Raw genomic sequence first — 72089 nt, 5'->3', positions numbered from 1 at the left:
GAACCTGTGTCCCCTGCATTGGCAGGCAGATTCTCAACCACTGCGCCACCAGGGAAGCCCAATTTTTTTTTCATTTTTATGTCGCCAATTTCCCCCATGTTAAGTAACTGCAATGACTTTTAAAAAGCCAACATACGTTCAGTAGGAAAACATTTATTTTGGGGCAAATCTCAAAATTCTTTTCTCTTTTTAAGTCTGTCAAAACTTTGTTGCTTTTGAAATTACAGCTTGTTTGGTAAATAATAGAAACCCTAGAAGGAGTAATTATCTTCTTTTTTTAAGGCAGTTTTGACAAATGGGGTTGCAGAAACCATCCTGTAGATTGAAGAATCCTCTGAGTTAACAGCGCTGATTTTCACTTTTGGTAGTGTGCCACACAAGCCTGGTTCTCATATGACATCTCTTTTACAAAGAAGGAAACTGAGGCCTAGAAAGTTTGAGTAAACCTCGATCACACAAGCGACAAGCTGAGAAATTTGGGGCCTGCACTCTTTCTATACCTAGCATCGCGCTGCTGGGTTTGTGTTAGTTTTTTTCTGCCCAAAGTCACAGGAGCACAAGGCTGAAGGAACTTGGAGAGTGAGAGAAAAGGCAGGACCAGCGTGGGAGCTTTGCTGTCACACAAACCATCCTTATGGGTGTTCTCAGAAGCCAACGAGGTGCCCAAACCATGGTATTTGAGGGGCTCCTGGTCCTGATAGAATCTCGGGGTCAGGTGTGGGACAGATGGTGCTCATTTGCTCCTGGAGGCCTAGAGTCCACAGAGGCTAGTTCCCCTGGGTTTCTGGAAGGGGAGTCAGAAGGACCGACTGTTCAGGAGCCGCAGTGGAAGAAAGACGGCTCCTGTGTCCACATGGATGGGGCTCTGCTTGGAAGCCAGAGAAGCTGCTCCTCACGTGACTTGGCTTAAAACTGTACTGACGTAGCGAGTGTGCTGCCTTTATTTAGATTCTGCTCTTATTTGGGGTGGCTTTGAAAGGGCCTAGGTGTAGGTTATGAAACAGCACCTAAGACATTGACCAGCTTAAACTGGTTTTGCCTCCTTCAATATAGGTCGTTGATTAATCAAATTGAAACGGCACCAGCTTAAACTGGGTTTGCCTCCTTCAATAGGTAGTTGATTGATCAAACCTTGCGTTATTTTATAGCACATGGGCCAGCCCGGAGCCCTTGCCTCCAGAATGACCCCAGAACCAAGAATCTGCAGTCTTCGGAACTCAAAGAATAGAAATGATGCCACCGGCGCCCTTTACGAAGTGAGAAGACCTTCAATAAGGACAATCTGGCTTCGAGCAGCCGGAGTAGCTTATATGGACTGATTCAAGGATAGCCAATCAGCTTCTGAGTTTAAAATTCCCCTAACTCCTTGAATTTCACAGGGAACCCTGGATCTAGGAGATAGGTTTGAGAGTCTTGCCACCTGTCTCTTTGTCAGTCAGCCTTGCAATACACTCTTTCTTTTCTCAAAAAGTGCCATGTTACTGGCTTCTGTGCATTTCGGGCAGCGAGCCCTTGCTCGGTAACTATTACTGCAGGGAGGAGGGGGGCCTGAAATCTTCCAAGCTACCTCTTTGTGGCTCCATTGTGCAAGAGAAACTTTGAACCAAAGAGCGTTCACCACCACCTCCCAGCTGAAAAGAGGGCTAGAATGCTGTCTGTTCTAAATCTGAGGTTCCTGGGAAGAGGGGCCACAAGTCACACAGGGGTGGTTAGACACCTATGGGGGGGGGTCTCTCCAGGGGCAAAGGAAGCCTGGCACGCTGGACCACCTCAGCACCCTGGGCTGTGGTCCCTTTAGGGCCAGTCTGCTTCAGGGTGGCCTCCAGAGTGGGACCTGGGCTGGGTCTCCATCTGTCTAGGCCGGACCCAGCCACATACTGCTGTGAAAGTGGTTCTGGGCTATCCTCTGGTTAGAAGGAGAATGTAAGTCCCAGAGGTGGTGGTCGCTGAACCCTGGGCAGCGAGCCTTAGACATCCAGGCAGACAAGGGGTCCCAGCTACAAGGATGGTGTTGCAGACTTTGCTGGAGCAACTATACTGAGGCCTAAAGAAGGAAGTTATACTGGGTCTCAAGCTGTTTAAAGGCCTAAGAGCAAAAGAGTGGGTCAGTGGAGGTATGAGGGGCCACTTTCTCTTGGGGAGGAGTAAAGATGAAAGGCAGGGGCTTCCCTGGTGGCACAGTGGTTGAGCGTCCACCTGCCGATGCAGGGGACACGGGTTTATGCCCCGGTCCGGGAAGATCCCACATGCCGCGGAGCGGCTGGGCCTGTGAGCCGTGGCCGCTGAGCCTGCACGTCCGGCTCCGCAACGGGAGAGGCCACAGCAGTGAGAGGCCCGTGTACCGCAGAAAAAAAAAAAGATGAAAGGCAGTACTCTGTTCCAGTGGCGGGACTGAAGGAGGAGGAGGTGATGCTAAAATGTGATGGCATCACACTGATGAGTGCGGTGCTGTCCTCCAGCATGACCGGCCCCCAGTGTGGAGACTGAGATTGTGCTCTCATCACCGTCAGGGTGTCCAAGACTGGGGGCGGGGGGGTCTTCTGCCAGGAACTTGAGACAAGGGCAAGGGACACTCAAGGAATGAATTCTTTCCAAGTCATGTCACTATACATCCATGCACTGGGCCATGGTGATGGTTATTTTATAAATCAAGACTTGCTGCCTGAAAACATAGCTTGTAGATGGAGAGGGAAATATTTCTTACCATTGGAGCTAAACGAGGCAAATTCCAAATACAAAAAAATGAACTCACTCAAAACAGTATACATTAATATTGAAGGTAAAGTCTCCAGTTCCGTTTTAATCATATCCACGAACATAATCCAGCCTTACCAAGACACTTAAAGGGACACTGGTGAAATTAGATGCAAAAGATTTTTTCCTAGGCATTTCATCTGTCTACCTTGCCAACTTCCTAAAGAAAACATTCTGAATCTTATGGCACTAGAGCACACTCTAGTGGTGGTGAAGCAAAGCAAATACTTCCAAACTGCTAAATGTATCCACTGCGAGGGAGCACTAGATAAATACTCCTTGTTTGGGCAAAAGGTTAGGTAGGCTTGCCTCAAAACAGCTAAGGGAATTAGTAGAACATTTATGATGACTCCAAGACTTATAATTCTCCTCTAAGAATAAGGCAAGTTCTGTTTTATCCAGTATTCAATGCCGAAGGCAAACAAACAAGAATTATTCAAAATTGTAAAACAATCTAAAATAACACCCTACCTAGTGAGGATTTAGGAAAGCTTTTGTTTTTTCTTTTCTTCTTAAATCCAAGCCACATTCAGACTTTCTCCTTGGAGATTCTCTTTAAAGAAAGGAGAGGAAGCAGATAATAGATATAATACCTAAAACAAACTCCCTTCAGCCATGACGGTGTTATTACAAACTTGAGTGAGTACCATTATTGCAGATAAATAAAAACAATGGACCAGAACCAATTTTACATAAGGAAATATCATTCAATTTTTTGCAGGCCTTGGCTTAGACTTTTCTCTGGTCTATCAAGTGATGGTTAATATAAATAAGAACATCTGTCTTTGCTTACAGATAGCACTCCTAGAAAAGCACCCGTATCCATTTAACCAAGTAGCAATGTTACCATCTTTTGTGTGTTACTCTTGACCAAAGGAAATAGATTCGCTAGGTTTGAAAGGTGAATTATACTCTTAAAATCAAACAAACACAAACTGGAAGAAAAAAAATCCAACAACACACATATAAAAAAATAAAAACTTTTTTTTTTAAAGCCAGAAGATTTGTGTTCTATTGTGTTTAGACTTAAAATATGGAACTATTTACAAGGAATTAAAGAGATTATGTTTATTTGATTTCAAGTTATCTCAGCAAGGAACACATTTTTCCTACCACTTTGGAAGAACAGCAGGTCAAATGACACATTTGTGAGTGCCTGCTTGAAATATTGCAGCCACGCTGCAGGGTCCACCTGACCTGAGCACCATAGATTGAGGGAACAAAGGCTCATGTTTTAAATGTTCCTTTAAGAGGCTTTCTGGGGAGCCAAGGGAAAGTGGGAAGCTGTCACAGGCCTTGCTTTTTATTTTTATCCTATGACACTAATCAGTTTATATTTCTAAGCCATGACTTAGGATCATAATTAACTTTCCCAAATGCAAACATCATAGAGCATAATTCTGCAACTTTGCAAGAATAATACAGTTAGTTTCAGTCACCCACATCCTTAAACTCCAAAGAGTTTCCCAATATGTGCAGATTCATTCCTCGCTTTGAGGAGGTTTTGCTTGTGAATCTGTTCAATAACAAAGGTAGGTCTTTATTCTCAATGCTAAAACAAGGAGCAGAACAGGTTTATGAAAGAGGAGATCTGGGATCTGAGAAAGCCATTCACCTTATTACTTGACTAAATGAAAATCATAGCATCATGTAAGGTTCAGTGGGACTGCGGTTCCCTTATTAAATGGAACAATTAATAGTACAAGTGTCTGAAGATCACGCTTGGGAGGACTTCACTGAACGTTTCCGAGAGTAATCATTCCAAACACAGAGCGGCACACAGCCCCTGTTTAGGGTGTAACTCAATATAAGGACTTGTGAGTCACATGTTGAGTCCTTAGAACTACAAACCTTTGTCTGTGGCCTTAAGAAGAAATCCTCCCATCTCCATTTAAAGGGATAGATCGCCAAGGTCTAAATAAAATGCCAGAACCTAAAACGAAAATTGTTTGACCTCAGTACTACACCTGATACTTCCAATGCTGATTTCCTCCAAGCTCCCCTTTCTTCACCTCCTTTGCCCCAGGCTTTCATAAGCCAGAGAGAGAAAAATGAATTTCACTTCCCAAATGCTAGATAGAATTGCTGGTGCAGAACGTAACTAAATATGAGCAGCTGTGCCAGGGCACCTGGGGCCATAAAAGGAAACCTGACAAAAGACTTAGTTATGAACAAGATCCCAGTTCTCTGCTCATCGTGGTTTCATGACTTTAAGAAGGGCGGGGAGAATTGAGAGAATTGCAGCTATACTCTTTTTAAAAAAAGCATGTATGAGAGAAATTCTTAGGAAAAAGGGTAAAACAGATGTTCCTAAAGCAACAAAGTGGGATAGAAGTAATGCCAGTATTTCTCCTGACCACTCCTTCCAACTTTAATGTGTAAATATATCAGCCAGGGATTGTGTTAGATGTAGATTGTGAACCAGCAGATCTGGGGTAGGGTCTGAGACTCTGCATCTCTGACAGGCTCCCAGAGGATGTCAGTGCAGCTGGTCTGAGGACCACATTTTAAATAATTAGGGGCTAGAGCAATTTACTGGTCTTTTAAATAATCATCCCCCCCCAATATTATTTCAAAGTAGTTTCATTTAAGAATTGCTATTGGGCTTCCCTGGTGGCGCAGTGGTTGAGAGTCCGCCTGCCAATGCAGGGGACACGGGTTCGTGCCCCAGTCCGGGAAGATCCCACATGCCGCGGAGCGGCTGGGCCCGTGAGCCATGGCCGTTGAGCCTGCGCGTCCGGAGCCTGTGCTCCGCAATGGGAGAGGCCACAACAGTGAGAGGCCCACATACCGCCAAAACAAAACAAAACAAAACAAAAAGAATTGCTATTCAACTCAACAAGAGATCTCCCGAAGACAAGCACTGCGTATTCTAGCTCCTTGGTATACCCCTTAGCACATAGCCTAGCGCCATCATCAGAACAAGAAAGATGAAGTAACTAGCGGTTTCAGAGGCAAACCCTTTCAGAGGTGATGGCAGCACAGCTGCAAGGAAGGACCCTCAGGTTCAAGGACAATGTGTGATATTGGCAGAAAAGGTGTCAGAGAGCCTCTCTTCGTGTCTTTATGGTCTCTCATGAAGAATGTTTGAGAAGAGCATCTATGGTCTCTTTCTACTTCTCTTCTCAGTGTTCGAAATGATGGTACTGTCCTTCCAGGGGAGCAGCGGTTAGAGCAGGAAAGGATTAGCTTTGAGGGCAGGCAGATGGGACACACTCTCTGTGACCCTGATTTAGCCTTAAGGCTTAGTGTATTCACCTCTCAAAACGGGATGAGCATACCTACCTGCAAGTTGATTTTAAGGATTGGAAAGGATCCATGTAAAGTGCCCAGCGCAGTGCCTGGGGATAGTAGTTGCTCAATAAATATCAGGTGCAATTAACTCCATCAGGACTTGCTCTAATCCACGGGTTTTCAAACTTGGCATCTCGGCAGCTGCACATAAGAATCACCTGGAGGAGTTCAGAAAAACCCAATTCTGCCCTCCTTTCTCCTCCACCACACTACAGCCCAATTAAAAGATAATCCCTGGGCTTCCCTGGTGGCGCAGTGGTTGGGAGTCTGCCTGCGGATTCAGGGAACGCGCGGGTTCGTGCCCCGGTCCGGGAGGATCCCACGTGCCGCGGGGTGACTGGGCCCGTGAGCCATGGCCACTGGGCCTGCGCGTCCGGAGCCTGTGCTCCACAGCGGGAGAGGCCACAACAGTGAGAGGCCCAAGTACCGCAAAAAAAAAAAAAAAAAAAAAAAAAAAAAAAAAAGATAATCCCTGAGGGGGTGAGCGTGGGTGGGGCTATTTGAACCAGGCGGTTCAAATGTTCAGCCTAGATTGAGAACCACTGGTCTACCTGTAGCTAAGGAGCCTAGTAATGGGCACTAGCTAATTAGCCTGCCCCAGGGGTGGTGGGGAGGAAAGGGGGAGGGGGAGAGGCTTCCCACCCCCCTCTCATGCACACCCCCAAGGCTTGTCTTTCTTCTTTTCCAACTTGCCAGAACAGCAATCTGCCAGCCATCAGTGCTAATCAGTTTCTTCCTAGTTACATCTCTGCCCCGGGGACATCAGCACTGCACAGCTCCTTCTCTCTGGATATTTGAGCTAGGACTACTTTATTTCTGATCTGTGGTTATCTACCTTCTCCTTAACCCAGTATGATTATTTAATTCTCCAACCCATGAAATCCAATGGGGTTTGATGAAAATAGTCAGCAGAAACCCCCCAATGTTTAGCCTCTGGAGAGCTCACCCCACAAGCGTCTGTTTCCTGGGGATGGGGCAGTGGGCTCACGTGTGTTCTTGAACAAATCCAGTCTGTTACCTTCCTCGTTCTGTTGCACCATACCTGAGACCTCAAACTACCCCAGAGGATTGTGAATAGTAAATAAATAACGTACATGATGTACGTTAGCCTAGTGTTTGGAACAAGGCATGTTTTCAGTAAATGTTAGGGGGGGTTTTCCCATTGATAGGTGACACCAGCCGGGCTCAGCCACCCTGCCAGGCACCACTCCGTTTGCCAGGCCCTGCTGTCCCTCCCCGACGCTGCTGTTTTTTCCCCATCAGACTGCTCCCTCACGATGCCCCTACCATTGTTTGGAGACCGCACAGGGGCTCGTAGCAAAGACGAGCAAGACGAGCAGAGTCCCAGCCTTTTGTGAGACATTTTGTTACGCAGGTTCCCGGGGCAGGACTGCTTGGGCCCCAAAGTCTCACTAAGCTTTTATTTGCTTCCTTTTCTCCCTCTGACACAGGCATAAAAGTCTCTGCCTTGTACTCAGAAGCATATTCTGCCCTTTATTCCTTAAATGTTGCTACCAGGTTGTGCTTAACGGCCTGACTCCCTCTGTGCCCCACCTGCACCGGGTCACTAGACATTGGTGGGCACACAGAGCTGAATCTCTGCAGAGAGCACAGCTTGAGCCAGGCTGGGACACTGATGGGCTTTCCCTCCATGAGAGGGGGAGGGCCTTTGGGGGGTGGTTACTGATCAGCACATCGCCATCCCCACCCTCTTCCACTACCAACTGATGAACAATTACTGTGCACCTGTTATTCGGTCGGTGATGGATGCCGGACCCAGTCCTATCCTTGTTATGTGCTTTTTGAGGAGGTACAGGATGTACAGGAAGGGGTAATTAACATTTAAGTTTATGTTTAGATAAGGGCTAATGAAGATGGACAGAGTATAATGGCTCTACAGGATCTTAGAAGAAACAAGTACTAGGAGTCAGCTTGACATGGGAGAGTCAAAAAGATGTTATAGATGAGATGAACCTAAGAAAATGTTTGAAGGAAGAGCAGTGGTGTACCAAAGGGCGGGGGGCCAGAGTCATAAGAGTGGTTACCCCTGGATGCAGACAGAAGGAAGGTGTTCTCTGGAGAGAATCTAAAAACAATAAAACCAAGTAAAAGTCAGTCCACTTTTTATTATCATTGTGAGCCAGCAATTCTAGTTAATAAAAGATTATCCTGGTAGTAGTCCTTTATTGCCCTAGTAATTCTTACAAAACACTATGAGCTGGGTGCTTTATATTTACTCTCAGAGAAATCAGTGTCTTTCTGTCTTAAGTATTTGACCTCCCCATTGCTTCTGTCAAATAAGTTAAGCTTTCTATTTTCAATCTCTCATCTCACCTTTCTGGAAAGTCCAGTATTTGGTAAAAGTCAGATCATTAATCCAATTTAGAATGAAAACGGGACATCAGTGAGAGGATTATGTACATAAACAACATTCAGGGAATAGGCAATGGGTCTAAAATCTTAGAATTTTGCCTTCAGCCTTTACTTTCGACTCCCCATGTAAACCTGTTGTCTCATCCAAAATCAGTCAGTCCATGGTGCTGTGGATAGCTGGAATGTAGGCCCCATGAGAGCCGGGGTCCTTTCCTTGTAGTGTTCACTTGTGTACCCAAAGCACCAAGATTAGTGCTTGGCCAGAGGAGATGCTCAATAAATATTTGCCGTGTTGGAGGGAAAAAGAAATAGTTCAAGTGACTCAAACAGAGGTTAAAGGCTTTATTCAGCTGATGCAAATCTGGTTCTGAAGACCCAGAAACTTTCCAAGAGGAAGCAGTATTGGTGTCTTATAAATTGAGAAGTGAGGAGTATGTGACCTTGTGGTCTGGCCTAAGCTGCAATTTTCTTGATCTCTAACTGCTGCAAAATTTGCCTTGCAGCAAATGGTTGGAGATTGGTCTGGGTGTTCATGATTCTGGCTGGAGATCACTGGAGCAATCTCACCCCAGTAACCATCAGAATAGTTCTTTCCAGAGCTGTTTTTGTAAGCTTGGGGGTTGCCTGTTAATCAAGGTCATGGACAAGGGAGGTAGCCAAAAAAGGGATGACGTGGAGAAAAAGGGAAAAAGAAAAAGAAAGGAGGCAAGGTTTGAAGCAACGAAAATGAGGTCTGTTCTAATCCTTTTAGAACCAAATGAATGAATTGCCTCTTTACCCCCTCAGCCATGCATTTGCACTTGGAAATTTGCTAGAAATACTTATTTTATTTTTTTGGATCCACATATATAGCCAAAGCAGCTGCTGCAGAATATTCCCCTACCAGTTCTGATCTCACATAGGAGATTTGCTACTCCTTTAGTTTCCAAAGCCTCTGTTTTAGCAGTCACATTGAATTAAAATCAGATTCACTAGAGGCATTTTAACATTTCTTGAGTGATGGGATCAGGACTTGGGGTCCCCACCCAACACTTCAAATGTACAGCTAAGAGAGAGCAAATCAGCCAGATTCTACCAAGTTTTATATCCAGTCTAATTCTGTGCTTGTGTGTAACTCTGATCTGTTTTAGGAACACAGCCTGAACTTCTAATCTGGGCCGATGGTCCTGCTCATAAGAGATGCTGAGAAAGAAGGGGTAAATACATAGGGCAAGACTACCACCACCACCCCTGGGAAAAGCACCTCAAAGGCATTGCTGGTGCTAGGTGAGCACTGCCACCTTTAATAGGAAAGATCCTTCTTGAGTTTTCAAAAGTATTCCACTTATAATTAGGACTGTGCTTGAATTTGGGATTGATGAGGGAAAAGAGATAAGGCAAATGCTATTTTACTTCTTAGGAAGACCTCAAACAACACCATCTTTTCTTTTTTTCAAAACACTTGTTGAACTGAATGAATCTTCATCACTTGTAGGTGTATTCAGTGGTGTTGGAATCGGCTTGCACTGGCTCACAAGAGCCAGTTATGAGCAGTTCTCCCCACGTCACGTTCAGTGAGATCAGGTTGGTAGCTTTCAATCAGCGATGGTGGGAGTGTTTATGGAAATAACAGATGCTACAGATCAGGCTCCCCCAGCCCACCAGCACACCCCTGCTCCTATCCATCTTTCATGAACCAGCTTAATACTCATTTCCTCATAAAGCTTCAACTCCAACTCAGTGGTCTCCTGCCTGCCAAGCTTGAGGACACATGTACAATCTATTCCACTTATTGACACTTAAGCAGTATGTTGTGGCTAAGGATGTTTTCAGAGTTATGTTCTTAACATGCCACCATTTAACCTTTAATGATTCTTCACGTGGATTGTAAGCTCCATGAGAGCAGGAACAATGTGATGTGCATCTATATACCCCATGGGGTTTGTCAGCATGAAAATGAATGGCAGGTGCTCAAAATAAAATATGTTAAAGAAATGAGTTAGTCATAATTAGGCACTGGAAAAATGTAGGCAGTTGAATGGAAAATGAGGTACATTTTGAAATATGTAAAATCGTATTTTCAGAAGATGATTTAAATTAACCATGAAAATAGCTGTTGCAATGCCACTTCCAATTTGTTGATAATAGAGCTGGCTTTTGCTTTTTGGAGACTTGGACCTGCCTTTTGTGCTTGTTAAAACATTGTTTGGTTGTGAAAGCTGAACATTGACTCGCTGGTTGATCATGGCAGATGTCCTTCACTGCAATCAGACACATTCAAAGGCAGGGAAGTAAAATATGTCACAAGGTACCCTCTTTTTAATCCGCTGTCTCACTAATCAGTTTTAAATGGCCATCAAATCTTTGCTCTGCTACTAACTGAAAAAGTGATGTAAGTCATAATCTGTATTCCCTACCCAACTTCACATATAGTCATGATTTCTACTCAATGTTTTCGGGGTCAGGATATATCTTAATACCAAGAAATAAAGCCCCATACATAGTGTACCAGTAATGGATACACATGCTTTTAAATATGTTTTAATACTAATGTCAGATGACTTAAGGTCTAATCCATTCTGTTGATTGGACTTAGTATCAGTGGAAGGATAAAGATTTCTATCCCTACATTAATACATTTTATGGGTTGCAAAGCCACTTTTTCTCCACTAAAACATAAGGTCGTGAACTAATAGAATCCTCACTTTCTGAGGGTTTCAGTTGGCTTTAAAAAAACAGTTTTAGAAAAGATTAATCTGCAGGATAGGCCTGGAGAAGAACTGGGTAAATAAGCCATCTGAGTTTTAGGAAATGTTGCTCTCAAAGTAATGTCTGCTCCTCAAAATATTTATGTTAAATGGAGTAGAAGTAAATGTTAAGAAGCACTCTGCTCAAAGCTCTTTATGTAAATGTGCTGTCACAGATTAAAATTAAGTGACTCGAGGCAATCTCCCCCAAACAAAACAAGACTAAAAGGAAAGACTGGATTTTTCCATCAGCTTTTTCCTTCTACATGGCTAAAATTTCTATCTTACGGCCATTAATAATTGTAATACTAAATGATTTATTTGACTTATTTCATTGTTCTTTTTACTTTCCCCTCTATTACGTGCGTCTTCTCTATGCATCTGTTTTTACATCAGTAAACGACAATTTTATGGATAAAAAAAGTCGGACAACAATATAATTAGCACAGTTTTTAAAAATTTAATTTAATTTTTTTATACAGCAGGTTCTTATTAGTTATCTATTTTATACATAGTAGTGTATATATGTCAATCCCAATCTCCCAATTCAACACCCCTCCACCTTCCCTCCTTGGTGTCCATACGTTTGTTCTCTACATCTGAAGCACTCTAACATGGTCTCCTTTCCTTTATGCTCAGTTACTACCAATCTCCTACCTGACATTAAAGAAAATTTCCTTTCTTTTCTCCCTCTTTTTTTTCCTTCCTAATTTCCAGGGTTCTACTGCCTTCTACTAATCTCTTGTTTCTCCAGAATGGCCCATTTACTCTTTTCCTTGGGGACAAGGAGCTGGGTGACCTGACTCTCTTTTATCACCAGCCTTTTCTATCTGCCGCTCAGGCTCCTGGCAGCTGATTCAGGACTCACAGTCTTGGATGAAGAGAGTCCATCTCCCAAGAAAACCTGGAATCAGCAGTCTCTGTGCTTGGTCTATTTGCTCTGAATTGTACCAGGAAGAATAGATTACAAACTTTTTGCATCCGAAATAAGAAAAGGCTACTTTAGGGCCATTACCATAGCTGAAACAAGTTTCAGGTGTCTGAGAAATTATATTTGCCCTGCAGGAACTTAATAAGCACCGGGTTTTAGTTTTCAAAGAAAAGGAAACCCTTTACAATTTTCCCCCCAAAGTAGTTTTCCCTGATGAAACAATGGAGATAAAGAGACATCCTGTGATTTGTCCCAGTAAGTTTACATTGTTATTTCTCTCTGAATTGTTATGTAGCACAAGTTTTCTCTTTTCTGCTCTTAAAGCACCTGTTAGCAGTGCTTTCCTTTCCATCCCCATTCCCAGGGCATTTTCTTTCCTCTGCTCCTGTTGCGCCATCTGTATCTAGTCTTGCCACATTCAAAACCATCCTCCACGTAGCCACCTGAGAGGAGTCTTCCCCAAACAGAAACGTGTTTATGTTATTCCACTTTTTAAAACTCTCCAACATGTATATCAAGTGAGTGGTTGCTTGAGAAAGTAAAAAGCATCTGGGGCAGCCAGGCTGTGATGTTCCCAACTGAACATAAACTGTGTTCACAGAACAGTGATCAGACACCTTCTCTCCATGACCATGTCTGAAACAGACAAGGATGCTCCGCAACCACAAAAATGAGTAAATATCCCCTCTTCCCAACTAACGTGGAAGACTCTACCACGACAATGCTAACCCCGCTTTAATCCTTCCATCTCCTAGATTAAATTAAATACGCAACTACTGAATAGCCCCTGTTCTGGATGGGACTCAATCCAGAACAGTCCTGTACTTGCTTACAGCCTCCTTAAAACCACTCAGCAGAAGCCCAAATGAGCCCCTCTCAACTTCCTATTACCTTCGCTGATCATCCTCTCCTGCTACAACAAGCTAAATAAATTTACCCTTTTTGCCCAGGTGTAGGTTCTTGATGGTTTTGGTCCATGGACTTTAACACATCTCTCCCCTCCACAGTGGATGCTCTGGTCACAGCAAGCCCACATGCAGTTTCCCAAACATTCATCCTTTAGCACAGGCAGCTCCCTGGACTTCCAGGACATTTTTCCTCCCTTTCTCCACATAGAAAACTTTATCTTAATTTTCAAAATCCAACTCCCATGTCAAGTCATGTGTGAACACTTCCAAGAACCTACACACTTTCTTGGGTCAAGTTCCCATTGTTTTGTGTTAACGCTCAGCCAGAGCCTCTGACATAGAGGCTCAACCTCTGTGGACATTGAAATCAGAGAAGACCAGATTCAAGTTCTGGTTTTTGCAATGTATGACCTTGAGACGCTTACTTTCTACTCAAATTAGGGCTGAACTAGCAAATGTTATTCCCTCAACGAATTCTATTTAATCGTTACCACCCTCTTTCTCACTTAAGAAACAACCCTGAAACCAACTGCACACCTATTAATAGTCCTGGGGCTGAGAACAATACATCTTTTTCTTATTTGGAGCTTAATAAGACAATGCCCAAGATGGCTAAATAAATCTTGTTCATTTTCTTTGCTTCTTGAGTTTGTAAACTGGGAATTATCGATTTGATTTATTCTAGAGCATGGTTGTGAAACATATATGAAGAATTGGCTCTTAAGAGACAGTGGTAGAGGGTCTGAGGATTACAGCCAGGTCTCAATCCTCAGATTCCGTCCTGACCACTTGACCAAGCCAGAGGGTCTCCATCTGAAAATTTGTGACAATACCATCTTCCTCTGAGGGTTAATGGATGGGCTGTATGAACTTTCTAAATCAGTGGTTAGTGGTTCTCGACCTGTGACGTACATTGGAAGGAGCTTTTGAAACATACCCATGCCTGGGTCTACCCTCTAAATTCTGGAGGGCTGCCTGGGCATGAATAATCTTTCTAAAGTTTTGTAGGTCTAATTCATAGTCAGGGCTGAGCATCACTGATCTAGATTTAGGCAGGAAAGTTCCTCTAAAAACATAAAGCATTTCTTAGGACTGGCGAATGGATAATAAAACAAGCATGGAAATCTATATCGAATAAGTGATTAATAAATGATCAAATTTTATGAAGACCCCAGGCACACCTTCATAAGGGCAGTACTCCTCCAAACTAAAAGGAAAGAAATGATGGATAGATTCACAATGAAATTCAGGCAGTAGAAATTTAAGACATTAACAAATTTGGAAATGTACACTGTTGCATATTTCAGGGAATGCTGAAATGAGATGGAGCCAGAAGCTAATTATATGGAAATATTTCTATTTGCACATTTCTCCAGAAGGCAAAGTAGAGATTGCAACCAATGTATCTATACAAGTGACACGAATATTAAGTTTTCTGTCTTTCCCCTAGTACACTACCTTTCTCAGCATGTATTCTGTCCTAGTTCTTGTCAAGGTGAGAATAATATCAAACTCATTAATTGTCTACCTTTTAGATATGATAAGACTTTAGTGGATGGTGTTAATTAAGCTACAAAACAACTCCTCTTGCTGTGGTGTGCATTCCAAGTTAGAGCAATTAATTCACTCACTTAAACTGATCAAGATTTAATTACCATCACTCCGTGCAATTACTCCATAATTAAAGTAATTTGGTTCATTCCACTTGCTGACAGTCATTGAACAGCAATTCACAGGACCAAAAGAAGTGATAATTAACTTAAAGAATAGCTCAGGGCAGTTTTACTCAGACAAGTTCACTGTTAGTTATTCCTAAAATACCTAGAATGAGGTGAAGTATGGAGAGAAAATCCTGGAAGAATTTTAAAACAAGAATAATGATAAAAATAAACAAAACTTTAAGGTTTTTTTCTCCCTTAAATAAGTTCACAAGCAATTTAAATAACCATTGTTATAACCTAACCGAAAATTAGTGTCATGGGCAAAACACACAGACCTTGAAAAAAAATTAAGCACTTAAATATTGGTTAAGGCTAGTCACCGTGGGGGATTGGTGCCTACTTGGAGGTTAGTGGGTGTGGTACAAAATACACTGGTACAAAAAGAACACCCAGAATCTTTAGAGAAGTGCCAAAAGGTGTTTAAGAATGGCAAAACTCAAGTTTGAAAGCAGCTTTAGGACACACACAAAAAGATCATGAAGATGAACAGTTGTCTCTACTTACATAAAGAAACATTGTTTTATGTAGTTAATTGACTAGTTCTCCAACCAGGAAAAAATGGAGAGATTAGTTTAGGAATTCTGATGGAGCATTACTGGGAAATGCTAGAACAGATTATAGGGTATGTGATTTGCCCAACATCATGGGACTAGAGAATGGGAGAGCTAGGACTGGGACCCTGCTCCTTAGAAGGTATACTCAGAGGCAAATTACACTGAACTGAACAGAATGGAATTAAATTGAATTTCTGGGAAAGACCAGATGGAATGTAAAGTAACCTCCCTTGTAAAGGGCCAAATGAATTAAAATATTCAGGTAATGGTGGTTCTGCTGGGTTTTAGGGAGTAGTTTCTGAAAGCCCTCCTTCTAAGGGAAATAGTCATAAGAGGCAATAACCTGCCATTACACTCCAAGGAAAACATTAGCTTTTGAAGGGTGATCCTTTAGAGTCTAGCCATTGGGCATGACCCCTGGGCAGCTTCTCCTGGATCCTGTGCTTGGGTTTGGAGAGAGGGTGAGGGAGACCATGTCCTCTTGCCCTTTTCTCAACATTATTCCAATGCAAGTTTGAAATTTTCACCTTTAATGATATATCCCACGGAGCCTGTAAAAGATGCCAAGAGTGCAATTACCTTGGGTGGTCCACACTAGGGGAGTGGCTCCAGAAACGAGCCCTTTCAGGAGACCCTGCCCACATCTTCACCATTATACTGGTAAGGAAATTGTTTGTACTAAGCAACTCTCTTCAAACACTGAGAACTAGGAGGTAAGGGGACTTGTCTGAGATCCCAAGTCTAGCTGGTGCCAGAGCTGGGGCTACAATTCCTGTCTCCTGTCTGCCTAGACCATGCTCTTTTCACTGACAGTGATTAATACAAACTATGGCACAAATGCCTCTCTATTAACCAAAGCATTGTGTACTTCCCCACTCATGACAGTTCCATGTACCCTTAGAAAATTTAGCTTAATGCATTGCTCAACCTTGTCTCAGAAAAATTCCCTCTGAAATCCTTCTTTTCTGATCCCATTTGAAAATATTAGAAGGGCATGATATTAAAATATCATTCAAAGGATAAAATACATACCTTCAGAGTTTTACTCACAAATTAGTTGTCACCTGTGTATTATTAAGGGTATTTCCTGAATATAATGAAAAAGATTATAATAAGAATCCATGTAATGATAAAACTAAGTTTTAAATAGGATAATCTCAGAGTAAGTGATTAGGATCATAGAACTTGATAGCTAGATGTGATTGTTGGAATTAAACTAACAACATAATTTGTATATAAGGAAATGGTTGCCTAGAGTGGCAGTGTGACTTGCCAAAGGACAGGTGGCTAAATAGTGGCAGAGCTGGGACCAAATCAAGTCTACTCACTCTCACCCAGGAAGCAGTGGAGAAAGTCAGATATTTGAATTAAACATAAAACTTCAAGTTTTCTGAGGAAACATGCCCAGGCTTCTGTGTGCTGAGGGCACAGGCTCTTTAGCCAGACCACCTGGGCTAGACCCCAGACCCACCATTTCCTGACCTGTGTCCCTCAGTTTTGCCACATGTAAAAAGGGGGTATCGACAGCATCCCCTCATAGAATTAGTGTCGGATTAAATGAGTTATCTCCAGAGACTTCCCTGGTGGTCCAGTGGTTAAGACTCCCTGCTTCCACTGCAGGGGGCACAGGTTTGATCCCTGGTTGGGGAACAAACATGCTGCATGTGGTGCGATGCGACTAAAAAAAAAAAAAGAAAAAAAGAGTTAACTCTAGGAAAAGGCTTAGAAGAGTGCCTGGCCATGATGCGACTAAAAAAAAAAAAAGAAAAAAAGAGTTAACTCTAGGAAAAGGCTTAGAAGAGTGCCTGGCCATGGCAACCAGTAAATGCTGGCTACTATTCTCACTCCACCTTGGCAAAGAAAGGCTGTCTCAGCAGCTGTGTGTCTCCTCTGTGCTGGGACCTCCAGCTCACCCCAGCATTGCTATTTTCTAACATAGATCCCTGAGCTTCTCAAAGTTCTGATACTCTGGGTTGGAACACAGTACACTAGGAGAATGTACCAAACAGAAACCTCAGATCTCAGATCAGCTTACTCATTAAATCATTAACCCAGATCCACAGGTTCAGCCACAACTCCAGACAGGTTTTTCCATTGCTATTGAAAAACCACCCTCTGCTTCAGGCTTCTCATCACCAAACTTAATTGCACCTCTTAGCTAATGGATTCTCTTCATATAACTGATGGACTTTCTATCATGATTTGAGTTCCAAAAATATCTCCTGCTGGGTACAAAAGCAAAATTCTCATTGAAGTAGGTTGCTTTCATTTTTAAAAAGTGCGAGCGTGTGAGCATCCCAGTGTGGTACTGTACACATGTGGTACAGGGTGCAAGACCACTGAAGTAGGAATTTGAGGACTTGGTTTCTGATCCTGATCCATCCCCAACTGGCTGTGTGACCTTGAGCAAGTCACTAATCTCTCTGGTCTTTAGCTGATTCTGCTCTAAAATGTGGGAAGTTGGATGAAAAGCTTTCCCTATTAGGGTTCTCCAGAGAGATAGAACCAATAGGATATTTATTTATTTATTTATTTATTTATCTATCTATCTATCTATTTATTTATTTATTTATTATAAGGAATTGGCTTGTGTGATTTAAGGAGGCTGGCGCGTCCCAAGATCTGCAGGGTGAGTCAGCAGGTTGGAGACCTAGGAGAGTTGATGGTATGGTTCCCATCTGGAGGCCAGCAGACGTGAAACCCAGGAAGACTTGATGTTTCAGTTTGAGTTGGAAGGCAGAAAAAAGCTGATGTCTTAGTTCAAAGGCCTTCAGACAGGAAGAATACTCTCACTTGGGGAAGGTCAGTCTTTTGTTCTATTCAGACCTTCAGCTGATTGGATGAGGCTCACCCACATTATGGAGGGCAATTCCATTTACTCAAGCTACTGATTTAAATGTTAATCGTATCCCAAAATTCCCTCACAGAAACGTCAAGTCATGTTTGACCAAATATCTGGGTACCTTATGGCCCAGTCAAGTTGACACATAAAATTAACCTTCCCACCTTCTGAAGCCTCTTCCAGTTTATACCTCTGTGTTACAAAACCATATTTATCACTAGTACATAGGCAAAAATCTCTCCTGTAAGCAGAATCAGTGCTCTCTGTCTCCCTAGCCACTTCCTAAGTGCAGAAGGCCTAATAATTACTGTAAGGCAGGTGCATACAAAGCATGATGGGGAGAGAAAAGTAGGAGTTCTGAGTAGGCTCTCTTTACCAAACAGGGAAGTGGCTCAAAAGTAGGAAGTATTTCCTTCAGTTTTTATAGTAGGCACTAAATAATACATACTTATTAAATTGAAAGATATAAAATGAGTAGAAATTTGATAACTGGGGGAAGGAAACACTTCAAAACATTGAACATGATATGAAATTATCTGGTCAATAGGATAAGTTAGACTGGGAAAAAGAAAGTCTGGCCACTAATGGCTATTGTGAATTGAGATGTGCTGTTGTATATGATACACACTGGAAAAAAGACAATATGAAAAAGAGAAAGTAAAATATCTCAAAATTTTATACTGATTCTGTGTTGAAATAAAATAATATTGAATATATTGGTTAAACATAACACTAAAATTAACTTCATCTGTTTCTCTTTACTTGCTAAATGTGGTCACCAATAAATTAAAAACTATGTATGTGGCTTGTATTATATTTTTATTGGATAGCACTTCTATAGAATGTTAGAAAAAGGCTTTAATGAAATGGAAAATGGTGGAAATTTTAAATGAAGAGATATAGGTATCCAGGAGGGGAATAATAGGTCACTTGAGTACATATATGTACATTCTACGAAAAAGTCTGTAGAAGTTATTAAAGGTACAAGTGTATAGAATATCTTTATGTTAAATACCCATTAATAACATATAGATTGAATATATCTCATGAATGCAATACATGGTTATTGAGTACCAGACACTGCACTTGACATTGGAGTTAAAAAGCTTTATCCTTCTTCTTACATCTCACTGACCAGAATCACTACAAAGGATAATGAGATTACCATAGACCTGGTAGGAATAGTCTACCTTTCTTAAAATCAAGAAATCTCTGCCTAAAAAAAAAAGAAATCTATGCCTATTATCTGAAGAAAATCTGAGGTTTTTAAAGCAGGGAATAAAGGTGACAATTGCTGTATGCCACAATCAACGTATGCACTGGTGTCCTGGTTAAAAAATGAGCAGGTTCACAGCATTCAACATTATGACCCCTTAAATTAATAATTAAAAATACTATTACAAAAATCATCTGGGGTCATTCACATTTGATCATCATCTCTCCATAAACTTCAACCATGGGCATGAATTTTAGTTTTGCTGACATACAACTCTAACAATATGTGTTTTATTTAGATTTATGTTAGAAAAAAATTGGTTTCAAATTGAAAAAGATACACAGAAGCATATGGCCCTCTTTTCCTTCCTTCCTTCCCTCCCTCCCTCCTTCCCACCTTCCTTCCTTGTGGAGGAAATGTGTATATCTTAGCACAGATTTTTTTTTTTTAATTGGAAGGGAAAAGGGCAGGAGGGGAGACTTGAAGCCTTTCTAGAGGATAGGATTTCCCTGGATGGAGCATACCTGTGATTACATTTGTAGGGACATATAATAAACTACCACAAAATCTTATCTTCCTCTGTTGACTGACTCAGTTATACGGCCCCTTATAGCATGGACTGAAGTACAGATTTATATCAGTAAACTCTTGTCCATAGGTATACTAGTCCATTTTTTAAAGCTTCAAAGAAAGTATTTAGAAAGTAGAAAAGAGAGAGGATTCCACCGAATTCATTCAATGAGCTTTCATACACAAGAATGAGGCACATCTAGTAATAGGTGGATGTGGACATAATTCATACTAACCTTGCACATTTAATACCATTAATTTGTCAAAACTAATAATATTAATTCATTCAAAAATGAGATTAAACCCAGGCACCCCTTGCAGCCGTAATCCGTGACGGATGGCTCTTCGACACGGGCAGCACGGCACCTCCAGCAAAGCGAGCGGCGCACGTGTGGCAGATTGCAATGGGAAACCATCAAGTATCTCCTGTCTTCAGCTAAAACATCTTTAAAAAAAAAAAAAAAGCCTCTGCACTCCTTGAATGTTGTATTTTAGCAGCCAAACCAACGATTTATATTTAATGCCAACAGGGCAGAGGCACACAATTATTTTTCTAAACAGCGTTTAATGGAAATCAGCAGGTATGAAGAGACCGACCAGACTCACAAAATGATGGTCGCTGCAGTTGACTGTATTTCTGACCATGCAAATCAGGTATGGGCGTCATTAAATGTAGCCGACCAAGGATGGTGCAGCGTGTTCCGTGGTGTCACTCTGAATTATGAAGGACACCCACTTGTCTCATTCCCTCGCTTGCTCCTTTGCAGTGTGTTAACACACCATACTACTTTTCTCCAGTCTATTCTCTACTATGATTCATTCTATACATATTTACTGAGTACCTACTATGAGTGAGGGACTCCACTAGAACTGAACATGTGAAGATTAATAAGAAGGGACAATCTTTCCCACAGAGATCTTTGCCTATTGAGAGGTATTGGGGTGGGTGGAAAAGAGCACACACATGTACTAGAGTCAGGCGGCTCCAGCTTCTCCGTTCCAGATGCTGGAATTAGAATAACTAGCTATGTGACCTTGGATAAATTACTTAGACTTTCTGAGCTTCTATTTCCTCCTCTGTGAAATGGAGGTAACTACTTATCTGCTTTATAACACTGTCATGAGGATGAACTGAAAAAAATAGATGTAAGACAATTAGTACAATACTTAGCAAATGCTTATTTTTTCAATGATAGCTAATATTGTTGTTTTAATTATTATCTAAAGTGCCCAGCAAAACACACGTGTGAGGTAGACACTCAATAAATATTCACTCCCTTGTTCCTTGTTATTTAAGATGATAATTTGCTCAGCACCAGCCTTAGGGAGGGATGAAGGGGGAGAGATTTGTTTTGGGCACATTGCCTCACCTTACGCGTCTCTCCCTTCCTGGTGAGTCTGTATGCTCCTGTGTCTTCTGTTTAAAGCACCTATTTTCAGGAAGAAATCTGAAATTTCTCCAAGCTGAAAAATGTGGGTAAATAATTGTCAAGGGGAAAGAAACTCTAACAGAAGCCTAATCACCAGCCTATAGATAAGGGAGTCTTCTGCTTTTATTAGATGCCAGTCACTGGAGATAGCAAAATACCACTACCCTCTGATTCTAATCACTGGTGGGGTTGTCATAAATAGTGTATTCTTGTGATATGGAAAAACAAGCAAAAAAAAAGACTTTTGTGGTCCCATATTCTATAGTGGGCATTTATTAAAGTATTTTTTCCAATCAGAGAGTTTTCTTTCTAAGACAGATTCCTGTGATAGTTGTTAGAATTAAAAGTAAGTATGTGGGGACTCACCTGGTGGTGCAGTGGTTAAGAATCTGCCTGCCAATGCAGGGGACACGGGTTCGTAGCCCTGGTCCGGGAAGATCCCACATGACATGGAGCAAGTAGGCCCATGTGCCACCATTACTGAGCCTGTGCTCTAGAGCCCTCAAGCCACAACTACTGAGCCCCCGTGCCACAACTACTGAAGCCCATGCACGTAAAGTCCATGCTCTGCAACAAGAGAAGCCACCACAATGAGAAACCCGCGCACCGCAACAAAGAGTAGCCCCCGCTCGCCGCAACTAGAGAAAGCCCACGTGTAGCAACGAAGACCCAACGCGGCCAAAAATAAATAAATAAATAAATAAATTTTTAAAAAGCATGCAACATACAGTAATAGTACCATTTATATGTTCTGTGTAAGTACATAATGTGGATCTTCTCATTACATCCTTCAAAAGTTCTAAGAGGTAGGTAACTTATCATGTGCATTTTACAGATGAGAAAACTGAGGCCAGAGAAGTAAAACGTCTCTACTAATTGATAAAGCTAGGATTTCCAGTCTCTTCTGAATGAACACAGAAATGGTGTTCTTTACACTGTCCTAGGAGTGGTTCTCACAAAGCTGAGCCTCAATAGACTATATGAAGTGAAATCCAATTTTTATTTTATCATGTGTTTATAGGTGAAATTTTTCCTTATAGCTACTTTTACTGATAAAGCAAATCACCCACATAAATCTGTTGGGAGCAGCTGATGACTCAAAGCTACCTGTTATGTCTAGCATCACTGATGGAGGGGATTATGCATGGTCCTAGAGGGAGAACTCAGGTGCTTCCTCGTGGACAATGTCCTATGTTGCAATGTGTGGGTTTTTTTTAATAGATTAAATTCAATCTATCATTTCTTTTAGGTAGGAATTAGGGACAGAAGATGCAACAAGATAATACAGAACCAACACAGAACGACCTACAAATCTGAGCTAAAAGATGAGGCAATACCAAAAATGTTAACAAAGTAAGAAAATATATGACAAAGATACCACTAAACTTTTTCAGACAATGTAAATCACAGACAATGAGCTATAAATGTAAAAGTTGGAAAACTAAGAGATGAGTCCAAATTCTTCCAGATATTTTGAAAAATTGACTATAAAACTCCTTAAAAGTATAGACTCGTGCTATTGTTTTGCTCACCTTCTCTTAACCTCGTGGGTGCGAGGGAGAGTCTTGCCCTAAGGTTCCAGGGAGAACTGAATAAGTGACACTGGACACAACAGATGAGATTGACAGCAGTTTATTGGTCCCATGTACTCACAGCCTGGGGGAGGACACCACATAACATGCAGAGCCACATACAGGTCGTAAAGTGAAGCAGCAGGGACTGTAGGAGACAAGCTCTGTAGTAGCAAGAGGGTGGGATGATGACTGGTTCCCACAGGAGGATGTGATTTTCTTGTCTGAATAATGCCACAGGCTTGCAGAGAGGTGAAACTCATTAGGTGGTGGACCAGGTAGGGAGCAGCTGGTCTGGCTGCTAGGGGAACTAGCTGGCTAGGGAGCCTTTCCTCCCTAGTGGGGGAGGCGTATCTGGTAAGAGCAGGAGAGCTCAGAGTTAGGACTTGGCCCTGTGAGGCTCAAAGATGTCAAGGCAGCGCATGAAATTTTAGGCCTTACAATCTAGTACGTTAGCCACTGGCCACATGTGGCTATTAAACACCTGAAATGTGACTAGTCTGCACTGGGATATGCTGTAAGTGTAAAATACACACCAGAGTTTAAGGATTTAATACAAAAAAAAAAAAAGGTAAAACTATCTCATTAACTTTTTTGATTACATGTTGCAATGATAATATCTTGGATATATTTTGGGGTAAAATATATTATTGAAATTAATTTTACCTGTGTCTTTTTACTTTTTTTAAAAAAGTGATTACTAGGGCTTCCCTGGTGGTGCAGTGGTTGACAGTCCGCCTGCCGATGCAGGGGACACGGGTTCGTGCCCCGGTCCGGGAAGATCCCACATGCCGCAGAGCGGCTGGGCCCGTGAGCCATGGCCGCTGAGCCTGCGCGTCCGGAGCCTGTGCTCCTCAACAGGAGAGGCCGCAACAGTGAGAGGCCTGTGTACCGCAAAAAAAAAAAAAAAAAAAAAAAAAAAAGTGATTACTAAAAACCTTAAAATTACATATGTGACTGGCATTTGTGGTTCACATTATGTTTCTACTGGACAGTGCAGGCATACACCTGCCTCTAGGAAACTGAGAAACTCGAAATACCTTGGAAAAGTTGACTGGAATTATTGTAGTGTGGAAAACCCCTGCTTTACTGACAGAGAGACTCATTAGAGCTATGTGCTCCAGTTATCATTCCTCAAACAGGCCCCTTAGCAAATAGGTGCTCTTTTTTCTGGCCTGGACCAAATCTCACCCTTCATTGACTAGCATTCCAAATTCAGCTTAGCTGAAGTTCAGAAAAAGAGGTGTTACTGTTAAGTTATTGGGCTGAGTTGTAGCAAAGTAACAGAAAGGATAGGGCAGTAATGCCCAGTGCCTTGCTGCTGTGATGTACGTGGCCAGAGATGCTCTAAATCACCACACATGATTTATTTTTAAGCCCCTTGTACTGATTGTGCTGGACCCCAAATATCAACAGCCTTCTCCTAAAACTAATGTATACAAGGTGAAAAAGCAACAACGGATCATTTTGTCCCCAAAATTGAAACCAGGGGGCCAAAAGCATATCACACTAAATAAAGCAGAGTTAACGGCAATTCCACATACTCAAGAAAGAAAGAAAAGAAGTGCTATCTTTGGAGGCAAAAATCTGTGGTCCAAATAATGTTTCTCTGGTTTTTAATTGAAATGCCCTATTAGATGCTAATTTTGCAGTTTGCTGCTGTTCTTACTGCTCAGGAATGAAATACAGCCAAGAAATTCGGTTTCACTATAAACAAAGCAACAGCTTGCTCTCTAAGTGTTAGAAACAGCTAGTGTGCATTAGCAATAAGCCAGAAAAATCTCCTAAAGTAAGACCAGAAGGATGCAGTTTTTGGATATTGACTATTTATAGACCATCCTACTTAGGTAAGGCTTCCACCCCAGTATGACCTCAGCACCTTGCCCAGAAGAGTCCCCATCTCAGGGAGAGCTGGGTCATGCTCCTTTAAGTTTCCTGAAAGAAAAAGAAATACTCATTTCAATCTTACCAATAAATAATAATAATAGCCTCGAATTATTACTGTGAGGCAGGTATTGGGCTAGGAATTATACATGTACCAACCAGGTTTTACAGCAAATCTCCAAAGTTGATAAAGATTAGATCTCCATTTTGTAGATAAGGAAATGAAGCTCAGAGACATTGATTTATCACTCAGAAATGGCTTGGTTGCAAATAATAGAACACCTGACAACTGGTGGCTTCATGCAAGTTGGAGTTTACTTGGTCTATGCAAAAAGATGTTGCAGGGAGGCCACCTAGGGTTGCTGCATTGGCTCAAAGACCCAGATCTTTGTGTCTTCCCACTCTGCCACTCAAAGTGCGTTGGCTTTTGTCCTTGGGTTCATCATTGCCATGTGGCTGCTAGATCTCTAGCAGGAAGAGGGGAGGAGGATTGAGAGGCGAAGGACCCTGCCAGCTGCGGCTGCCCTTCTTAATTAAAAAGTTTCCCCAGAATCATATCCGGCATCTCATTGGCCAGAACATGTTTCATGGCTACCTCTGTCTGCCGGGAAAGCCAGGAAACAGTATCAGTATTTTTATCTGAACAGTGAACGTAAAGCTGGATTCTTTTAGCAAAGAATAAGAAGAGACTGATTAGACAAGTAATTTTAGCATCTATCACTTTGGGGTTGGATTCCAGGGTTATCTGATTCCAAAACCCATGCTCATGTCTTAAGTGCTTTGCAGCCTCCTGAGGACCTTATTTACCACATTCCCACACTTGACTGGCGCAAGTAGGCACACAGGTTTTTTGACTTAAGGCACCATGTTGAAATCCCACCAGAGAAGGTTTAGTATCCCACCTTCCTTATAACCCTCCTTGGATGCTGGTGATTGCAGCACAATCGGCTGCAGTTCCGTTGTGCAATATTAAAATAGACTCTGTTTTAGAGAAAATTTTTTTAAAAGACAGAATGCTAAGTGATTTTTGTTTTTAAGATTTGGAGACCACCTACATGAAAAGATTCTCCCAACAGCTAGATACAGAAAACAATTCCAAAACTAATTATTTTCCCTTATGCTATCTAAGCTTTTACTAATGTGTTTTTAGCCCCAAAGAGCTGCCTCAAATCCTTTGCCTTTGGGTAGCAAGTTATTGGAACTAAGCTTCACGTTTTTGGTAAAATAACATTTTCTTCTTAGCAGACATGGGACGCTGTAGATAAAATGAGGACTATTTCAGTAATTGGAAAACAAGTGGGGGATATGTGTGAGGCTGTGTATACAAACACGTAGACACAAAAGCTGTGGAGGAAAGATTTTTCAGGGACAGAAGTTGATGAGTTAGCCTAGATTGCAGAACTCAGAAAGGAACGGGAGAAGCCATCATAAACATGACTTTCTTCTAGGCCAGCAACAGAATCCATTATAGGGAAACTCACGTATTTGTCAGACCTTCTGGGGCAGTCCCAATTTTAAACATTCTGTCCTGTGGCAGATCAGATATTTGATGGTGTGTCCTGATCAGCCAGTCATGTATGAAATATGGTCCCTTAGCTACGGGTGAGCATTGGGACATTTTCAATTAAAATGGTCCTGAACCTCTTTAAGCTGTCTGTGAGGGATTCAAAGTTTGGCCATTCCCTCTTCTTTGTTCTTTACTCTTTCCTTTTGTTGTAATAAGTTGCCAAGGGTAAAACCCAAATTCTCACGCCAGGGCAATTCTGCAGTTCAGTCCACAGAGTTTGCTGTGGCCACAGTGCCAGTCAGTCTTTCTATTTTTAAACATTTATTTATTTATAAATTTATTTATTTACTTTTGTTTGCGTTGGGTTTTTGTTGCTGCACATGGCAGGCTTTCTCTAGTTGTGGCGAGCGGGGGCTGCTCTTCGTTGCAGTGCGCGGGCTTCTCATTGTGGTGGCTTCTCTGGTGGTTTCTCTTGTTGCAGAGCATGGACTCTAAGAGTGAGGGCTTCAGTAGCTGTGGTACGTGGGCTCAGTAGTTGTGGTGCACGGGCTTAGTTGCTCCGTGGCATGTGGGATCTTCCCCCATCCAAGGCTGGACCAGGGCTTGAACCCGTGTGCCCTACATTAGCAGGCAGATTCTTAACCACTGCGCCACCAGGGAAGTCCCAGGCAGTCTTTTTAAATGGAGGCTTTTTTTGGAGTTCCTAATGATCAGCAAACAAACTCACAAAATCCATTTCCTCTGAAGTCATTGTACCTGGTTACAGATATGCTAATGAAATGGATGTAGTCATAGCTTCTCCCACAAATAAAATAAGCAAAAAATAAATAAAAGAATTATTTTACTTTTTATATGTTAACACTTGATGAAATGTTTGAATTTTATCACATAAATGTCATACGTTTAATGTAAATCTATGGGCTACGTGGCTATTAACTAGAAGTATTACAACCATTGTAAGACTTTAATTATTATACTAATTTATGCTCACAGGTCAACTATATTCATTTGAGATTTGCTCCTGATTTCATGCACACTATTGTATTTTATATTGAAAAATGCCCACATGATCTTCATATAGGGCATGGGGAATGCCATTTTACTTATTTTATGATAAGACAATAAAATTTTATTCCAATTTTTTTTGTTTTACTTTGTTTTGTTTCATTTTTCCCTTCCCCTCTCTCCCAGAGACTCCCAAATCTCTGACATTCTGGAACTTTGGTATTTTAAAATGTACATTTTAAAACGTACTACAGTGATCGAGGCTTTCTTTCCAAGGGTCTGCTGAAAATTACAACGGACAAACCTAAAAAGAGCAATTAATCAGTGCTTTGTCTCATCTTCGGGCTCATCAGTTCCAAATTTTCAGTCCAACTAATAGCGGTTTGGGATGTTTCTTTAAGGTGGCGTATAGCTAACGGTTTCTGGAGACTCTCTCTCTAGTCAGAACCACACCATCTCAGCACACCCTCATCCATAATCCGAGGGTGGGCTCAAATGGGGCTAGACTGTGAAATGCTTTCATTTCCTATTGACTGGTTGTATACTTCCCTTGTGTTAATCCCTTGTTAATGGACACTTTCTTTGAGCCAGCTGAGATCGGGGTTGCGTTGTCTTTGTGATTCCAGCAGATTTTATTACTTGGATATCTTTGTTTTCATTATTTTTGAGATTTTGGGATTTTGTCTGTTTCATTGATATTGATTCTCTCAGTTAGAGATGGCCCGGCCTCCTACTGTTTCTGTTTGTGTTTGATCTACAAACAGTGGGAGGGAATCCTTAGGCTGCAAATGCTTTAGTTCTGTGCTTCCGCTGGGAAAGACATGGTAAGAGCCATTAGCAGATTTCTCAACTGAAAACAGATGAATGTGGCTTTATACCTAGAAGGGGGACTTAGGTTTTGTCATTTAAATGACCTCAGGTCATTGTTCTGGGGCACTCATTTTAGAGGACAACGGGCAATTTTGAAGAGCTCTGACAATCACTTCCTGAGAAATCCAAAGAAAAATACATATGGTTCCTTTATTTACTTGCTCTGGCTCTTCCTAGCTGTGTGACTTTGGGCAAGTCATTGTACTTCTCTGGGCCTCAGTTTCCTTATCTTTAAAATGAAGGTACTAGACCAGATGATCTTTAAGTTCTTTCGCCCCTTGATTAATAGATGGAGAAGAAGTAACATTTCTTGAGCTGTTACTTAATGCTCAGGTATTTAAATATCTTATTTCAATGATGTACAGTCATTTCACTTAGTAACAACCCAGTGTGTAAGTATCATGATTTTGCAGATGAAATAACGGAGTTAAAATGTAGGTACATGATCTGTCACCTATCTATGCTGAGACAGAGTTGGCTTCATGACTGCTTAGTATGGAAAAACGTACATTCTCTCCCCATTAAGATTATAAGGTGCTAGAGAGAGAGACCACACCTGCCGAACACTTACTTCAGGGCTTGGTTTCAAATATGTGGCTGTTAAATTAGGTTACTTAGTAGTTTATATGCAAGCTAATGGGTCACGACATTGAAAATGCACTAGCGGGGCTTCCCTGGTGGCGCAGTGGTTGGGAGTCCGACTGCCGATGCAGGGGACACAGGTTCGTGCCCCGGTCCGGGAAGATCCCACATGCCGTGGAGCGGCTGGGCCCATGGGCCATGGCCACTGAGCCTGTGCATCTAGAGCCTGTGCTCTGCAACGGGAGAGGCCACGGCTGTGAGAGGCCTGCGTACCACACACACAAACACACACACACAAAAAAAAAAAAAAGAAAAGAAAATGCACTAGCTGTGTGGTTGCAACCAGGTTGACTTCAGATGACAGTTACAAGATCTCTGATTCCCCTCCACTGGGGAGTCTAGCTGTTTATCGCCTTGTCATCCAACTAATTGCCAGAAAGATGCCACCTTCTGCTCAGGATCCCTTTTCAGGTAACCTATCCTTTCACTTATGTGCCTGTTAAGAAAGATTAAGAATTGACTTAAAAAAGAAGTAAAATCTTAAAAAAAAATGCTTATTAAGTACCAACGTTAGTAAGGATTTCTTAAAAAATTGAAACATGTTGGCTAATGTATTTTATAATTGCACAATTAAAAGTAATCTAAATTGGCTAGAGATATTACAATAGCTGTAATAAAAATGCTATCTCAGAAAGAAGTATGCTTTGAGCTTCCCCCTTCATTGTCAATAGCAGTCTGGATTGGACATCACTGTCTTTGCAGAGGCAGGACCTGGACCAGAGCCTTTTTTCCAAGGAGGTAGAGGGAAGGAATGATGGACAGGTACAGACTAAGACAAGAGAACTTAATAACTTGGATCCCTTTCAAAGTGATATTCTTTACATTTTTGTTCAAAATGTAGAAACGCCAAAGGCTTTAGGTGAGAAGGTTGGAGAACACCAACTGCTGGTATCAACAATTCAGCTCTGGCCCCAAATTTCTAATTCCCACCCAGTAAAGCAAAACCCATATGGTTAATGGAGCTCATTCTTCTTATAAGGCAGTTTGGAAACCATCAATTGCCCCTCATAACGAGCCCTTTGGGAGATTAATCATTTTATACATCAAGCTATTTATCTAAGAATTCCTTCCAACCTGTTGCAATTCTTCACCTCCTTCTGTTTCTAGAGATGTTTTAGATGGTTGTGAGTACGTTTTGCTGAGCTTCCCTTTATCCAGCTCATGGGCCCAGTGAGGGGTTTTTTGCCCTTGTGCTCCCAACTACCCTTCCATGGACTGACTTGTTAGGAGGCTTAAAGAATCTACCACTGGAATTTCTCAGATGATGGTGTCTCTACAGCAGTCATGCTCAACCCACAATAGAATCCCCTTCAGGAACTTAAAATAATCCCCAATGCCTAGGCTGCACCCCAGACCAGTAGCTCAGAATCTCTGGACTTGAGACCTGACAGGAGTACTTTTTAAACCTCCCCAGGTGATTCCAATGTGCAGCCAAGGTTGAAAACCAGGGCTTTGGAAGGACGGTGCTTATAAAGCTCTTACCTAGAATTTGCAATATATTCATTTGGATATATTTATCTGGAATTTGTGATATATAGTTGACTGTTGAACAACATGGGGGTTAGGGGTGTTGACCCTCCCCACAGGCTAAAATCCGTGTGTAACTTTAAAGGTGGTCCTCAGTATTCATGGTTCCGCATACACAGATTCAACCACCTTTGTACTGTAAGAAGTATTTCTTAAAAAAAATTTTTTTGGCCGCGACGGGCGACCTGTGGGACCTTAGTTCCCCGACCAGGAATTGAACCTGGGCCCCCTACAGTGGAAGCGTGGAGTCCCAACCACTGGACCCCCAGGGAATTCCTTGTAAGAAGTATCTATTGAAAAAGATCCACATATAAGTGGACCCCTGCAGTTCAAACCTGTGTTATTCAAGGGTCAACCATATTCATCTTGTTATCACCTGTTGAAAATTTTGTCTGATTCATCTGCTGGTCTGCAGAGGTCTGAAGGAATAGATTTTTCCCTTTTTGAAAAGAGGAGTGGGGAGGAGCCTGAGAAACCAGGGTGTCACTAACCACAGCAAACCTTGTGCTCGTAGTGACGCTGTCTCTGTGCTCACTGAAGCTACAAAGATAACTGTTTGTCTAACCCTGCCCTGGAGAAGCAATTAGGGGAAAGGTGCCTTGTGGAGAGCAAGGTCTGGGAAAGGAGATGTGAGCACGGGCAGAAGAGGGCTCTGAGTCAAGGATCCCACCTAGATGCTCCCTTGGAAAGAAGACTCGGAATGGCCCACACCGCATCCGCTCCTCCCCCACCCCAGGACCTCAAGCTTCCTTGTGTGTGTGTGTGTGTGTGTGTGTGTGTGTATTTAGCATATATAATACATGTAGAAATGCATATTTATGAGACAATCATGTAAATTTGAACCCCGAAAAATTTAGGAGTAATTGTTCATTTAAAAAAATTTGTATTTTATATCAGCATAGTTTATTAACAATGTTAGTTTCAGGTGTACAGAAAAGCGATTCAGTTATCCATATACATGTATCTATTCTTTTTCAAATTCTTTTCCCATTTAGGTTATTACAGAATACTGAGCAGAATTCCCTGTGCTATACAGTAGGTCCTTGTTGGTTATCTATGTTAAAGACAGCAGTGTGTACATTGTCAGTCCCAAACTCCCAATCTATCCCTCCCACCCACACTTCTCCCCTGGTAACCCTGAATTCATTCTCTAAGTCTGTGAGTCTATTTATGTTTTGTAAATTCTGTTTTGTAAGTTCATTTGCATCATTTTTTTTAGATTCTGCCTATAAGTGATATCATGATATTTGTCTTTCTCCGTCTGACTTACTTAGTAGGATAATCTCCAGGTCTATCCATGTTGCTGCAAATGGCATTATTTCATTCTTTTTAATGATTGAGTAATATTCGGTTGTATATATGTATCACATCCTCTTTATCTATTCATCTGTCGATGGACACTTAGGTTGTCAAGCTTCCTTTTCATGGAAATAACTGCCCATTATCCTGTTCCGGGACTTTTCCATTCCTCTGCCCTACTTGGTATGGATCACATTCCACCCTTAGATAGCCACTTAGTCTATCATTTATTAAATACTGAGTATGTACTCTACTAGGCCCTACTGGGCAGTGGTTTCCTTACTACAGTATCAGAATTACCTGGGAGAATATGTTTTAAAAAATATATTTCTACCCTAGCCCTTTTCTTTATTAAAAATGAAGGTTTCTGTCACTCACCCCAGTATATTGGATTCAGTAGAGCTGGATAGGGGGTGGAAATCTGCATTGTTAAACATCCTCCTGTGTGACTCTGCTGTAGGTGGTGTGAGAAACCCGGTTTGAGATGCTGTCACAGAAGATATAGAGAGAAGAGTCACGTGTAGTCCCTAACCTTGAGGAGAACGACAGCAACAGGTGGGAGACAGAGCTCAGGACCAAGGCATAGGGCTCCCGGCCCAGGAGCAGTAGGTAGGGGTGGTCCATCCTGTGCTCAACTCACCACGCTTGAACTCTGTCCTCTTACCTAGGAAAGTGCCAAGTGGACGAGCCAGTCTTGCCAGAGGGTTGACCTAAGACCAGGGCAAGATCCATAGAACATGACTTACTATTCCCCAAACTAGTCACATTCTAGGCACCTTGGTGCTTGGTTTCTCCTGTCTTATCCTTTCTTGCTTGTCTGGAGAATCCCATCAATTCTTCAACATTCAATTAGTAAGTCATCCTCTGGGTAAAGCCTTTCCTCATCCTTCCAAAGCCCAGTTGGTACATCCTGTTGGCTCTCCTGGTGTTTTGTGCTTGCCTCTGTGTGTTTGTCTCTGCGTCTCATTATGTCACACTGTGTCTCACTGTGGCCTCCAGAATATGTGGTGCTTGTCAGTCTCAGTATTAGCAGCACTTCACCAGGGACTGACACATGGCAGGTACTCAAGAAATCTTTATCGAGTGGAGTCCTGAGGGCAGGAACAGGCAACCACTGGACCCCTCCACACAATGGGAGTGAACATCCTGAGCAGTGGGAGTGAGACGAGAAGACACTCCCCCACCCCCAGTATAAGTGCTCATAATCCTACCCCCGGCTCCAGGAATGGTGATGAACCATGGGATGTGAGCATCCCACTATAAGGACCACTGCATCCAGCATGCTGATGGATGCAGCTCTGCCAGAGCTCACAGTTCCAAAGACAGCTACCCAACAAGCAAAGAATGCATGTGTAACAGATAGGAATAGCTAACACATAGCGCCTCCTGTGTGCCGGGGCCGCCTCTAAGCACTTACACTGGTAATTCACACATGGGCCCTACTTAACGGGTGAGACCAAGGCACAGAGTGCTTAGTTAACTTGCCCAAGGGCATATAGCTTGAAGTGGCAGAACTGCGATTCAAACTCATGCGATCTGGCTCCAGAGTCAATGCTTTAATCACCACGCTCTAGTGGTTCTCTCTAAATACTAGTAAGTGTTCATTTTATGGCAGAAGAATTGGGGGGAGAAGGTCATCACTTGTGGGGGGACTCAGGGTTTTCATTTTATTGCACTTTCATATCACTGGAAATCATTTAATCCCATTTGCTAATCCATTTGTGGCAAACACTCTTCATCATCTTCAGGTATTTAATGCCACTCCCAAATCTATATTAATTCACTAAGTTGAGAGTTTCAGAATTCAACATTTTTGCTTACCTCTTCAGCTGGTACGTAGGAAAGCAAATTAACCATGTAGAATCCTTTCCAGTTCTTCATATGATTTTATAGAATAAATTATTTTAGTTATTTAAGCTTAAATAATTTTCAGTGGTAATTGCCTAATGCTCTCCACTGAGCTTGCTTTTTTACTCTTTTCATTGCTTCAAGGTATTCACTAAAAAGGATTTAAAATTATTGCTTAGAATGCTCTTTCCCTCAACCAAGAGTACAGGGCATTCTACATACAATACCCTGTTAACTCACCTTTTCCATTTAACTTTTCAGAAAAGTTACCCCATGCTTAATATTTGCAAGCAGTTGAATAAAGAAAGAAAGCTGAGATGTTGATGATTTTTAGGAATCAATGCAAGTGAGCTCAGATAGAACTGGCAGAGGCACAGCTCAGTGGAAAAAAACCCTTCAGAAAGGCAGAAAAGAGGTGGTCTCTCTGAAGCACCCTTGGCTGGCAGTGGGCTAGGGGCAGAGGCATTGGAGGACGGCTAGATGGGAGACCTGGTGCCAGAGTCTGCAGCAGACAGCTGTCTCCTGCTACCCCAAGCAGGGGAACACTGCTTCCTCAGCAATCAAAGAATCAGAGGTTTAGAGTTTTTGCCTTCATCAGGAATTGTACACCAATTCTGAGTCTTTTGCGATGAGTTAAGGAAGGAAAGGAGGGAAGAAGGAAGGGAAGGAGGAAAGAATTAAGGAAGGTGGGGGAATATCCCCGCCAAAAAACCAAATATATACACTCACAGATGGCGGAAAGAAATGGCAACCCTCCTAAATTCTACATATTATCCATAAAAGCTGTACTTAACTTTTTCAATAAATAGAAATTTGCATTACTAGGTCTTCTTTCCTTTTTTAGTGTTAACAGATAAGGCATAATCGATTCTTGGTCTAGAAATTTTGTGAGGATGGGATAGGAGGACAGGGATGGTTTGGGACTCCCTTGAGAAGCAAAATAAAACAAAAATTGTCAAAGTGTTCTGAATTTGCCTCCTTGAATTAGCTGAAACATTTCACATCTGGTGGGGAGGTGATGGTGGTGAGAGCAGCTTTAGTGCTCTATAAACAAAATTCTAGCAAAGAAACTCAGACTGCACCCCTCCAAGGATCCATCCACGTCAGTATGTATGTATTCTTATAGTATCAACAAGGGAATTTTGAAGGTAAGTACAAAAGTTACCTTCTCTAAAATTATCCTCACAGATTATGGATGCTCCTTTGAGGGCAAGGATGCTATTTACCTGCAATATTCGTTCTCTTTCTTCCTCTTCTTTAAAAAAAAATTTTTAAGACTCTTTTTTAGGTTTACAACAAAATTGAGAGGAAGGTACAGAGACGTTTCCTATGCTCCCTGCCACTACATTTGCAAAGTGTACCTCATCATCAACATCACCCTTTCCTTGACTTCTTTTATGAGAGAAAGAAAGACACCTCTATCTCATTTAAGCCTCTGTTTGCTTTCTCGATTGGATTTTTTTTGGTCATGCTCTTATATGTAGCCAAAGCTAATCTGAAAAGATATATCTGCTTTTTATGCCTCTTTATGATACTGTTTTCTTTTAAGTTACACAAATATGTTCTTTTTAGGTGGGGAAAGCTGGGACAGATTTTCTTAGAGACCTGGAACTAAGAAACTTGTTGATTCCCTGAAGTATATCTAATAGCCCCCTTTTGAACAAAAACTGAAAAACAGCAAAAACAAAACACTACAAATTTGGCTAAAGAAATAAGGCATAAACATTTTTTTAAAAGGGTAAATAAAAGAAATTTTTGAAGGGGTGAATGATTTGACAGTTTTAAATTCCCCTTCCTCCCCTCAGGAGGTCTCTGGAAGAAGAACCCATTCTGATATCCTGACTCTTAATAACAAACATGACAAGCCTCACACTGACCTTCTACTTCTCAGCAATAGCTGGTGAAAGCATTAATCTTATTATTTCATGACATTTTTTAATCAATGCAACCCAGCTGCCATTTCCTCTTGCACTAAGTGAATTGAAGCCCTCGGCTGGTGCACATCACACTCTTAGATGTGTGAAAAACTGATAGCCACAACATAAATCACCATTGCTTTCTTTCCTGGGACCATGCACATGATTCAATATCCACACTAGGGCTGTCAGGATCGTGTCAGCTCAGTGTTAGGAAAATAATCCAACGCCATCTCCCAGGCACAAGATGTTATTCTTCAAAAACATTTTTAAAAATTCTTTAAGCAGGTGGATGATTGAAGGAATAAGTTGGCTGGCTTCTAAGAATGAACTTTTCAAAAGAAGTCCGACACAATTGTTGTTGACATTTCTTTGGAAAGACGATGAGCAAATAAGATATTCTGCAGCAGAGAGTTCGGAGGAGTAGGGCAACGGCATCTGTGGAACCCAATTTACTGCTCCACAAGGCAAGGGGTATCTCATTATGATCATGAATAGATGGCTCTAGGATCGAAACAAGAAGGGTGTTTTGGATGACCCCTGCCATTTTATTTGAGTAAAAGTAGATTTGGGCTTAGATCTGGCAAAGAGCTAAAAGAAAATAATGAGCAGTGAGAGTGTCTGGTTTTTAATTTGTGCTTATCTATCTTTTTGCAGAGTACTCGTGGTGAATATGTGGTACTTTTTTACTCTGTTTCCCTTTCACACTCCTGAAAAACATTGTTGATTCTTTGCACTCCTGCTTACTGAGTTCAGATTTAACTTCAGTTACTTCTCAACTCACCAGCTAAGCAGCTCCTACCAATCCATTGACTATGCCATAAAAATGATTATTGGTGCCCCACTCTGGATGCTTGAAAGTTTGGTGAAAGCTATTTTATCCAATGCGGCTGGATGGGAGCCATGGCTGCTGCATATGAGTCGGCTGGAGTTTCCAGTCATCTAGGTTTGAAACACGCCCAGGATGCCTCCCCCATGGTTCCTAGTTTGTGTCTTTCAAGTAAAGTACAAACATTACAGACACGTATAAAGCAACCTAAGTTCAGAATTCCTTTTTATTTTTGTAATGTTCCCCTTCAGTTTAACTTTACTTTGTCCACACCTACCTAGTACATCTACGATATTTTTTTAGAGCTCAACTTTATCAAGTTTTACTAAGGCATTCAATCTGGTTTTCATAGAAACAACTCTCTTTCTTTGTGAGCTCACATTTCATCTTACATAATATTTAATTAAATTGTATAATTAAAATAACCTGGTGTAAACAGGTTTGGGGACAATCCTAACCGAATCTTAGGAGGCATTCAACAAACCCGTGGGAGCAGAATGCACAAGCATATGTAGTGGTGATGAGCATCAGCTTTTCCTGAGCCTTGGTCAGTAGATACTACAGATGCAGCAGATGGCGTTGGCTAATCCTCTGAGTCAGTTAAGCAGAGGTCAGTTAGAGACCCCACTGTCAAACAGAAGCCCTAACTCTCACTATAGATGACACTAGGTCATGTTTTCCTTTTTGTGTGTGTGTTTTCTTTAAAAAAGGAAACAAGTTAGCTTTGAATATCCTCATTATTTATTTTTGGGGGGGTTGGGAGCAAATAATTTTTAATGGGGTGGTTTTTTTAAAACAAAAACACTGGAGACTCATACAATGCTGCCAGCATTGGACACAATTAGGCCACAAGTCTGCGCACACCTTTGCAACTGGCCCTATGATGGCAGGACCTCTCCTCTTGCCTTTACTGTTTCCTATGACCTCCACATGATACCAAAATAAAGGAACATCTTTCTCCAGGATGACTTCCATTGTTGAATGACCACTGCTGCATGTACCTTCCTTCTGAGATCCAGTTTGCCTTTCTCGACTGTGGCCATCACCATGTCACCTGCGTCAGCAGCAGGAATCTGTTCAACCGTCCCTCGATCCACTTCACAGAGATAGTACACAGAATTTTGGCTCCTGTGCTGTCAGAATAGCTCATCATGGTTCCTACCAGAAGACCCCAGAAATGCAGAATTTTGCATGGGAGGAACCACCACATCCTTGCTTCTACATCTTGAACATGAAAAAAGGCCACATTGCTTCTTTTTTTTTATTGTGGTAAAATATATATAACATAAAATTTACCCTTTTAAGCCTTTTTGCATGTATAATTCTGTGGCATTCAGTCAGTCTCATGTTGTGCAGTCATCACCACTATCTTCAGAACTTTTTTTTTTATCACTACTAACAAACTCTGTACCCATTAAACACTAAGGTTTCCCCATTCCACTCTCCCCTCAGCCACTGGCAAACACCATTTTACTTTCTGTCTCTATGCAGTTGACTATTCTAGGCACCTCATCTAGGTGAAATCTACAATATCTGTCCTTCTTTGTCTGACTTATTTCACTTAGTAGCATAATGTCTTCAAGCTTCACCCATGTTGTCTCATTGCTTTTGAAATGGTTTCCCACTCAGACCGCACCATCATAGTCTAGAGTCTTCTGTACACCCCCATTATGAGGTTGCCTTTCTTCCTCCAGCCTCCTGTGAAGTGGTGGTCTCCTGCCCCTACCACCCCAAAGTGTGAGTGCCTTTTAGGGAGACCACCCCACAGTCCGCCAGACTTGGTTGCTGGGCTCTATTCGTCCTTTCCAAGGTTCTAGGATTTTCAAATGCCTGCTAAATCTTCTGTAACAATCAATTCAAATACACAAGTTTGGCTATTCAAATTACTTTTTCCAAAAGTACTTTAAAATGCATTAAGTTATTAATTGCCTGCTGGCACTTTAATCAAATGGGAAAATTGACATAGCCAGAGGCATGTATTTTTGTGGAAAGAAAATTTATTTAAGAAGAAACAGCAGCTCTTACTGCTTAATTTAAACTGAGAAAACTGTGGAAAATCAACTACTATGGAAAATTAATAAAACATTTCCAGCTGCAAACAGTGACTAATTGTACAAGATGAAGACTGCCCAGAATTAATAACTTGCAGTCTTCTGTGTGAAGAACCCCCTACCACTTCAATTTACTGGGAGATTAAATTACTTTTAAGTTTGCCATATTAAAACAGAACAGGAATAAAACGTTAGTGAAGGTACGTCTATTATTTACTGTCTGTGATATGGATATAATTATTTCCAAACAACTACAATGTGACGTGACCAGTAATATTTAAATGACTCTTTTAGCAAAAGAATCTACAGCAACATTTTTTACCCAAAGGGGAAAAAAAAATCCTTCTCTTACCTCGAAAGTAATAAAATGATGCCTAGTGGACTTCTACAGAGGATATGTCCCTGCCCCAATGGACAGAAATGTGCTTGCTGTCCGAGTTTATACACTTCCCTCTCTGCATCAGTTAGTGCTCTGGGGAAGTATGTGAAGCAGAAAACCTTAGCAACTCCTTTCATGAGCTCTGATCTTAAATGGAAGTGATCCAGAGGAAACCAGTGTAGATGCTTCAAGGCTTCTCCTGGTGCCTGATGTGACCATGAGCACATGTCTAACAGCATAGGTTCCTTTATGGAAGAAGGAGGGAAGAGCAGAGTGATTTCCTGAGAAAAGGGGGTTCATTCATAAGGGACATACATTCGCACAGGCCCTGTCAACAACATGGGCACATCCTCCAAGCTTGATCAAGACACTGTACTACCTTGTAGGCCTTGATTTCCTCCATGATAAAATGAGGATTAAATGACATAAACCAATGCTGTCCCTTTTCTTGCTCTGTTGCCAGGATTGGATTAATTTTCTTGCCCCAGAGGGTCACCAGGAGGTTCTGTCAGTTTTCCTAGTGCATCCAAACTCTGATCCTGCGAAACAAGACGCAGCAAGAAGATACCATTCAATGATCAGGAGAGATCTGTTCAAGTGAGAGGGATAAAGAAAAGAAATTCAGAAAACTAGAGCTCTATTTGGGGGTTTGTTTAGTTTTTTGGTTTGTTTTTCAAATTTTAGAGGTTAGCAAATAACTCAAGGAACCGAGGAACCGAATGAGCCAACTGGACATGTGTGTTGAGGAGACGTCTCAAAGATGGAGATTTCCTCGGCAGAGAGGCGCTGTCTTCCTTGGCTGCTTATCCTTTAATGTTCACACAGAGGGTACATTCAGCCTCGTGCTATTTGATATTGCTGGCAGGAAGGTCCGAGTATTGGCCTGGAGAGAATAAAGGCATGTTGTTTAGAAATGCAGAGGCCTAACCCGAAGCATAACTGGTTTGGGGTTTACCACAGAAATTATCTGGACATACCATTTGATTTCCAGGTTTTAAATGTTATTCTAAACAAGATCTGGCTGCACAGCCCCCCTCTGTATGACATACAGAGACTTTATCTGCCACCAAATGCCATTCAGGCTTAATGCTGCAGCAGTGAATTGTATAAATTGGGGCATTCTTTGAGACCCTAGAGCATTATGGCCTCTCAGAGGGGGAGGGATGAGGCCTGCTTCCTTCTCCCTGTTGCTCAGGCAAGATACTTTTAGGCTGTTTCTCTCTATTTGGGTCATTTTGGTTTTCCTTTTTAAGAAACACTTAAGACTAGTTGTAGCAGGCCCACCCTTATCTATAGGCTGGGTGTCCAGGTGCATTTATCACTGGATTTGAGGAGTCATGGGGAAGGTTCACGACCTGGCAAAGCTTCCTCTCCCTGCTGGCAAATACCCCCAAGAGAGGCACGAACTGATTTGCACTTTTGCCAGTAACTGCTATCAAGCAGGATGTGAAAGGGATCCTGAAGGGGAAGCAGCCCTAGGAAAGGCACTGGAAAGGGAGAAACGGGACCCAGGACCCAAAGTCAGACTGCCTGGGCCTGGGTGGTTTCTGCCCTTTAGAAGTGGCAGACTGACCTGCCCTCTTGCCTTCACACATCATTTCATGTATAGAGTTTGCCTCAACCTTGAGTGAAAACAGGACATTTAGAAAACATAAATTTGCCCTAAAGAGTTGTCTCGACTCAGTATCTCCAACTCCCTCATTTTCCTTGAATTCACTTCAGTCAGACTCTCATCCCAGCTGCTCCTTTGGAAATGCCTTTGTCCAGGTCATCATGACCTTTACGTTGCCAAACCCAGTGGACACTCCTGATCCTTAAGTTATTTGACTATGAGGAATAGCTGATCTAGTTGCCCTTTCCTCCTTAACACTTTTGTACTTTGAAATTTGGACACACAGAGAAACATCAGAGGGGCATGCACACAGAAGACCTTGTGAGTACACAGCAAGAAGGCAGCCATACACAAGCCAAGGAGAGAGGCCTCAGAAGAAAGCAAATCTGCAACACCTTGATCTTGGACTTCCAGCCTCCAGAATTAGGAGAAAATATATTTCTGTTGTTTAAGTCATCCAGTCTGTGGTATTTTGTTATGGCAGCCCTAACAAACTAATACTCTTGTCAAGATGCTAACCATCAATAAATCAAGTGTTCATCAACTAGTTGTCTCTGAAAATTATACTCGGACAAAAAATAGAAGACAGAGACTTTGGCCTCAAGAAGCTTGCCATGTGTTGCACGTGCAGACGTACTTGCATTTTAGGGATGATTCTGGTTATTCTCCATTTCCCTCTCTAGCCCCACTCTCCCTGCCATGATGCTCTGCTCAGTGCTTGGGGATGCTGATCCAGGGGATTGTATCACCTGGGCTCTCTTGCCCTCTGGTTTCCAACTGGATTTGGCTAATGGAAATTAATAACAGGGGATTAGAGGTGGAAGAGAGAGGTAAGTTAGTTATTGCAACCCCTCTCCTTAAAGGGCCAGGTTGTGTTAATGCCTGGGTTTCTTCCCAGCCAGAGCTTTCTCTAGATTCTGTCATCTCCATTCCCTCTCCTTGTCCCTGTAGGCCTATAGGTGGTCATGGCTTCCCATCACCCCTAATCTCCAGGTGCTCTCTCCTCTGTTGGCTCCCTTAAACACTACCCACACCTCTATAAGGAATCCTAAGTTAATTAAGCTCTTTTTGATTAGACCTCTTTGAATATGCTGTTTGTTTTCCATCAGAACGCTGACTCATACGGAGAGGTGGAGTAGTATGGTGAGAAAAACCATCACTTTGGTGTCAGACAGCCCTGAGTTTGTTTTTTTTCAAATTGAAGTATAGTTGATGTACAATATTATATAAGTTACATGTGTACAATATAGTGATTCACAATATGTAATAGTAATACTCCATTTATAGTTATTATAAAATATTGGTTATATTCCCTGTGTTGTACAATATATCCTTGTAGATTATTTTATACATAATAATATGTAGCTCTTAATCCCCTATCCCTAAATTGCCCCTCCTCCCTCCTCTCTACCCACTCGTAACCACTAGTTTGTTCTCTATATCTGTGAGTCTGTTTCTTTTTTGTTATATTCACTAGTTTATTGTATTTTTTAGATTCCACATGTAAGTGATATCATATAGTATTTATCTTTCTTTGCCTGACATTTCACCTAGCATAAAACCATCCAAATTCATCCATGTTGTTGCAAATGGCAAAATTTTATTCTTTTTTATGGCTGAGTAGTATTCCATTGTATAAATATATATACCACATCTTCTTTAACCATTCATCTGCTGATGGACACTTAGGTTGCTTCCATATCTTGGCAATTGTAAATAATGCTGCTATGAACTTTGGGCAGGTATTCTTTGGAAATAGTGTTTTTGTTTTTTTCTGATATATACCCAGGAGTGGAATTGCTGGGTGGTGTGATTAGACAGCCCTGAATTTGAATACCAGCCCGTCAGTAAACAATTGCACAATTGCATGATTCTGTTGCAAGTTTCTTTATCTCTCGGATCCTCAGTTTCCCCTGAGGATATATAAAGTGGACACAATAACACTTTTCATATAGGGTTGCTAAGAAGATTAAATAAGATAATATACAGTGCTTGGCAAATAGCAAGTGCTCAACAATGGTATTACAGAAGTAGATGAAGTAGTTGGTTTTATTTTACAGACATTCTTAGAAATACTTAAGCCCAAAGAAATGCCTTCCTCATGAGAAAGTTGCAGGTGCCACAGCAATTTTAAAGAAGAGATCGAGGTCCTGACAGGTCCCCCGTGCTGGGCAGAACTGATGGTCCCAAGACATGGGGGACACACCCCTTTTACCAGTTATTCAATCCAACACTAAAGTAGGTATTATTCTGAAGGGATTTTGTAATTAAGGTTCCACATCAGTTGACCTTAAGATAGGTAGATTACCTAATCACGTGAGCCCTTTAGAAACAGAGACTTTTCTCTGGCTGGTCCCAGAAGGAGGAGGCAGAGAAACACACTCCAGCTGGCCTGGAGCAAAGAAAAACATCCAGATTGTGAACTGCCTACAGGGGCCACATGGCAAAGAACTGCAGATAGCCTCTGGGAGCTGAGAGAGGTCCCCAGCCAACTGCTAGCAGGAAAACAGAAAAACAAAGACCTCAGTCCTACAACCACAGGAAATGGACTCTGTCCACGAAATGACCTCGGGCCCCAGGTGAGAACTGTGGCCCCAGCTGACACTTTGATTTCATCCCAGTGGATCTTGCCCTACAGAAACTATGAGAAATAAATTTCTGCTGTTTTAACTCACCAAGTTTGTGGTCATTTGTTTCACAGTAAATAATAACAACCACACATCGAGCTTCTGCCCATGATGGGAAACAAAATTGTCTATGTAGCTATTGGCCAAAGGGATAAACAAGTGAGGAGAAACAACACAGAAAAATAGTTTCTGACTTCAAGTGACGTTTTTAGTAGGCTCATTAATTTCAAAAATTGTAATGGAAGACTTTGGAAAATTCCACAGTTCAGGATAGGAAAATGAAGGCTTACCCAAAGGTAAACACCTCAGTTCCTGTCTGCACGCTGTTTCTTTAGGCTACTAAGCTCTCTCTTTCTCAGGGGGCCATAGTGCAAACAACTAAAATCTTAAAGAAACAATCAAGCAAAATAAACCATATAGGAAACTTTGTTTATGTAGTAGAGGTATGCCAGCAAAGAAAAATGGAATTTAAATAATTACCTTGGTAAAGCAGAGCAGACATTGGCTCTAGGAATCAAATCTACTGTTTAAGGAACTTTTTGCAGTCTGTATTTATAAGTGATTAATAGCTATAAAGGAAGAATCTTACTTTGGTACATGTTAATCCACTTCATTACCTATGATATATATTTGATTTTTCTTTTTTTCCCATATTTGAAAATGTGTGCTTCAGGTAGATTTTCATGATTTGGATAGATTTTTTAAACTTTCCTTATGAACATTTAAGGGAATCTAAATTCTTTTCTGAATCCTTATTGTTTCTCTGTTGTTCTCTGGAATAATGTGCAGAACTGAGCTTTGCAACACAGTGCTAAGGTCTTTGTTTTATTATGGGGCTAATTATTACCATAGGTCATTATAAGATAAGAAGCCACAAATACATTAGTAATGGCAAAGATCTAAGCAGCTAATAGAGCATACATACTTGGATGAGGATATATTCTTGCAAAGATATCTTTACATTTCAGTAATTAAGCATGTCATATTAATTGCATGGCCCTTTCATAAAACCTTGCAAAAAAAACCACATCAAGAACTTTTCCTCTTGATATCAGATTAGAACTGATTGCATAATTCCATTACCTGGATAATTAAATACAAATTTAGTAGCTTCAGAACGGTACAATGTTGTGGTTTCATTTTCTAATAGAATTACCCTGCCTTTGGTGTAGAATCCTTGCTAAGCAATGGAGATCTAATTACTTAGTGACATGACATTAACTCCTCAGGGACCTCTCCTCGGAGAAAAGGCTCAGATTAAAAATGATTCAGGGAGCTTCTTTCTCATTTCATTACTGGGATCTAAATCACAGGAATTAGAGATGTGAGAGATCTATTAGGTTTTCTTCTCTCTTATCCAGGGAGCAGGGGAAGAGTGTTCATCAGATATTGTTCTTCTGGGTTTGCTTAGGTCCAATTTAGATAAAAAAAGAACAATTTCTGGATGTAACATATTGTTGGGATGAGTCCCTCCTCCAGCCCCTGAAAGACACATCATTTCTGTCACTTCACAGATTCTTTAATGATGATCTCAGGACACACTTGTTTGCCAAGGTGCAGGGTGATAACATGGCTGTGTTCCTGACAGAATAATTACCTCATGTTGAAAATGATTTTAGGCAGAACTAAACAGGAATATCCTCATGTGAAGGATACCTTTCAGTAACTCTGAAAATAACTCTGTGGAAGATTGGAAGGCCTTCATCATTTGGTTTGATAACAGACCTTGAAGCCACTTCTGTAGGTCAGAGTCCAATTATTTTCACAGTAGTTTAAACTTATACCAGCTCTGATTCCCTGAAAGTTTTTAAATCAGGGTGTGCAAAGAAACATCATCCATCACCTCTACCAGTGGGAACGACGGGATAGAGCATGTGTTTTCCATGTTTGCCGTCTGTGTCAGTTTGTGTTTTAGGTCCTGCATCTGTGGCCATCTGGAGGTCATCTCAGTAGTCCTGCTGACCTTGGTTGGGCTTGTCCACTGGGGTGACTTAGCTCTTGTCCTGTATTGGACTAGCCTTGGCTTGTCCCCTGCTTATGGCAGAAGTTTGAGGGTGAGCAAACCCAATGCACGAGCCCATATCAAGACTCTGCTTGCAGCCTATCTTTTCACATTGCACTGAACAAAGAAAGACACACAGTGAGCTCAGTGTCAGGTACAGGGTGCTACCATCAGGCTAACCTGCCCACGGAGGAGGGCAAAGGGACATGACACGGGTATGGATACAGGGAGGAATGAAAAATTGGGGCCATTATGGTTATTTACCACACAGTTCCATCAGCAACTGTGGGACTGCTCTTTTATATAATCTGGAAAAAATCTCTTTATTAAACTGTCTCCTAGATGATTTTCAACCCTGGAGTAGGTTTAGAAATAAGCCATTAAATGAGATGTTGTAGAAGAAAGTATGTAGTGTCTTGATTATCTTGAGTCCTTTAGTCATTATTGAAATTGTTAATTAGAAAGATAATCTTAGATGCAATTGATATCTTTTCTATCTTTATTAATCAGAAACACTATTCCTTAGGTATAACTGTCTTAGTCTGCTCAGGCTGCTATAACAATATGCCATAGACTGGGTGGCTTAAACAACAGGAATTTATCTGTCATGGTTCTGGAGGCTGGGAAGTCCAAGATCAAGGTGGCAGACAATTGAGTTCCACAGTGAGGGCTCTTTTCTGGCTTTTAGATAGTTACCAGCTCACTGTGTCCTCACATGGGAGGGAGGGAGGGAAGGAAAGAGAGAGAGGAAGAGGGAAGGAGGGAGGCAGGGAGGGAAAGGGGGAGAGAGAGAGAGTTTGTTTCTGGTGTCTCTTCTTATAAGGACACTAATCCCATCATGAGGGACCCCACCCTCATGACCTCATCTAACCCTAATTACCTCCCAAAGGCCCTATTTCCAAATACCTTCACATTGGAGGTTAGGGCTTCAACATAGAATTTGGGGTCCGGGGAGAGATAATTCAGTCCACAGCAATAGCTATTACCCAAATAGATTCTTCAATATGTGAGGGAGCTCCATGAGAACAGTGTCTCTGTTGCTAAAAGTGAGATGTGGGTTGTAATGGAAATGGGTGAGGGTTGAACTGGGAGGGTATTGTGAATAATGTAGGAAGGAGAGAGGTTGGGGTGTATCACTTTGAGAACTTATTCCTGTGACCTGGGCTTCAGACTTCACATTATCCACTGCATGATAAGCACCCATCCAGAAGTCAGTCACATTGTCTAAGATTTGGCAAGACAAACACTACACTTCCCTGATGACCCCAGTGAGACCATGCTAGTGGGAGTTATTTTACAATTGCATCAGAAAAATGAAACATAGTTTACACTACAATTGCAAAGATGATTAAGATAATATATTTTCACTTGGAATGATACAGTGAAAGAAGCAGCATTTTTATTTTATAAATTGTGGGTCTTTTTTTTTATGTGCAGAAGATACTCTTCAGAAGATAACTTTAGTTTTAAAACAATAATGTTTGATATACTAAATTACAAATTAAAAAACCTAGCTCTTCCATAAGATTTTAGGTTTTACTTAAAATTTTTATTATTCTGTTTATTAGCCTAGCAAATTTAACAATGAATTTTTAAACTGGCCTTTGAATACACTTGTTTAATTTAATTAATAAATTTAAATATCTTAAAATAATTTCAATTACATTTACTAATTAATGTACTTGATTTCCTTTTAAAGTCCTTTGTTTGATAGACCAACCTTCTCAAGTACTCAACTTGTTCTTATAATTCCAATAATTGAAATTTGTATATGGTGATCCTTAAGCTCTCTTAGACAATCCAGTGCTATTTATAACCTTAGTTAGATTTCAACTTAAAATCACAAGTCTAAATCAATTACTGGCTCATACATCTTAATACTGGAATTACAAGGCTGATCAGTTACTCTAACAGGACAGATTCTCTTAAATATTACAAGTAGTATTATATACCAAATATGCAGATTTCTTTCCACTCAAACATATTGAAACTACAAGTTTGAGCCTCTTAACACTTCTACATTTCATTCTGAAAGATTTGAATTATCTCAAGCCATATTAAGGATTGAGGTCGCTTAATGACCAGTTTCCAAGTAGGACCAAGGCTGGATTCTTGTCAGCAATCCTGATAGAATATGCTGCTGCTTCTTCATAGTCATTATATTTAAACCCCCACTGCCAAATGGATGATCCAAGATAGACCTGTGCCCTGAGTTCGAGTTTTGTCTTACCTAATTCTTCTGTATTCCGAGTCTGAACACCTCCACCCAGGAAAATCACTAGATTACATTTGACATATTTTTGACTCTTTATTGTATGTAAATTTCTTTTCTCCCTAATTCTAAAGATCTTTGAACTTCCCAGAAGTGTGCATTCTTTCCATATACTTTTAATCTCTTATGACCATACAACTTTTTCAGATATAAAATAATACCCAATTCGATTGTGGAGATTTCTCACAGCTTTGAGTATTTTGGTCACAACTTTCAAGGTCATTTTAATGACACAGGTGTTTTTCAGAAAGTCAAAGTCTAAATGCTATCAGATTTCTTCATTACAAACCACTGATGGCATCTTCCAAATGGTACGTTTTTCACTGCACAGCAAGATCACAGTATGATTTGAAGTTTTTTGAAGTATTTAAATGTAAATGACAAGTAATGTTTCCATAGCTTACCTTAAACCTTGTGAGTTGACCAAGAAATGCTGATTCCTCATTAGCAAATTTTGAATACATTTAAATATGGAAATCTTTATACGTTTATGTCTTGTCTCCTGAAGTAGATTGTAAGCTCCTTAAGGGATAACACCCAGTCTTACATTTATTAGCTGGAGAATAGTAATTGGCTAGATAATGAAGACTAGTTATTTGATCAGGACCTGGACTCTTACCTCATAGCAAAGAAGGGATATTTTTGTTCTTTAAATCAGATGCTCAGTCCTGTGGCAAGAAAATAAATTCTGGGGACAAAGACACTGCTTAACTTGTAAAATTTATTTAGAATCCTTAAATCCAGGACCAAGTACGTATTCTCAGGGGACATTGCACTCTCTCTAAAAAGTCATTGACTTTTTGTAAAAGACAATCTTTTAAAAATGTAATATAATCATATTCTGGACCATCTGGATGACAAATATAATGGAGTCCTGCCATGTAATTTCAGCACCAAGTCTGTGATTGTAGTATTATTGGAGTCCAGTAGTACTTTCACAGTTTCAGACTAATGAGTGGAGAACACCACAAATTCAATTTGTAAATCACATATTAGGTTTTTACAACTGCATCAGAAAAATGAAGGAGAATATATATTGCAGTTAAAGATCATTATGATAACAATTACTCAAGGAAGTAATGCTTTGACCAATAAGTAATAAGGATCAAATGATGTCAACATACTGGGTTTGAAAAACACTTTCCAGGAATTCAGATAGTTGCATTGGCATGCCCAACTCAACAGAACAAGGGAGGGGCAGACAGCACTATAGTCATGTTGTAAGTGGTAGTTCAATTTCAGGAAAACATTATGTATCTGTCTCATTAATTTAATGTTAATTTGAATTTTATTGGGTTTGCAATTTGTTTGTAATTAGTGCACAGACTTTGGTTTTATAATTGAATAAGAACTGCAATAGGAGTTCATCACTAGTTTTATGTTCATACATGTTTAAGTAATATTATGATAAACATAATTGAAGTCAACATCTGGGCATCAATGGGAATTTATTTTTTTTCTTTTAGATTGATTTTACAGTACTCACACTGAGAAACTTTGGTGCAACATTTATATACTAGTATGATTTCCATTTTCATCCCAGAGAACTTAAGTATTTTAAGGGCAATTTGAGTATAATAATTGATTAAAAAAAGAGTACATATCCATGTGTATGTGAGTGTATACATGTATACATCTTATCAAAAACTACAAAATGCTTTGAAGTCCCAGAAGAGAAATTATATTTACATATGTACTATTACAATAAAAATCATTATAACATTGCATCAGGAGATTTGAAAATAAAGCACAGCATGGCTAATCCTGACCCAGGACTATAAGTCTATGCAGTGAGGTATGTTAATTCCTCTCATGGAGTTGAGTTATATTAACCCATTAGGATACCCTGTTGCTTGTTTGCATTTCTCTCTCTGGGATTTTCATGCCAAATGCAAGCACCAGAATGGAGAGTTCAGTCTGCTCTGCTGGAGGGATGTAAACAGCACTCCCTAGTTCACCTGTTCATTGTCACTGTGACACCATCTGAGTGATGGGGCCTTGGGAGGTGCCTGAACCTGAGAATCATTTGATTGGGGAGATGTCTGGGGCCTGGTCTTTAAAAACAAACCCCCCAAAAGCGTTTTCAATCTGATTCTCTTTACCTGGGGTTCTTACTCTGGGTAGGACCCTGGGAACTGGGGAAAAAAGAAGAAGGGGAAAAAAACCTCCCCATACAGAGAAGAGCAAATTGAAAGTCACAGAGGGGTGTGCCTCAAGGCAGTGTGTAAATCCACTTCTTTTGTCATAACAAGGACAAATCCTACCTTTGAAGTTTTTCCTTCCTGTTACAAGGAGAATGTCTTTTGTCTAATCCATTTTAGCCCTTAATACCTGACCGGGATCAATCCCATTGGCTAGATTACACAGCATTCACACTGATTTTAAACTGGCCTGGGGTGGGGGTCGGCAGACAGGGGGTGCCAGGTACTGCCTCACTGGTGTGAGAATCTCAAAAACAATCAACATCTCTGTGCAGACCACCTTGATTTTGACAAACAAGCCGTCCTTTTACACTTAAATGCATAATCATAATGACCATTGTTAAACAGATTTTGGTGTGTTCTATAAACGGTATATTTTCAGTGGTCTTTAAAAACATTCTTATTCACTCATTCACAGTGGCATAGGAGACAGTGAGGTTCATCACATAGAACATAATGCCTTCAATTAGAACTCAAGGACCATCTTCTTCCCCAGTCCCCATATCAACTGTGGGTGCCATTTTGAGCAATAGGGGACACTGAGCTTCTCAGTCCCTAGCCTCAATGTCATATCTCTTTCACAGGGATCTGATTATTGAGTAAGAAAAAGAAAATAAGAAAGAAAGCCTTTTAATAAAATGTAGTCCTACTTTTTTCAATCTCTAAGAAAGCTTTCAGCGCCTTTTCTTACAAGAATTCTCAAACCCAGTGACAAGCAAAGGTGAGGAGCCTTCAGAGTAGACCTCAAAAAGGGCCAATTGCTAATTAGGTATTTTTCTAGGCACGTGGCTATTAACTGGTTCTTAACCAATACACATTGTCTTTCATATCACTTCAGGTTGCCTGAGTGCTGAGAAACTATCCCAGAAAACCAAACAGCAGAGTGGGGAGGAAGGAAGATGGAGCAGGCAGGCTGCCATTACCAGTGGGACTTTCACTTACTCTCTTATCCAGAAGGAGGCCAAAACTTCACAACTACTTCTCACCAACCTGTTGTGTCTTTGAAAAACCTAATCACATCGGAATGACCAGAAAATAACACAGTCAGTGGGGACAGGGAATGCACATTTGATGCTTGCGTCAAAGGCAAGACAGACTGGCTCCTGGTTTCTTCATTTTGGCTGGTTATGTTTGCTCTGACAGTGACCCCGAGCTTCCCAAGGGCAGAAAACATGCTATTCATCTCTCCAGCCACCGGTCACTTCACAAAGCCTTGGGGCTTCATGAAGTCTCAAGAAGAGGTTTATGAGTAACCAAATGAATTGATTTTGAGAGTACACTGTGTGCCCCCCTCCAGAAGAAGGTGAAAATATCATTTGTCACCAATAACCATATCAAGTAACAAATGTGAAACATGCTAGTATTTTTTTTTTTCTCTTTAATAGTCAGGAGAGGTGGGCTTCCCTGGTGGCGCAGTGGTTGAGAGTCCGTCTGCCGATGCAGGGGACGCGGGTTCGTGCCCCGGAACGGGAAGATCCCATATGCCGCAGAGCGGCTGGGCCCGTGAGCCATGGCCGCTGAGCCTGCGCGTCTGGAACCTGTGCTCCGCAACGGGAGAGGCCACAACAGTGAGAGGCCCGCATACCGAAGGAAAAAAAAAAAAAAAAAAGTCAGGAGAGGGAAGTACTGTTTGAGAACTGGAATTGTTTATTGGATGTCACGTTAATTCATTTATTCTTGTGATACTTTTTTCATCTCCATCCTTCACACTGGCAGCTGGAATACACTTTTTCTTGCACAAGGTAGGAAAAACTGACAGACAAAGTAGAGCATCTTGAGTTACATGGATTAGATTTTAAAGTTTCTAATTTATCAATTTAGCTTAATATAAAAATGATTGGGGTTACAGAAACTGACAAGCTGATCCCAAAATTCACATGGAAATAAATGTAAAGTACCCAGAAGAGCCAACACAATCTTGAAAAGGAAGAACGAAGTTAGAAGACTCACACTTCCTGATTCCAAAACTTATCACTAAGCTGCAGTAATCAAGACCACATGGTGCTGGCATGTAGAGAGACATTTAGATGGTGATGGTCAGTTTCATGTGTCAGCTCTGCTGAGCTACAGTCTCCTGTTATTCGATCAAACTCTAATCTAGGTGTTGCTGTGGAGGTATTTTGTAAATGTGACTAAGTCTATAATCAGTTTACTTTAAGGAAGATTATCCCAGATAATCTGGGTGGGTCTGATTCAATCAGTTGAAAGGCCTCAAGAGCAGAGCTGAGGCTTCCCTGAGGAAGAAATTCTGCCTGTGGATAGCAGCTTCAGCCTGTGCCTGAGATGTTCAGCCTACCCTTCCTCACAGCTTGCCCTATGGATTTCAGATTGCCACAGTTGCAGTCAATCCTTTACAATAAATCCCTCTCTCTCTCTCTCTCTCTGTATGTATGTATGTGTAGGTGTGTATATATACAGATGTGTGTATATACATCTATGTATGTATGTGTGTGTGTGCAAATATGTAAATAAAGACATACCTTATTTTACTGGGCTTTGCTTTACTGCACTTCACAGATACTGCATTTTTTACAAACTGAAGCTTTGTGGCAACCCTAGGTTGAGCAAGACTACTGGCACCATTTTTCCAACGGCATTTGCTCATTTTGTGTCACTGTGTCACATTTTGGTAATTCTTGCAATATTTCAAACTTTTTCATTAATTTCATATTTGTTATGGTTGTTAGTGAACTGAACTTGGGTCCACTCACCTGCCCTACAGCAAAGCCAATCTACAGACACTGGATTGTGGTGAAGGAAAGTACAATGTTTATTGCAGGGCACCAAGCAAGGAGAATGGGCAGCTCATACTGAAAAGATCCAAACTCCCTGATGGCTTTCAGGGAAGGGTTTTCAAAGGCAGTGTTTGGGGTGAGGGTTGAAGCTCATGGAGTTTCTTCTGACTGGTTGGGGATGTTTCAGGAATCTTAATCATCAACCTTCTGGTTCAAGCCAGTCTGGGGTTTATGTTTTTGTGGTCGGCATGTACTCACCATCCTCCACCTGGGTGGTGGTCTTAGTTTCTGCAGAACAACTCAAAGATATGCATCAGGGCTTCCCTGGTGGCGCAGTGGTTGAGAGTCCGCCTGCCGATGCAGGGGACACGGGTTCGTGCCCCAGTCTGGGAAGATCCCACATGCCGCGGAGCGGCTGGGCCCGTGAACCATGGCCGCTGAGCCTGCGCGTCCGGAGCCTGTGCTCTGCCATGGGAGAGGCCACAACAGTGAGAGGCCCGCGTACCACAAAAAAAAAAAAAAAAAAAAAAAAAAAAAAAAAAAGATATGCATCAGATTATTATGTATATCACTTGAGGAGAACTAGGACTCTGTTTTATTACTGAACTATTTGCTTTTCCTTTGTTTCTGCATTCCCTCACTTCCCTAATGAGTAATGCCTTGAGTCTGCTCTTTGGAACTCAGGGAAGGCCTAGGAGACTAAAGCCTTTTTCTACAAACAAGAAATGGGGTACAGGGAGGAGCTTTTGTACCTGGGAGAGCCCTGCAGGGTCCTGCTCAGTTTCAAATCCCCCCTTTTCTTTGATACTCCCCAATTCTGAGGGGAACAGGAGTGGGACAAGAAAGGGGATAAAGTTTTGGATAGAGAGGTTAATCATAAACTTGGTGGGGAAACTCAGTTTTAGGGGGACTCCGTTTCATGGTGATTGGTGATTTGTGATCGGTGATCTTTGATGTTACTCTTTTTTTTTTTTTTTTGCTGTATGCGGGCCTCTCACTGTTGTGGCCTCTCCCGTTGCGGAGCACAGGCTCCGGACGCGCAGGCCCAACGGCCATGGCTCACGGGCCCAACCGCTCTGCGGCATGTGGGATCTTCCCAGACCGGGGCACGAACCCGTGTCCCCTGCATCGGCAGGCGGACTCTCAACCACTGCGCCACCAGGGAAGCCCTGATGTTACTCTTGTAATTATTTTGGGAGCCACAAACCACAACCATATAAGACATCAAACTTAATTTATAAATGTTGCATGTATTCTGACTGCTCTACCAACTGGCTGCTCCCCATCTCTCCCCCGTCCTCAGGCCTCCCTATTCCCTAAGACACTACAGTATTGAAATTAGGCCAGTTAATAACCTTACAATGGCCTCCAGGTAGGTGTTCCAGTGAAATGAAGAGTCACATGTCTCTCACTTTAAGTCAAAAGCTAGAAATGATTAAACTTAGTGAGGAAGGCATGTCGAAAGTGAAGACAGGCTGAAAGCTAGGCCTCTTGCACCAAACAGCCAAGTTGTGAATGCAAAGGAAAAGCTCTTGAAGAAAATTAAAAATGCTACTCCAGGGGTCGGGGGAAGATATAAATTAGGAGTTTGGGATTAACAGATACACACTGATATATATAAAACAGATAAACAACAAGGACCTACTGTATAGCACAGGGAACTATATTCAATATCTTGTAATAACCTATAATGGAAAAGAATCCAAAAAAGAATATATATATAAAACTGAATCACTTTACTGCACACCTGAGACTAATACGACATTGTAAATTAACTATACTTCAATTAAAAAATGGTTTTAAATAAAGTGCTACTCCAGTGAGCACACAATTGATAAGAAAGTGAAACAGGCTTATTACTGATATGGAGAAAGTTTGAGTGGTCTGCATAGAAGATCAAATCAGCCACAACATTCCCTTAAACCAAAGCCTAATCCAGAGCAAGACCCTAAATCTCTTCAGTTCTATGAAGGCTGAGAGAGGTGAGGAAGCTGTAGAAGAAAAGTTTGAAGCTAGCAGAGGTTGGTTCATGAAGTTTGAGGAAAGAAGCTGTTTCCATAACATAGAAGAGCAAGGTGAAGCAGCAAGTGCTCATGTAGAAGCTGCAGCAAGTTATCCAGAAGATCCAGCTAAGATCATTAATGAAGGTGGCTACACAAACAACAGATTTTCAGTGTAGATAAAACAGCCTTATGCTGGAAGAAGATGCCATCTAGAACTTTCATAGCTAGAGAGGAGAAGTCAATGCCTGGATTCAAAGCTTCAAAGGAGAGGCTGACTCTCTTATTAGGGGCTAATGCAGCTGGCAACTTTAAGTTGAGGCTCTTTAAGTTGAGCTCTCATTTACCATCCTGAAAATCCTAGGGTCCTTAAGAATTATACTATATCTACTCTGCTTGTGCTCTATAAATGGAACAACAAAGCCTAGATGACAGCATATCTGTTTATAACATGGTTTACTGACTATTTTAAGCCCACTGTTGAGATCTACCGTTCAGAAAAAAAGGGTTCCTTTCAAAATATTACTGCTCATTGACAATGCGCCTGGTCTTCCAAGAGCTCTGATGGAGATGTACAAAGAGATTCATGTTTTTTCATGCCTGCTAACACAACATCCATTCTGCAGCCCATGGATCAAAGAGTAATTTCTACTTTCAAGTCTTCTAATTTAAGAAATACATTTCATAAGACTATAACTGCCATATGTAGTGATTCCTCTGATGGATCTGGGCAAAGTAAATGGAAAACCTTCTGGAAAGGATTTACCATTCTAAATGCCATTAAGAACATTTGTGATTCATGGAAGAGGTCAAAATATTAGTATTAACAGGAGTTTAGAAAAAGTTGATTCCAGCTCTCATGGATGACATTATTCAAAAGAATGAAATTGTACCCTTACCTCATAACCTTTGGAAAAATTATCTCAAAATAGATCAAAGACCTAAATGTAAGGGCTAAAACTATAAAATTCATAGAAAGAAGCATAGGTGTGCATTTTGTGATCTTGCATTAAGCAATGGATTCTTAGATATGACACCAAGGACACAAGCAACAACAACAAAAATAGATAAATTGGCCTTCATCAAAATTAAAAAATTTGGGGACTTCCCTCGTGGCACAGTGTTTAAGAATCCACCTGCCAATGCAGGGGACACGGGTTCGAACCCTGATCCGGGAAGATCCCACATGCCACAGAACAAATAAGCCCGTGTGCCACAACTACTGAGCATGCATGCCACAACTACTGAAGCCTGTGTGCCTAGAGCCCATGCCCTGCAACGAGAAGCCACCACAATGAGAAGCCCACGCACCACAGTGAAGAGTAGCCCCCACTCGCCACAACTAGAGAAAGCCCACACACAGCAACAAAGACCCAATGCAGCCATAAATAAATAGGTAAATAAATAAATAATTTAAAAGTTTGTATTTCAAAGGACATTATGAAGAAAGTGAAAAGATAACCCATAGAATGGGAGGGAAAATTTGCAAATCATATATCTAATAAAGGTCTAGTACCCGGAATATATAAAGAATGATTGCAAATCAACAACAAAGACAAATGGCCCAATTAAAAAATGGGCAAATGATTTGAATAGACATTTCTCCAAAAAAAAGAATTCAAGTGGATATGAAACACATGAAAAGGTACTCAATATTATTAGTCTTTAGGAAAATGCAAGTCAATGAAATACCACTTCATACTACTAGAATGGCTAAAATTAAAAAAACAGACAAAAATAAGTGTTGATAAGGATGTGGAGAAATTGGAACCCTTAGACATTGCTGGTGAAAATGTAACAGCCACTTTGAAAACAGTTAGCAGTTCTTCAAAGTTTAAACATAAAGTTAGCACACAATCCAGCAATTCCACCCCCAAGCATATACCCAAGAGAAATGAAAACATATGCCCACATAAAAACTTGCACACAAATGTTCATAGTAGTGTTATTCATAATCACCCCAAAGTGGAAGCAACACAAATATTTATCAAATGATGAATGGATAAACAAAATGTGGCATATCTCTATAATAGAGTTTATTCAGCCATAAAAGGGAATGAAATACTGAAACATGCTACAACATGAATGAACCTTGAAATGATTATGCCAAGTGAAGAAGCCAGACACAAAGGTCACATATTATGGGATTCCATTGATATGAACTATCTAGGATAGTTAAATCCATAGGAATAGGAAGGAGATTAGTGCTTTCCAGTGACTGGGTGAGGGGTGGGAGAGAGTATGGAAGTGACAGCTAATGTAGATGGCGATTTCTTTTTGGAGTGAAGAGAATATTCTGGAGTTAGACTATGACGATGGTTGCACAACTCAGAACATACCAAAATCCACTGGATTGTATACTTTAAAGGGCAAGTTTTATGGTATGTGAATTATATCTCAATGAAAGAAAGAATGAGGGATAATTATAAATTCTTTTATACATATATAGAATACATATGACCTTATTATAAGTAAGTCTTCATGCTTACATAATATCGATATGTAAAACACACAGCAGTTCCTATGGAGATATTTTGTGACATTTCCTTGAAACTGGGGTTACAATTATCACCAGGTGTGTTTTTTTTCTAATATAGAGGTGCCTAGATACATAAATGACATGGAGCTAAGAAATTTCTCAGCTTCATTGTGTGATACAGAAATTTTTGGCTCTAGGGCAGTGAAATAATCTGCAAATGAGAGAACTTTGACCTGATAAAAGTATGTTATCGATGATCCAAGATTCTTTCACTAATAATAATAATATTTTGAGTATCTACCATGTGCTGAGCATTTTACATATGCTATGTCATTTAATACTTAAAATAACCCTCTGAGGCTATTATTCATATTCTATTATATCACATTCTACCAATAAGCAAACTTAAGATCAATGAGGTTAGCTAACAGGCTAACTCGTATTGCTTTCTAGTAAAATTCTATAATGGCTGAGCCAAGAATCAAACCTCCGAAGCTCAGACTCTTTTCCCAGTGAAACACTGCCTTCCCAGATATGGCCCATGTAGGAGGGCAATCTCACTCCACCATTTACATTTGGGGAGTAGGCGTAGGTAAAGGGATGGTACCAGAGTCCAGCAGACAAAGGTAGAAAAGTCATCCAGGATCAGCTTCTCTTTGGGACAGAGCAACTCTTCCTTGAAAGGTGTACTCTTTTCTAACTGCAAATAATGAGCTCTTCTGTATATGCTTTATCCAGAAATGCCATTTCTTAAGGAATTACAGCATGTAGAAAAACATTTTGGAGCTCTCATTTATTCAGTTAGTATGTGCCAGGCTGTGTGCTCAGTCTTGGGAATATGAATATGACATATATGAATAAGATTCCACAAGAAGCCCAATCAAAAGCATTCAAAAGCATTTCCATACGATATAGAGTACTTCCAACTAAAAACAAAGAAGCAAAATTTCTCCCCACCCTTTCTTTAAAATCCACCCATAAACAACTTTCCTTAATATGATGCATGGAATTCATCTCTGATTAACAACCACCAACATAGGCTGAGCTCTGTGTGTGTCCTTCCTAATGTCCATTTCCAGCTCTATTTGCTCTGGGAAGTTACGAGAAGAATATGGCCTTGGCACATTCATGATAATGCTTTGGCAATTTCATGATAATGCAGCAGCCATGGGGGCCATCACATAGTATGAGGCCCTTGGAGCCACTACAGATAGTAAATGGTTATGGTAGCGATGGCCCGTGATCCTGGGGCCATGCACATGTCAGGTTGCCATTACCAGAAAGATTTAGTTTTGCTCCTGGCAGAGGACCTTGTTTATCTTTGTCACTGGCACTATTGCTTCCATCACTGGGCCAAAAGCTTATTAGCCACTGGAAGTTGGCAGAGGTACACGAACCAGAGCAACCCCCTGTGACACGAGGAAGCAAGATTCTTGCAGACTTAACAGTACATCTCCCCATTGGTCAAATCTGTGACCTTAACTGGCTAGATTTACTTATCTGTGTCAAATTCATCTCCAGCCCCAAAGACAGAAATAAGTTAACATTAGACTTGGATGGATTCTGTCAGTATTTTTTTTTCTTTCATGTCCAAAGTGAGAAAAACCCACAAGAAAAGCAGTCCCAAATGACTTCTGCCCCTGAACTGAAGCCACCTCAATTTTATTCATCCAGAAAGCTCTGAGAAAAGACAGAAATTTCAAGATACATATATCCTTTTCTGTGAATACCAGAGACTTGATTATGTATGATCTTCAGGAAATTGTAAGCTCATCAAGGGCAGAATCAAGGTCCTTATCTTAGTACCTCCCCATAATTCAGGGCCTTGTCCTATTACTTCAGTTTGTACTGACTCTTTTCCTCTTTTCTTTGCCTGTGCTCTATATATCCAACTCGCTTTGAGTTATCTCACCTTCATATGTTTGCTTACTCTGTCTTCTGGTTTGGGATACCCTTTCTTTCATCACCCAATTCTATCAACCTAAACCTGATTTCCTCACACTGGAAGCTTTAAGTGTTTGTCCTTTGAATTCTCAATAACATTTTGCTGATACCTCTCATAATTTAATTCTCCATTTCCATTTGTCTCCTTGAGTGTAGTAACTATTTTGCAGGTGCTCAGCAAAAGAGCATTTGCCAAATGGGTACATGAATGTATCTTTTGTGGTGGAAAATTGAGAACATGGGGGTGAAAGATAATGTTCTCTTTCCTTAGTGAAGGAGGCCACAGGGGGGCTCATTCTCATGCTTTTTGCATCCTTTTACTGAGTTACTGGCAATATATTATAATAGGTCTGAGGATTCAATAGATCCTGCCCTACTCAAAAGAACTGAAAGAAGCAAGCAAGTTGATCTTGATTATTGCCTCCCACCACCCACATGGTGAGTGCCCTGAACCCCTCTCATTGTTACTAAGTGTCGAGAAAAGCTTAGGCCACTCTCCTCCTCCAGTGCATCCCTGGAAATGAATCTCTGACCGTCCCAGCCTCATCTGACCCACCCCTGCTCCCACAACCATCAGCACTCACGTTTTGGGAAGCCTTTCTGCCATAGTAAGTCACATGAGCAGATTATTTTACATGAGGGAAAAATTTTTTTCCCACCTAGGGTCAAACTTTTCTTCTATAAGTCATTTCTCACCCCTAGAGACAGAGCAACAAGAATCTCATGGATTCCAGTACAGCCTTCCAGTGGTCGTGGTGACTGACCCAATGTGGTTTTGGAAACTGTGCTTACAGCCAACCAACCATTACAGGAGTCCTTCCCTGAATAGTTTCCTCAGCGGGTAAATTCATTTCAAGTATTTCTACACTGCCACCTGGAGTTCATGGGAACGCTGTGTGCTTCTCCTGTTGTCGCCGAGCAGACGGAGCTGTGTGATGGCACATTCTCTGTGCCTGTAATGACAGGCGCTGCTGCAGCGTCAAGAAACAGAAACCTTGTCCTTGTTGCTGGACATTAGTCACTCGGGCTATTCTGGCCACGAGGCAGACCTGTCAATGGAACAGTTGAGGTCTTATTGCTCTCTGACATTTCCTGCACATAACCAGCTTGCTTTCTTTAAAAGAAAAGCTTAGAAGTAAAAAAGCTCAGAATGAAATGGAATTGCAAAAATAGAAAAAAGAAAATCCCTTTCAGAATCTCTACTCCCATGAGACTGACCAGGACACACTTTTTACAAGCAAAAATCAGAACAGTGACCAAAGAATACATATTTGTGTGTGTGTGTGTGTGTGTAAAAGATGGAGAAAATACAATGTTGCTCAATTTCCCTCTGACTTCCCAAACAATTCCATATCACTGAAGTTAATACTTTCTCATTTTATATGATGAGGTTTTTTTTTTTTTAACCAGAATAATATCTTTAAACAGAAAGTACATTTTAAATTATTTCACTATTTGAAACCCTGGAGTAAACTTTTTCTCCTGGGCTTGTAACCAGGTGACTGGTTTGAAAATCTAAAAGATCTTTTTTTTCTCTCACCACTCTTTTTTTTTTTTTGAGTTGGAGTGTTTTTCTTAAATAAATGTCTGTTACATTAATGATTAAAATCAATTAAGTTCACCTTGGAAGGTGGTATAAAAGGACACACCAATTTGCTCATTTCACTTAGGTGATGTATTGCCCTCTAGTGGTATGAGATGCTAAATATTGATGTAAAGTGAAGGCAACGAATTTGAAATGACTCAATTCTTTATTGAACAGCTGCTCTGTGCCATGCACAGTTCTAGGCTCTGCGGTTAGAATTATGCTGCAGGCAGCAGCAAAGAAGATAAGTCAGGATTCTAACTTCAAGGACCATACACTTTAATGGGAGAGACAGAAAATTACAGTTTAAACAAGAAAAATCTTACATAGCGATACTCTGCAGAGAATTAAAATAGGGTGATGTGGTTGAAAGATACTGAGTGGATCATTTAGACTTGGGGTAACAAGAATAGTCTCCCTAAGAAGGTGATATATGCCTTTAGATCTGTATGCCAAGACAGTCAGCTACATGAAGATCAGGAGAGAGACAGAGCATTCCAGGCAGAGGAAACAGTTAGTGCAAGAATCTTAAGACAGAAGTGAGCTTGGGGTGTTCAAGGAACAGAACGATGATCAGAGTGGCTGGAGCATGGTAGATGGAGAGAATGGTTTAAGATGAAGATGGAAAGACAGGTAATGGCCAGAACATGTAAGGCCTTGAAAAGCCAAAGAAAAAGTTGAAGGACAACAAGCAGGGGAATAACACAATTTGGTTCACAGTCTTTAAAAGCTCACTGTGTTACGATGTGGAGAATCAACTGTAGGTGAGCACAGGAGGAAGCTGTGAGACCGGTTGGGAGGCTGGTATAATGATCCTGTGTCAGAAATGATGGTGGCTTGCTCCAGTATAGCAGGGGTAGAAATGGAGAGAGCTGACATATTTGGATATGTTTTAATGGTAGAATCAACAGGACTTGTTGTCCTGGCTTGGATGTAGGTGGTGAGGGAAAGCAAGGACATAAGAGTGAGATCTTGATTTTTTTAATTGATGAACTGAGTGGAAGGAAATGGTGTATACCAAGATGAGGAAGATGGCCTGAGGATTAGGTCTGGGAAGCAAATCAGGTCATGGCCTTCATGGCTTTGATACAAAATATAGTACAAAGGATTAAAGAATGTGTTGTCATGCAATGAGGCCAGACCAATACATGTAAATGTTAAGATTTCAAGAGGTACAGGAGAGCTACAGAGTTTTCCAAAGGAAATTAGGAAGAACAGCTGCCAGATTGCAGTGTGAGTCATCCTAAGCAGGTAGGGAAAGAGAATTTAGTGCCAGGGAGCTAAGAGCCAAGGGCTTTGAGACCTTCTATGACCAGCATTTGTGGCACTCCTGAAATATACCAGATACTATATGAAGAACTTCACATACCTTACCCCATCAATTCTTTGAACAATCTTGCAAAGTATTGGGTCGGCCAAAAATTTGTTCGGGTTTTCCGGTAAGATGTTACAGATTGATCAGCTGAACATCTCCGGTGTGAAATCGCTAAGGGCTTGAGATGTGGAAGAGGAAGAAACGTGTGAAGCATGGCCCTTATTCTTCTGAATCTGGTCCACTAACTTAAAATAGAGCAAAGCTTTTTATTACTTTTTTTTTTAAAGGAGTCTAAAACTAGATATGCCTTGGCTATTGTTTACTGCTCTGGTGAAAATCATGGAGCCAATAGAGGGAGCTAAAGCAGCACAAATGGAGCTTCTGGATACAGAGACTCATTGCAAAGAAATTCCCAAATACTTGGAGAAGGGCTTAAAGTAACTTTATTTCAGGGAATCTGGGATGCAGTGGAAAAGAGGCAAAAGACCAATAAAAACAAAACTAACAAGATTCTGTGAATAAGTGGTGATTACTCCAATACCTAAATATTTAATTAGAATGAGTATCATGAATGAAAGAAAAACTTCTTGGCTATCATGCTGGTGACTAGGGTACAAAAAATTGTGCCCTTTTCTCTATTTTACTTGGTGATGCTAAATGGGATTCTCTGGGTTTATCAAATCTCTGGATTTACAAAAGCTGAGAAGTGTGATAATTTTAAATAGTTCAGGCTTTCTGGAAACAATAAGAAATAGAACTTTTAACTAAAGAAACAGTGAATGTATGGGTATTAATAGACACTAATTTTTTCATTCACCCACTTTGGCCATGAAAACTTTAGGCAGGACCTATTCATTTACTCTGGAATGAGCTCCATAATTGTAGTAAAGAAAGCAACCTGAAGAAGAATGGGATGTTGAATATCAATGATTGAACCTGACATTGTCTTAATAATACCTTCTTCTCCACCCTAAGAGAGAGAGGTCAAGCAGGGACCATTTGCTTTTACATGGAGCAGAATTCAGTATACTTTTACTATACTGTCTTAGGGATACATTAATTCTTCTATTTATGGTAATAAGTAAGAAGAAATCTGACCATGATAACCACAGCCTTTTTTTTCATGATAACTTTTTATTTATTTGGAATAGTCTTACCATATTTTAAAAAATTAATTCTGGGGTCTTCCCTGGTGGCGCAGTGGTTGAGAGTCCGCCTGCCAATGCAGGGGACACGGGTTCATGCCCCAGTCCGGGAAGATCCCACATGCTGCAGAGCGGCTGGGCCCGTGAGCCATGGCCGCTGAGCCTGCACATCCGGAGCCTGTGCTCCGCAGTGAGAGAGGCCTCAACTGTAAGAGGCCTGCGTACCGCAAAAAAAAAAAAATTAATTCTCACAAATTTTAAGAGAACATTCTTGTTTGTACAAGATGATAGAAAATATGACATTTTGTTGGCTGGTGAATATACCTAAGTATAAGGACTGGTAAAAATTGTAAGCATATCTTAAGCCTGCCCTTGACTAGAATAATAAGCTGAGCATATTTCTAATTCTACCCTAAGATGGAAACAAATGTGCTGATAGAATTATTTGGATATTGGACAAGCCATTCCATACCTGGGTGTATTTTGGAGCTCTGTTTGCCACATTTCACATGAAAAGACTGATTTTTAAGTGAGGAGAAATATAGCAGATGCCACTGCGTCCTTATGAGCGTATTGACCCTATAATATTTATAGTGTCCATAAGAGAGACCTATTGAGATTGGAGACTGGCAGAAACAAGGAGGAGTGTTAGCTGTGGGACTTGAGAATTTGATCAGTACCTAATGCAGTTACCCATTGCTCCCTTTCTGAAAGACAATTGTCTGCTACTGATCACTGGTTAAGATGGCATCTCCTATGAAAGGAAACCAAAATAATTCTAATACCAGGAACACCCAAACTGTCTTGGGTAATACTTGAAAGATATGTGGATATTAGTGGGGAAGCACAAAAAAGCTCACTGATTAGATAGAAATGAATTGATAGTGGTCCACAGGATCCACAATGGCAGCAACAGCCCTGGAGCCCAAACTGTCCTCACCATAAGATTTACTTCTGGCAATAAGGATCTGTGAGTATACAGTATATGAATTCAGAAGAACATGACTGTGGCCAAGTTTAGTTTACTGAGCACAGCCCAACTAACTCAGAAGGGTCAAGGAAGGCTCTGACCATCCACTCAGCCTCAAGAAAGACTCGGGTAGAGACAAGTATATGTCCATTCAGAGGACTAAGTAGAAACTGTTTTGGTTGACTCTCCATACCTCCCAACACGAGAAACTTTCATACTACGGTGTATTTTTACAGACACTCTTAGGCAATAGCAAAGAGCTTCTATAAACTCTTAGGCTAGAACTTGTTTTGTCTGGCAAGTATTAAAAAGATCTTAATTTAAGGACAATATATACCGGAAAACTATGGGCTTTTTCATCTCAAATATGGGTGACTATGTGTTATATATATATGGATGAGAATGGTGGTAATGATTGAAACACCAAGGGTTTTTGGTTTTGTTTTTGCCTGCATTGGGTCTTTGTTGCTGGCACAGGCTTCAGTAGTTGTGGCACGTGAGCTCAGCCTTTGTGGCTCATGGGCTCTAGAGTGCAGGCTCGGTAGTTGTGGCGCACGGGATAAGTTGCTCCACAGCATGTGGGATCTTCCCAGACCAGGGCTCGAACCCATGTCCCTGAATTGGCAGGCGGATTCTTAACCACTGTGCTACCAGGGAAGTTCCAACACCAAGGGTTTTAAAGGTGGTAACTGAAGTCCACAAGATGAGTGAACACTGGGAAACCATGAGATATGAAATATTAGAATCAGTCATGACACATCCTTTTGACTCCGTCTAAAACTGCTTTGTCTCCCAGGATTGCTCACGCAGCCAACAGCAAAAGGCAAATCAACTTTTGTTCGAAGGACAGAGCTCAAAGGGGTGTAGGCCATTACATGCTGGCCGTTTGACTATATTGAACCTTCACCTACAATACCATGTACTTTTAAGTTATATTGCCTGGTATTGACTTTTTTTCTAGTTTAAACTTTGTTCACCCTCAGCATAGTCTATAATCAATGGACTGGAAATATAGACTTCCATCAATTCTGACTCTGGATTGTTATATCAGCAGATAAGAGAACATAATCTATAGAATGAAGGGGACAGAAGTGGCCAAGAAATGCAATACAGAGTAATCTTTTCATTTTCACAACCCTCCCAAAGTAGTAGTATTCCTGGAGATCAGAATGGGCAATTGAAGCAATTGTTATACAAAGTGACACCACAGACATGATGGATCCACTGGCTTTCCAGGCAGGGAGAACAAGGAAACTAACATGCTGGGCTGCAAAAACAGGTCATTGGCTGAACTCGTTTCTAAGGCATGCGATCAAAAATGAGGCAGTGGGGGGCTTCCCTGGTGGCGCAGTGGTTGAGAGTCCGCCTGCCGATGCAGGGGACATGGGTTCGTGCCCCGGCCCAGGAAGATCCCACATGCCGCGGAGCGGCTGGGCCCGTGGGCCATGGCCGCTGAGCCTGCACGTCCGGAGCCTGCACGTCCGGAGCCTGTGCTCCGCAGTGAGAGAGGCCTCAACTGTAAGAGGCCTGCGTACCGCAAAAAAAAAAAAATTAATTCTCACAAATTTTAAGAGAACATTCTTGTTTGTACAAGATGATAGAAAATATGACATTTTGTTGGCTGGTGAATATACCTAAGTATAAGGACTGGTAAAAATTGTAAGCATATCTTAAGCCTGCCCTTGACTAGAATAATAAGCTGAGCATATTTCTAATTCTACCCTAAGATGGAAACAAATGTGCTGATAGAATTATTTGGATATTGGACAAGCCATTCCATACCTGGGTGTATTTTGGAGCTCTGTTTGCCACATTTCACATGAAAAGACTGATTTTTAAGTGAGGAGAAATATAGCAGATGCCACTGCGTCCTTATGAGCGTATTGACCCTATAATATTTATAGTGTCCATAAGAGAGACCTATTGAGATTGGAGACTGGCAGAAACAAGGAGGAGTGTTAGCTGTGGGACTTGAGAATTTGATCAGTACCTAATGCAGTTACCCATTGCTCCCTTTCTGAAAGACAATTGTCTGCTACTGATCACTGGTTAAGATGGCATCTCCTATGAAAGGAAACCAAAATAATTCTAATACCAGGAACACCCAAACTGTCTTGGGTAATACTTGAAAGATATGTGGATATTAGTGGGGAAGCACAAAAAAGCTCACTGATTAGATAGAAATGAATTGATAGTGGTCCACAGGATCCACAATGGCAGCAACAGCCCTGGAGCCCAAACTGTCCTCACCATAAGATTTACTTCTGGCAATAAGGATCTGTGAGTATACAGTATATGAATTCAGAAGAACATGACTGTGGCCAAGTTTAGTTTACTGAGCACAGCCCAACTAACTCAGAAGGGTCAAGGAAGGCTCTGACCATCCACTCAGCCTCAAGAAAGACTCGGGTAGAGACAAGTATATGTCCATTCAGAGGACTAAGTAGAAACTGTTTTGGTTGACTCTCCATACCTCCCAACACGAGAAACTTTCATACTACGGTGTATTTTTACAGACACTCTTAGGCAATAGCAAAGAGCTTCTATAAACTCTTAGGCTAGAACTTGTTTTGTCTGGCAAGTATTAAAAAGATCTTAATTTAAGGACAATATATACCGGAAAACTATGGGCTTTTTCATCTCAAATATGGGTGACTATGTGTTATATATATATGGATGAGAATGGTGGTAATGATTGAAACACCAAGGGTTTTTGGTTTTGTTTTTGCCTGCATTGGGTCTTTGTTGCTGGCACAGGCTTCAGTAGTTGTGGCACGTGAGCTCAGCCTTTGTGGCTCATGGGCTCTAGAGTGCAGGCTCGGTAGTTGTGGCGCACGGGATAAGTTGCTCCACAGCATGTGGGATCTTCCCAGACCAGGGCTCGAACCCATGTCCCTGAATTGGCAGGCGGATTCTTAACCACTGTGCTACCAGGGAAGTTCCAACACCAAGGGTTTTAAAGGTGGTAACTGAAGTCCACAAGATGAGTGAACACTGGGAAACCATGAGATATGAAATATTAGAATCAGTCATGACACATCCTTTTGACTCCGTCTAAAACTGCTTTGTCTCCCAGGATTGCTCACGCAGCCAACAGCAAAAGGCAAATCAACTTTTGTTCGAAGGACAGAGCTCAAAGGGGTGTAGGCCATTACATGCTGGCCGTTTGACTATATTGAACCTTCACCTACAATACCATGTACTTTTAAGTTATATTGCCTGGTATTGACTTTTTTTCTAGTTTAAACTTTGTTCACCCTCAGCATAGTCTATAATCAATGGACTGGAAATATAGACTTCCATCAATTCTGACTCTGGATTGTTATATCAGCAGATAAGAGAACATAATCTATAGAATGAAGGGGACAGAAGTGGCCAAGAAATGCAATACAGAGTAATCTTTTCATTTTCACAACCCTCCCAAAGTAGTAGTATTCCTGGAGATCAGAATGGGCAATTGAAGCAATTGTTATACAAAGTGACACCACAGACATGATGGATCCACTGGCTTTCCAGGCAGGGAGAACAAGGAAACTAACATGCTGGGCTGCAAAAACAGGTCATTGGCTGAACTCGTTTCTAAGGCATGCGATCAAAAATGAGGCAGTGGGGGGCTTCCCTGGTGGCGCAGTGGTTGAGAGTCCGCCTGCCGATGCAGGGGACATGGGTTCGTGCCCCGGCCCAGGAAGATCCCACATGCCGCGGAGCGGCTGGGCCCGTGGGCCATGGCCGCTGAGCCTGCACGTCCGGAGCCTGCACGTCCGGAGCCTGTGCTCCGCAGTGAGAGAGGCCTCAACTGTAAGAGGCCTGCGTACCGCAAAAAAAAAAAAATTAATTCTCACAAATTTTAAGAGAACATTCTTGTTTGTACAAGATGATAGAAAATATGACATTTTGTTGGCTGGTGAATATACCTAAGTATAAGGACTGGTAAAAATTGTAAGCATATCTTAAGCCTGCCCTTGACTAGAATAATAAGCTGAGCATATTTCTAATTCTACCCTAAGATGGAAACAAATGTGCTGATAGAATTATTTGGATATTGGACAAGCCATTCCATACCTGGGTGTATTTTGGAGCTCTGTTTGCCACATTTCACATGAAAAGACTGATTTTTAAGTGAGGAGAAATATAGCAGATGCCACTGCGTCCTTATGAGCGTATTGACCCTATAATATTTATAGTGTCCATAAGAGAGACCTATTGAGATTGGAGACTGGCAGAAACAAGGAGGAGTGTTAGCTGTGGGACTTGAGAATTTGATCAGTACCTAATGCAGTTACCCATTGCTCCCTTTCTGAAAGACAATTGTCTGCTACTGATCACTGGTTAAGATGGCATCTCCTATGAAAGGAAACCAAAATAATTCTAATACCAGGAACACCCAAACTGTCTTGGGTAATACTTGAAAGATATGTGGATATTAGTGGGGAAGCACAAAAAAGCTCACTGATTAGATAGAAATGAATTGATAGTGGTCCACAGGATCCACAATGGCAGCAACAGCCCTGGAGCCCAAACTGTCCTCACCATAAGATTTACTTCTGGCAATAAGGATCTGTGAGTATACAGTATATGAATTCAGAAGAACATGACTGTGGCCAAGTTTAGTTTACTGAGCACAGCCCAACTAACTCAGAAGGGTCAAGGAAGGCTCTGACCATCCACTCAGCCTCAAGAAAGACTCGGGTAGAGACAAGTATATGTCCATTCAGAGGACTAAGTAGAAACTGTTTTGGTTGACTCTCCATACCTCCCAACACGAGAAACTTTCATACTACGGTGTATTTTTACAGACACTCTTAGGCAATAGCAAAGAGCTTCTATAAACTCTTAGGCTAGAACTTGTTTTGTCTGGCAAGTATTAAAAAGATCTTAATTTAAGGACAATATATACCGGAAAACTATGGGCTTTTTCATCTCAAATATGGGTGACTATGTGTTATATATATATGGATGAGAATGGTGGTAATGATTGAAACACCAAGGGTTTTTGGTTTTGTTTTTGCCTGCATTGGGTCTTTGTTGCTGGCACAGGCTTCAGTAGTTGTGGCACGTGAGCTCAGCCTTTGTGGCTCATGGGCTCTAGAGTGCAGGCTCGGTAGTTGTGGCGCACGGGATAAGTTGCTCCACAGCATGTGGGATCTTCCCAGACCAGGGCTCGAACCCATGTCCCTGAATTGGCAGGCGGATTCTTAACCACTGTGCTACCAGGGAAGTTCCAACACCAAGGGTTTTAAAGGTGGTAACTGAAGTCCACAAGATGAGTGAACACTGGGAAACCATGAGATATGAAATATTAGAATCAGTCATGACACATCCTTTTGACTCCGTCTAAAACTGCTTTGTCTCCCAGGATTGCTCACGCAGCCAACAGCAAAAGGCAAATCAACTTTTGTTCGAAGGACAGAGCTCAAAGGGGTGTAGGCCATTACATGCTGGCCGTTTGACTATATTGAACCTTCACCTACAATACCATGTACTTTTAAGTTATATTGCCTGGTATTGACTTTTTTTCTAGTTTAAACTTTGTTCACCCTCAGCATAGTCTATAATCAATGGACTGGAAATATAGACTTCCATCAATTCTGACTCTGGATTGTTATATCAGCAGATAAGAGAACATAATCTATAGAATGAAGGGGACAGAAGTGGCCAAGAAATGCAATACAGAGTAATCTTTTCATTTTCACAACCCTCCCAAAGTAGTAGTATTCCTGGAGATCAGAATGGGCAATTGAAGCAATTGTTATACAAAGTGACACCACAGACATGATGGATCCACTGGCTTTCCAGGCAGGGAGAACAAGGAAACTAACATGCTGGGCTGCAAAAACAGGTCATTGGCTGAACTCGTTTCTAAGGCATGCGATCAAAAATGAGGCAGTGGGGGGCTTCCCTGGTGGCGCAGTGGTTGAGAGTCCGCCTGCCGATGCAGGGGACATGGGTTCGTGCCCCGGCCCAGGAAGATCCCACATGCCGCGGAGCGGCTGGGCCCGTGGGCCATGGCCGCTGAGCCTGCACGTCCGGAGCCTGCACGTCCGGAGCCTGTGCTCCGCAACGGGAGAGGCCACAGCAGTGAGAGGCCCGCGTACTGCAAAAAAAAAAAAAAAAAAAGAGGCAGTGGGAAAAAATGGATTGATTCATACTTACCATTTTACATGCTTTTCTTGGGTAATGAATAGCAAAGTCTTATTAACCTGGAAGGGCTTTTGATACCCTCACGTTAAACCACCATGTGCTGTTGTATCTATTCTGGCTACTACTAATACTATGACTACTACTGATAATAATAATAGCAAACAGATAATACTTATTATATGCCCAGCACTATTCTAAGCACTTTACATATCTCTTTATGTTAAATATGAGATTGATTCTGGCAAGTCACTAATTTTTAAGGAAATCGGCTCCTTTCCTTAGAGGTGGTGGAGCAAATATCTTTAAAAAAACTTTTGAGAGGTAGAGAGGGAAGAAATAATTAAGAGAGGTATAAATGGAGTCATAGTAAGGCATTAGTCAGGACGTTTGGGTTACACACTACCAAAATTTCAACTCAAAGAAGCTTTGGCCAGATAGAAGATGTACTGACTCCTGTAACTAGAAAGGGACAGGATACAGCTCAGAACAACTCAGATGAGGAAATGAATGCCATCTGTACTCTTTCCTCATATTTTGTCCCTGCTTCTCTGAGTGACAGTGCATTCTCCCCTTCCACAAATGAGTTTCCTCCTTGGGGCCAGAACCAAGGCGTCTGACAGCTCCTGAGCTCACATCTTCCTAAGTTTGCCATTCAGGAAGAAAAGGGCCCAGCTTCAAGAATCCTAGAGAAGGACTCTGACTGGCCCAGCTGTCATGTGCCAGCATCCTGATCCAAACTCCATGACCAAGGGAAAGGAGAACTGTGATTGACAGCTCCCACTGGAACCACCTATAGGGCTGTGGGTAGGGGGATGGTGTGTGGGGAGAAAGCAGTTCCCCCAGAGGAGGATGGCCTGCTATGCAGGTACCACATTTGATGTGCATTGCAAAGAACTGAAAGAAAACATAAGAAAGGTAAAATCTGTCCCAGCCTCCTCTAAGTTCTTTGCTTCTCCCACCCTCAGCAGTCAGAGTCCCAATGTTTCCCCTGCAGCCCACCCCCACCCAAAGGTCAGAAACACTTTGCTTATCCCTGGTAGCACCTTCTTTCTCACCTTCTTCAATTCCCCTCCTAAAGCTGCATCTTCTCCTAGAAATGTTACTCATGGGGTTTTCATGTTGTGAAATGACATGGAGCTACTCAGAGAAAGTAAGACCCAGCTGTTAATTAGGGACCTTCTGGATACAGTGCCCGCAAGGAGACATTTTAATGGGCAATATAGGCAGAGCTTGTAGCATCCCATATTCAGTCAGCCACTCCTGCCTGCGCATCTTCTACCAAGAACAAACTAACCACAGGCTCCAATATTTCCTTGCAGGTACGATGAGCTATAGCAGTGAAAACTTTGAGGAGTTCTGAGGCATAACTTGCTGGACATCCCGGAAGACAGAGTGGGATCATTGGTTGTCTCCTAAACGTGGAAATTAATGCTGTGTATTTGTGTGCGTGCCTGTGTGTGTGTGTGTGTGTGTGTGTGAAGACCTTGGGGCATCTATGAGAGCGTTCACCTGGCACAGGACAGATTTTCAGTCCTGCTTTCTCACTTGGGAACCTGTTACACTGTCAGCAGAAAGCGATGCCTTTCAGTAAAATGCAGGTGGAGCCCCTAGGACCTCAACCAAATTCTTCTGGAGACAAGACTGTCAAGTAAGAGCTCAGGCACTCTTCCCGAGCTCTCTGCATAGAGGAGTAAGGTACCCCCCTCCACCAGCAAGAGCAGGAGAAACGCAGGGTGCCCAGGGAGGTCAGAACAGGCTCCTGGCAGAGAAGGGACCTACGAGCTGCACAATTCATTGTATTTTGTGTGAATGGCGCCCCTGGGGCATGGAAAGGAATAACTATGGCATAGCCCTGGCAGGAGAAGTCAGAGTGGTGACAATGGACACTGCAATAACCAGAAAATTTTAACTGATCCCCAAGCAAGCACATGAGGTCCTGGATCTCTGGAAAGGAATAGAGGAATAGTCAGGATGTGGTGCATTTGGAGACCTAGTGATCTTACTGGAAGCAGAAAGATGGATGGGGTCAATGTCAATTACAATCGGTAGCCATGTGCTTATTTGCTGTCCCCCACAGGCTGGTGTGGTCAGGGGAACTGAAGGTTACATCTCTCTTCTGAGTCCTTAGGAATAGAAATCCTAAGATCAGTGAAGAGGACCAAACTTGGAGGTGACAGAGGAGAAAGAGAGAGCTAAAAATTTCAGTGTGTGAGGTTGACATTATTTACAGCTACAGCTAAGAACAGAGGAAGCATTTTATAACCACACGCAGCCTTCACAAGCAAAACAAATGGAAAAGCAGTAGACAGATCATAAATTTCCCACTGCAGCCAGTGTTTTTATTATTATTTTAATTTTAATTAGCATCTTCTTTTATTCGGTTTTAGGACTGTCATGAGATGATATACCAAGGT

This window comes from Mesoplodon bidens, assembly GCF_964165515.1.
Source record: "Mesoplodon bidens genome assembly, chromosome: 3".
In the NCBI taxonomy this organism is placed as follows: domain Eukaryota; kingdom Metazoa; phylum Chordata; class Mammalia; order Artiodactyla; family Ziphiidae; genus Mesoplodon; species Mesoplodon bidens.
Note: the sequence above shows the minus strand (reverse complement) of the source record.